Raw genomic sequence first — 72,089 nt, forward strand, 5'->3', positions numbered from 1 at the left:
GGAAGTGCTGGCATTGCGTGAGGGCAGGCATCCCTCAGCATCTGCAGGCACTGCTTTCAGGGCCCCCGTGGGTGCCAAAATCCACAGATGCTCAAGCCCCTGATAAAAAATGGCTTCGTATTAGTATGTAGCCTACATACATTCTCCCATATGTTTTAAATCACCTCTATATTACTTATAATATCTAATACAATGTAAATGTTATGTAATAGTTATAATATTTTATTGTTTAAGAAATAATGACAAGAAAAAAGAAGTCTATACATGTTCAGTACAGACACAGTTTTTTAAAAACTATTTTCTTTCTGCAGTTGCTTGAATCCATGAGTGCAGGACCCACAGATATGGGGGGTTGGTTGTATTTTATTGCTAAAAATTTGAACGTGGATGTGATAAAATATCTAGATTGAATTACCAGTTAACAGGAAATATAGGAGACAGTGCATCATTGGGATACAATCAGCAAAATGTAGACTATATAAAATTCTACCAACAAACTACTAACTTTCTTCAACAAATAAATTGAGAAAGAGTAAGGGAAGAGGGGAGGTAAAAAAAAAAATAGAGGGAGAGAGAGAGAAAGATGGCAGGAGAAAGAAAGAGAGAAAGATTTTAGAGTCTGCAAAAACCTTAAGAGACATCCTGGTTTGAATTCTGATTCAAATTTTAAAAATACATATTAGTCAATGGGAAAAATTTGTACATAACTGGATATTTGATAATATTAAGAAATTATTGCTAATATTTTGGTGCAATAGAGGTATTGTGTGTTTAAAAAAATCTTCATTCTTGAGACATTTATGGATGAAAAGATGTGATGTCTGCTATTTACTTCAAAATAGTTAAGGTTGGGCTTATGTGAGGGCATGGATAAAACCAGATTGGCAGTGGAATGACAATCTTGGAAGCTTGGTGATGGATACATACAGGGTCCACTATCTTACTTTCCTAATCTCGGCATATGTTTAAATTTTTTAGAATAAATCAGCAAATAATGAAGTTAAACGTCATCCATATCTGAGCTCCAGACCCATCTAACCATACACTAGGTAGTCACAGAGATGTCACTTCTATTTCCCACAGGCACCTCCAGGTCATTGATTCTAGATGCCCTTTCCTCTGCCCAGCGCCTGGTCTCTGTTTCTTCTGCTAATGGCACTGCTATTCCTCCAGCCATCCAGGCAGCACCCCAGGGCTTCATCTGAGTGGCTTCCCTCCTCCAGCACCCCCCACATCCTGTCAGTGTCCACTGCTCAGATTCCATCCCTCCCCTCACTCCTTTTTTTTTTTTTTTTTTGAGACTGAGTCTTACTCTGTCACTCAGGCTGGAGTGCAGTGGTGCAATCTCAGCTCACTGCAACCTCCACCTCCCAGGTTCCAGTGATTCTCCTCCCTCAGCCTCATGAGTAGCTGGGATTACAGGCACCCGCCATCACGCCCGGCTAATTTTTGTATTTTTAGCAGAGACGGGGTGTCACCATGTTGCCCAGGCTGGTCTCAAACCCCTGACCTCGGGTGATCCACCCACCTTGGTCTCCATAAGTGCTGGGATTACAGGCATGAGCCACCATGCCCGGTGATGCCATCCCCTTAATACCTCTCCTATCAACGTTGTCCTCCTCACTCCATGGTCATTGCACTAGCTCAGCCACTCACTCTTTCCCACTTGAGGTCCTGCAGAACCTCCAAACATCCCATACTTATTCTTCAAAACTTAGTTTTCAGGGTCATCTCCGCTAGGAACCTCTGCTGACCTCACCTTTAAGGGAACTTTGCTCTGTGCCTGCGTGGCATCCTGCATGTCTGCTTCACTGGCTGCATCATCAGACCTGCCATATTCTCATTCTTTATAGCAAGAAAGAAAAGGAGAACTGACAAGGAGGGAGGAAGGGGCTTCCTCTGCCTGTCAGCATTTTCCCCACACCCCATCTCCTAGAAGAACCCCATTTTCTGCTGCAAGACCTGGCCTGCATGCTACCTCATCCAGAAGCTCTCCTCATCCCATCAGGCTGAGTTAGGCAAGTGCATTCCATGCCCCACTGCATGTTGTCCATCCCTGTAACAAGACACAGAGGCGTGGGCTTGTTAGCACCAGTTAGTGTTTAAATCATCAACACCAGGGGGTGAGCATTTTGAAAAGTGCTTTGGGATCCAACACTCAGTCCCTGCTCAATTTTTTTCATGCTCCTCTGCTGCAGGAACTGTTTTAGAAATTGGAGATAGAGCAGTAAACAAAACTGCTCCTTAGGGAGCTTGCATTTTACTGCATGGAGGCACATGCTGACCCCATGCAAGAGCTGATTGTGAAGGGTGCTGAAATGTCATAAGCACTCAGAGAAATGAGAGAAAATGAGTAGGGGAGAGGGAGGATGAAGAGGCGTCGTGACTTTTCAACTGTCAGAGAAGGCTACCTTGAGATGGCGACATCTAACACAGACTTGAGTGAGCTGATCCCTGTGCACTTGTGAGGGAAGAGAGCTGCAGGCAGAGGGTCCCCAGGGAGGGCAGGCCCCAACTTGGGACCCGCTGAGAAGGGAGACGTCCAAAAGACAGTAAGGAAGGCCAGGCGGCCAGCCGGGTGCCAGTGCAGCTAGAGCCAGAGATGAGCTCAGCAGGCTGACGGTGACCTCCATCCTATGAGGCCTGTGGACCACGGGAGAGATTCGGGTCATATTTCTCATCTGTTTGGGAGCCTTTGCAAGATTTTGAGCAAGGACCTCTCATCGTTGACTCACATTTTATAAGAACCATTGTTGGCTGCTGCCTGGAGAACAGATAGCAGAGGTAAAGAGTAGAACAGGGGCCAGGCACAGTGTCCCATGCCCATAATCCCAACACTGGGAGGCCGAGGAGGGTGGATTACCTGAGGTCGGGATTTTGAGACCAGCCTTGCCAACATGGCAAAACCCCATCTCTACTAAAAATACAAAAATTAGTCGGGCGTGGTGGCGTGTGCCTGTAATCCCAGCTACTGGGGAGGCTGAGGCAGGAGAATCGCTGGAGCCTGGGAGACGGAGGTTGCAGTGAGCTGAGATCGTGCCACTGCACTCCAGCCTGGGAGACAGGAGAGAGTGAGCCTCCGTCTCAAAAAAAAAAAAAAAAAAAAAAAAAAAAAGTAGAACTGAGCACCCAGTTGGCAGAGGTGCTGATGGCTCCAGGCAGGTTGGAGGCAATTGAAGGAGGGTTGGATCCTGAATACACATGGAAGATAGGACAGGATTTGCAACAAGTAGGATGTGGGTGGGAGAGAAAACTGTGAGTCGAGGTTGAAATGACCTCCCATAAGATCAGCAGGTAGTAGATACATAAGTGTATTTGTTGAATGACCTAGCGTGCATCTCATTCTGGTAGATTCTTCATCTCTGAATTGAAATATCCTTGAGGGCTGTGATCATGTTTCACCCGACTTTACACCACCAACACCTTGTGTAGACCTCATACACATGAGGACCCACCACATATTTCCTCCATAATCGAATGTCATGGCTTCCAGGATGCAGGGGGAGGAACACGGCTTCATTCCTGCTCTGAGTCATTGTCACTATTCCCACATCCACTTGGTGATGAGGGACACACATCTCAGCTGTGAAGCTCACGGAACTTGCTCAAGAGCCACAGATCTATTTCGAACACATTTGGAGAGTTGGTGTGTGCGATCCGAACAGTGAGTGCAGTGGGAAGTGAACACGCAGAAGCAGATGCCCTGCTCTTTGTGGGTTGCCAAGAGTTCAACTGAGAGGAAAGGGAGCATAGCCATTGTCTCTTGAGGAACAAAGATGAATCTTGCCCAAAATGAAGAATAGGCAGAGCTCTGATTCTTAAGGTCTCATTCAAACAGCCCCTTATGTGTGGTGGGTACAGATGAAGGCGCTGAGTGGGAATGGCCAGGATTCCAACCTGCCGACTAAAACTGGTCTGGGATGCCAGCTGCCGGGGTTGACTGGAGTCCAAAGTGCTGGACCCAGAGAAAAAGAAATCCCAGGGGCCAGCACTGGCCTTTTAATTTTTTTTTTATTTCTGCATCCCAGAATGGCAGAACCCACGATTGGCAAGATTTGCAATTTCCCTGCTGCTTCTTGTTCTCTGCACTGTGGCAAATGCAGCTTCCTTCAAACTTTCTGTTAATTGACTTTATAAAGTTACCCCAGAGTTAGCTCCTAGGAGGTGAGACTGGTGTGGCTGCTTTCAGAACTCAGGAAATAAAAAAACACTTTCTTCTAGCCATACCAAATACATCAACAGATAGTGTAAATATTATTTGTAAAAGGGCTAAATTTGGTGGCATGACTGGAAAGCAGGGATAAAAGTAGTTCATGTATCATGTGCCAACTATGTGGTTGCACATGACCACAGTAGATAGCAAACACAAACCAAAATGTGCTTATGGAATCTCTCTCTTTCTCTGTCATATCTATGTATATAATATAGATATAAGACTGCACACACACACACACACACACACACACACACACACACACACAGGCAACCTCTTGTAATCTTGCACAGAATTTGAAGCTGTTTTCAATGTATTTAGTTTAGTTACATGAATAAACATCTAGAACTGTGAATAACAAGTTACCAGTGAAAAAATTAAACTGATTCAATAGTTCCAAGGTGATTGAATAATTTGGCTCAGATACAGTAAGTACTTGGGAATTTTATTCCTCTTAGCTAAAGCTGATTTAGTATTAAGGAAATAAATGAAAACAATCTTGAAACATGTTGACCTCTGTTACGAAGTGCAACAAATAAATTCTAGGGCATTTGAATGCATGTTAAGTCAATTTTGTGTCCTATTTTATTAAAAATATTCATGAGTCATTTCATTTGGTTGGTTGCTCTTCATTTTGACACATAGAAGTCATAAAAGCCTAGAGATTTGTTGACTAATATGCAATAATACCCTCTAAAATGTGGATTAACTGTAAGCTCAACGTCCCAAATAGAAGCCTTCTTGAAATAAAAGGGGTCACAAAGCTTCTCATATAGGTGCCTCCTTCATACAACCTTCTGATGTCTACAGCCCCAGATCTAAAGGGATGAGGCTCCACCAAAGCTCAGCATGATACTCAACAGATTTCAGTATCTTGAAGCCCAGGAGTGTATGTCTTTATTCATTTGGACCCATTCTCACTTAGAAGAGAGAATCTATGGTAAGAAATGTTTCTCAAATTGCTCTTAGCTGCTTCAGGAGCCTGCATGGGTGGCTGGTCCATGCTAAGGATGGAGAGAGATGGCCTCTTGTGCTGTGGCTAGAACTGGACATCTGGGGTCTTGCTGTTTCATGTGGACCTTTAATCCACCCCTTCCTTCAGCCGCATTCCAAGCCCAGCCTTTAGAGGTAGCTCTGATGCCAGCTGTGGTGCCTTTAGAGATTCCATGGGCCTAGACTAGCTTGTTCTTTCTGCTGCCTTCCCCTCCTCGCCCCACTGCAGGGTGGCCTCCGTTCTCTTCCTCCTAAGCCTGTCCACATGCCTCAGGCGTCTTCACACAGCTGCCATCTCTCACCTACCTTCTTCCCTCTTTTGTTTCCATTTTCCTTTTGGAGAGATTCAGATAGAGACATCAGTTTTTAAATTTCTTGAAAAATGTCTTGGGATTTCAGGAAGTCCTGGAGATAAATATAGGGTTTCTATCTGTCGTGCCTTACCAGGGTGTGTGTTGAAGTTCATCCTCAGGCCACACTCTGGTTTCCCTTTTGCAGGTCCAGTCAGTCAAGCTCAAGGGCTGATTCAATTCCTGTGCAAAGGAGAGATCTGGCCTCCTCCTCCTCATCCAAGGGGCATGTGCTTTTGCCTTGGATAATCTCAGGAAGTAACCCAAATAATAGGAGATGCAGGACATGGATTAGGAATAGCCGCATTGGGTAGATCACTATCGATTTCATTTATTCAGATTTTAGCATTTCTGTATAGAACAGTGCTGTTCATTTAGTCCTTACAATATTATAGAACTGGGCAAATTTAGTTTTATAAATATCACAATGACACAAAGAAATTATACATCCTTACAAACCTTTGTGGGATATTTTATTTGTAGCTGGAGTAGAAAGTTTAAATTTTGGTTGCCTCATTTATAGCTGCTTGGTTTTATGTTCAGCTAAAATTTTATCAATACTTATGTAAGCTGTGTATTCCTTTGGAATTTTTATTCTCAATCATTTTTATCTGATAGCAGTTTTCCTGATCACCAGAAATGTTCATGTTGACAGTTGACATTTTGAGAAACAGAGACAGTATAAAGATATAAGAAAAGGAATCCATAATTCATGGCCTAGGACCAGTTACTATCCATAGTTTGGTGTATTTCCTTCTGCATGTAAATATTTTTCTGTATGTGTGCACATACCTTCTCACTTATAGTGTATATTATGTTGTATATACAAAGTTATACCCTGTGATTAATTAACATTATATACACATGTTTATTTTGTATGAAAATGAAATATTCTGCACATATTGCATTGCAATATGCTCTTTTACTTTGCAAAGTACAAAGATCATCTTTTCTCCCCAAGTATCTTATTATTAAAATTATTTCCTAAGATGGATACCGCATTTTCCATGATGTGATTATTACACATTTGCATGCCTGTATCAAAATATCTCATGTACCCCATAAATATATACACCTACTATATACCTACAAAGATTACAAAAAATAAAAATGCAAAAAAATCCTGATTTTTATCAGCTGCTTATTATATCATCTTGGATTTGCCCATCTTGGATTTTGCTAATCTATTTGGGGAGTTTGCAGTTTTGTCTGTTTTACACTGCACTGAATATCCACAATAAAAATTAACTCACATCTCTGAAAAAAGAGCTGTTTCCTAATTTAATAATAAAATCATGGTATTTATTCTTATTTTTATGTGTATTTATTTGTTTATTATTTAGGGTGACATTTCAAATCTTATTGATCATTTTTTTCTTTCTTTTTTTAATTGTCTGTCTCTGGTGTTGTGATGGTTAATACTGAGTGTCAACTTGATTGGATCAAAGGATACAAAGTATTGATCCTACTTGTGTCTGGGAGGGTGTTGCCAAAAGAAATTAACATTTGAGTCAGTGGTCTGGGGAAGGCAGATCCAGCCTTAACCTGATGTGCACAATCTAATCAGCTGCCAGCGAATATAAAGCAGGCAGAAAAGCATGAAAAGGAGAGACGGGCTTAGCCTCCCAGCTCACATCTTTCTTCTTGCTGGATGCTTCCTGCCCTCGAACATTGAACTCCAAGTTCTTCAGTTTTGGGACTCCGACTGGCTCTCCTTGCTCCTCAGCTTGCAGCCTGCAGACAACCTATTGTGGGACATTGTGAGCATGTAAGTTAATACTTAATAAACTCCCATACACATATATTATATATGTATATCTCCTATTAGTTCTGTCTATCCTATCTAGTAGGATATATATGTATCCTGTTAGTTTAAGTTCTGTCCCTCTAAGAGAACCCTGACTAATACAGATTTTGGTACCAGGAATGGTTCTAGAGAAACAGAATATTAAGGATGGAGTTCTGGAGTTGGCTGTTTAATATGATTACACCCCAAAATGCTAAGAACTCTACTTATAGTATGGAGAACACTGATAGTCCTTGGCATAAACTGTTTAGAGAGTTATGCAAAATAAATGCATTTGGTACTCCTGATTCACCACTCATGAGAGGCAAAGAGTTTAGTGACTCTATACATAATACCTTTGATCATATGTGGAGAACCATGGAACAAAATGAAGCTGGTTGGTTGCTCCTAAGTTTAGTGAACACAGCGATGAAAGAAAATGATGAACTTAGGGATTCTGCCTCCCAGCTTCAGAAGCAGACACTGAGCCTCAAATCTGCTAAGATTTCCCTGAATGAGAGTCTTATCTCCTGTAGAGAAAGAACTGAAATTGTGGAAAAACAGACACAAGCTGTTATCATGCAAGTGGCTGACCTGCAACGAAAGGTTTATGCACTGCCTCACCAGGTGTCTGTTGTTAAAGTGAGGGCATTGATTGGAAAAGAATCGGACCCTGCAACTTGGAATGGGGATGTGTGGGAGGACCCTGATGAAGCTGGGGACACTGAGCTTGTAAACGCCGATGAACTTTTTTGCCAGAAGGAACAGCTTCCCCATCCCTAGTAGTGACAACATCCCCTCCCTGACCCATTCTGCCATTAGCCTTTCCACCTTTGTCTGGGGAGATAAACCCTGCACTGCTTGAGGCAAGAGTGATGGCCTCCCCTGAGGCAGTTGCCAGGCAAGATAGTGTTGATTCTCCTCTGAAGCCAACCCCAACACATCTGTTTGCTTATAGACCTATAACTAGACTAAAGTCCCAGCAGGACCCTAGAGGTGAGGTTAAGAGTATGACCCATGAGGAGGTGCGCTACACTCAAAAAGAACTGTTTGAGTTCTCCAATTTACATAAACAGCAATCTGGAGAACAGGCATGGGAAATGAATATTACGGGTATGGGATAATGGTGGAAGGAACATAGAGTTGGATCAGGCTGAATTTATTGATTTGGGCCCACTAAGTAAGAACTCTGCATTTAATGTTGCAGCTTGGGGAGTTAAAAAAGGTTCTGATAGTTTATTTTCTTGGTTAGCTGAAATATGGATTAAAAGATGGCCACTGTGAGCCAGCTAGAAATGCCTGATCTCCTTTGGTTTAACGTAGAGAAAGGGATCCACAGGCTTAGAGAGATTGGGATGGTGGAGTGGATTAATCACTTTAGACCTACTTGTCCCAGATGGGGGGGGGCCAGAAGATATACCCTTGACCAGTGCCTTGCAAAATAGATTTGTGAGGGCAGCACCTGCATCTTTGAAGAGCTCCGTAATTGCCCTTCTCTGTATGTCAGATCTAATGGTGAGAACCTCAGTCACTTAACTACAAAATTTAAATACAATGGGAATAACTGAGCTGGCAGGGTCCAAGTGGCAGCACTCAACCTTCAAAGGCAAGGTGGGCATAGCTGCTGTAATGGACAGTAGAGGCAAAGCGGCAATCAGAATAGTCTGACTTGTGTAGAGCTCTGGTACTGGCTAATTAATCATGGTGTTCCTAGAAATGAAATTGAGAGGAAGCCTACTGCATTCCTACTTAAGTTATACAAACAGAAAACTTGCAGGTCGAATGGAAAAGGCCAATTTGAATTATAAAAACAGAGAGCAACAGCCCCTCTACCAATTTCCAGACTTGAACCAGTTTACAGACACAGAACCCCTTGAATGAAGGGGAGGCTGGGCCCCCTTGAGGAAGGACCTCACTATATTACCAACAATTTATGCAGTGAATCTTTCTCCCATCCTTCCCCAAGGAGACCTCTGGCCTTTTACCAGGGTAACTGTGCACTGGGGAAAAGGAAATGATCAGACATTTCAGGGACTACTGGACACTGGCTCTGAGCTGACTTTGATTCCAGGGGACCAAAAACGTCACTGTGGTCCTCCAGTTAAAGTAGGAGCTTATGGAGGTCAGGTAATTAATGGAGTTTTACCTCAGGTCCAACTTACAGTGGGTCCAGTAAGTCCCTGGAATCATCCTGTGGTCATTTCCCCAGTGGCAGAATGTATAATTGGCACAGACATATTTAGCAGCTGGCAGAACCCCCACATTGGCTCCCTGACTGGTAGGGTGAGGGCTATTATGGTGGGAAAGGCCAAATGGAAGCCATTAGAGCTGCCTCTACCTAGAAAAATAGTAAATTAAAAACAATATTGCATCCCTGGAGGGATTGTGGAGATTAATGCCACCATCAAGGACTTGAAAGACGCAGGGGTGGTGATTCCCACCACATCTCTGTTCAACCCTCCCATATGGCCTGTGCAGAAGACAGATGGATCTTGGAGAATGGCAGTGGTTTATCATAAGCTTCACCAAGTGGTGACTCCAATTGCAGCTGCTGTACCAGATGTGGTTTCATTGCTTGAGCAAATTAACACATCTCTTGGTACCTGGTATGCAGCCATTGATTTGGCAAATGCCTTTCTCTCCATTCTTGTCTATAAGGCCCACCAGAAGCAATTTGCCTTCAGCTGGCAAGGCCAGCAATATGCCTTTACTGTCTTACCTCAGGGGTATATCAGTTATCTGGCTTTGTGACATAATCTTTTTTTTTTTTTTTTTTTTTTTTTAATTTATTTTTATTTTTTTTATTTTTTTTTTCTTTTTTCTTTTATTATTATTATTATTATTATTATTATACTTTAGGTTTTATGGTACATGTGCACAATGTGCAGGTAAGTTACATATGTATACATGTGCCATGCTAGTGCGCTGCACCCACCAACTCGTCATCTAGCATTAGGTATATCTCCCAATGCTATCCCTCCCCCCTCCCCCCACCCCACAACAGTCCCCAGAGTGTGATGTTCCCCTTCCTGTGTCCATGTGTTCTCATTGTTCAATTCCCACCTATGAGTGAGAATATGCGGTGTTTGGTTTTTTGTTCTTGCGATAGTTTACTGAGAATGATGATTTCCAATTTCATCCATGTCCCTACAAAGGACGTGAACTCATCATTTTTTATGGCTGCGTAGTATTCCATGGTGTATATGTGCCACATTTTCTTAATCCAGTCTATCATTGTTGGACATTTGGGTTGGTTCCAAGTCTTTGCTATTGTGAATAATGCGGCAATAAACATACGTGTGCATGTGTCTTTATAGCAGCATGATTTATAGTCCTTTGGGTATATACCCAGTAATGCAATGGCTGGGTCGAATGGAATTTCTACTTCTAGATCCCTGAGGAATCGCCACACTGACTTCCACAAGGGTTGAACTAGTTTACAGTCCCACCAACAGTGTAAAAGTGTTCCTATTTCTCCACATCCTCTCCAGCACCTGTTGTTTCCTGACTTTTTAATGATTGCCATTCTAACTGGTGTGAGATGGTATCTCATTGTGGTTTTGATTTGCATTTCTCTGATGGCCAGTGACGGTGAGCATTTTTTCATGTGTTTTTTGGCTGCATAAATGTCTTCTTTTGAGAAGTGTCTGTTCATGTCCTTCGCCCACTTTTTGATGGGGTTGTTTGTTTTTTTCTTGTAAATTTGTTGGAGTTCATTGTAGATTTTGGATATTAGCCCTTTGTCAGATGAGTAGGTTGCGAAAATTTTCTCCCATTTTGTAGGTTGCCTGTTCACTCTGATGGTAGTTTCTTTTGCTGTGCAGAAGCTCTTGAGTTTAATTAGATCCCATTTGTCAATTTTGGCTTTTGTTGCCATTGCTTTTGGTGTTTTAGACATGAAGTCCTTGCCCATGCCTATGTCCTGAATGGTAATGCCTAGGTTTTCTTCTAGGGTTTTTATGGTTTTAGGTCTAACATTTAAGTCTTTAATCCATCTTGAATTGATTTTTGTATAAGGTGTAAGGAAGGGATCCAGTTTCAGCTTTCTACATATGGCTAGCCAGTTTTCCCAGCACCATTTATTAAATAGGGAATCCTTTCCCCATTTCTTGTTTTTGTCAGGTTTGTCAAAGATCAGATACTTGTAGATATGTGGCATTATTTCTGACGGCTCTGTTCTGTTCCATTGATCTGTGTCTCTGTTTTGGTACCAGTACCATGCTGTTTTGGTTACTGTAGCCTTGTAGTATAGTTTGAAGTCAGGTAGTGTGATGCCTCCAGCTTTGTTCTTTTGGCTTAGGATTGACTTGGCGATGCGGGCTCTTTTTTGGTTCCATATGAACTTTAAAGTAGTTTTTTCCAATTCTGTGAAGAAAGTCATTGGTAGCTTGATGGGGATGGCATTGAATCTGTAAATTACCTTGGGAAGGATGGCCATTTTCATGATATTGATTCTTCCTACCCATGAGCATGGAATGTTCTTCCATTTGTTTGTATCCTCTTTTATTTCCTTGAGCAGTGGTTTGTAGTTCTCCTTGAAGAGGTCTTTCACATCCCTTGTAAGTTGGATTCCTAGGTATTTTATTCTCTTTGAAGCAATTGTGAATGGGAGTTCACTCATGATTTGGCTCTCTGTTTGTCTGTTATTGATGTATAAGAATGCTTGTGATTTTTGCACATTGATTTTGTATCCTAAGACTTTGCTGAAGTTGCTTATCAGCTTAAGGAGATTTTGGGCTGAGACAATGGGGTTTTCTAGATATACTATCATGTCATCTGCAAACAGGGACAATTTGACTTCCTCTTTTCCTAATTGAATACCCTTGATTTCCTTCTCCTGCCTAATTGCCCTGGCCAGAACTTCCAACACTATGTTGAATAGAAGTGGTGAGAGAGGGCATCCCTGTCTTGTGCCAGTTTTCAAAGGGAATGCTTCCAGTTTTTGCCCATTCAGTATGATATTGGCTGTGGGTTTGTCATAAATAGCTCTTATTATTTTGAGATACGTCCCATCAATTCCTAATTTATTGAGAGTTTTTAGCATGAAGGGTTGTTGAATTTTGTCAAAGGCCTTTTCTGCATCTATTGAGATAATCATGTGGTTTTTGTCTTTCGTTCTGTTTATATGCTGGATTACATTTATTGATTTGCGTATATTGAACCAGCCTTGCATCCCAGGGATGAAGCCCACTTGATCATGGTGGATAAGCTTTTTGATGTGCTGCTGGATTCTGTTTGCCAGTATTTTATTGAGGATTTTTGCATCAATGTTCATCAAGGATATTGGTCTAAAATTCTCTTTTTTTGTTGTGTCTCTGCCAGGCTTTGGTATCAGGATGATGCTGGCCTCATAAAATGAGTTAGGGAGGATTCCCTCTTTTTCTATTGATTGGAATAGTTTCAGAAGGAATGGTACCAGCTCCTCCTTGTACCTCTGGTAGAATTCGGCTGTGAATCCATCTGGACCTGGACTTTTTTTGGTTGGTAAGCTATTGATTATTGCCACAATTTCAGCTCCTGTTATTGGTCTATTCAGAGATTCAACTTCTTCCTGGTTTAGTCTTGGGAGGGTGTATGTGTCGAGGAATTTATCCATTTCTTCTAGATTTTCTAGTTTATTTGCATAGAGGTGTTTGTAATATTCTCTGATGGTAGTTTGTATTTCTGTGGGATCGGTGGTGATATCCCCTTTATCATTTTTTATTGCATCTATTTGATTCTTCTCTCTTTTTTTCTTTATTAATCTTGCTAGCGGTCTATCAATTTTGTTGATCCTTTCAAAAAACCAGCTCCTGGATTCATTTATTTTTTGAAGGGTTTTTTGTGTCTCTATTTCCTTCAGTTCTGCTCTGATTTTAGTTATTTCTTGCCTTCTGCTAGCTTTTGAATGTGTTTGCTCTTGCTTTTCTAGTTCTTTTAATTGTGATGTTAGGGTGTCAATTTTGGATCTTTCCTGCTTTCTCTTGTGGGCATTTAGTGCTATAAATTTCCCTCTACACACTGCTTTGAATGCATCCCAGAGATTCTGGTATGTTGTGTCTTGGTTCTCGTTGGTTTCAAAGAACATCTTTATTTCTGCCTTCATTTCGTTATGTACCCAGTAGTCATTCAGGAGCAGGTTGTTCAGTTGCCATGTAGTTGAGCGGTTTTGAGTGAGATTCTTAATCCTGAGTTCTAGCTTGATTGCACTGTGATCTGAGAGACAGTTTGTTACAATTTCTGTTCTTTTACATTTATTGAGGAGAGCTTTACTTCCAAGTATATGGTCAATTTTGGAATAGGTGTGGTGTGGTGCTGAAAAAAATGTATATTCTGTTGATTTGGGGTGGAGAGTTCTGTAGATGTCTATTAGGTCCGCTTGGTGCAGAGCTGAGTTCAATTCCTGGGTATCCTTGTTGACTTTCTGTCTCGTTGATCTGTCTAATGTTGATAGTGGGGTGTTAAAGTCTCCCATTATTAATGTGTGGGAGTCTAAGTCTCTTTGTAGGTCACTCAGGACTTGCTTTATGAATCTGGGTGCTCCTGTATTGGGTGCATATATATTTAGGATAGTTAGCTCTTCTTGTTGAATTAATCCCTTTACCATTATGTAATGGCCTTCTTTGTCTCTTTTGATCTTTGTTGGTTTAAAGTCTGTTTTATCAGAGACTAGGATTGCAACCCCTGCCTTTTTTTGTTTTCCATTTGCTTGGTAGATCTTCCTCCATCCTTTTATTTTGAGCCTATGTGTGTCTCTGCCTGTGAGATGGGTTTCCTGAATACAGCACACTGATGGGTCTTGAGTCTTTATCCAGTTTGCCAGTCTGTGTCTTTTAATTGGAGCATTTAGTCCATTTACATTTAAAGTTAATATTGTTATGTGTGAATTTGATCCTGTCATTATGATGTTAGCTGGATATTTTGCTCGTTAGTTGATGCAGTCTCTTCCTAGTCTCGATGTTCTTTACATTTCGGTATGATTTTGCAGTGGCTGGTACCGGTTGTGCCTTTCCATGTTTAGCGCTTCCTTCAGGAGCTCTTTTAGGGCAGGCCTGGTGGTGACAAAATCTCTCAGCATTTGCTTGTCTGTAAAGTATTTTATTTCTCCTTCACTTATGAAGCTTAGTTTGGCAGGATATGAAATTCTGGGTTGAAAATTCTTTTCTTTAAGAATGTTGAATATTGGCCCCCACTCTCTTCTGGCTTGTAGGGTTTCTGCCGAGAGATCCGCTGTTAGTCTGATGGGCTTCCCTTTGATGGTAACCCGACCTTTCTCTCTGGCTGCCCTTAACATTTTTTCCTTCATTTCAACTTTGGTGAATCTGACAATTATGTGTCTTGGAGTTGCTCTTCTCGAGGAGTATCTTTGTGGCGTTCTCTGTATTTCCTGAATCTGAATGTTGGCCTGCCTTGCTAGATTGGGGAAGTTCTCCTGGATAATATCCTGCAGAGTGTTTTCCAACTTGTTTCCATTCTCCCCGTCACTTTCAGGTACACCAATCAGACGTAGATTTGGTCTTTTCACGTAGTCCCACATTTCTTGGAGGCTTTGCTCGTTTCTTTTTATTCTTTTTTCTCTAAACTTCCCTTCTCGCTTCATTTCATTCATTTCATCTTCCAGGGCTGATACCCTTTCTTCCATTTGATCGCATCGGCTCCTGAGGCTTCTGCATTCTTCACGTAGTTCTCGAGCCTTGGTTTTCAGCTCCATCAGCTCCTTTAAGCACTTCTCTGTATTGGTTATTCTAGTTATACATTCTTCTAAATTTTTTTCAAAGTTTTCAACTTCTTTGCCTTTGGTTTGAATATCCTCCCGTAGCTCGGAGTAATTTGATCATCTGAAGCCTTCTTCTCTCAGCTCGTCAAAGTCATTCTCCGTCCAGCTTTGTTCCGTTGCTGGTGAGGAACTGCGTTCCTTTGGAGGAGGAGAGGTACTCTGGTTTTTAGAGTTTCCAGTTTTTCTGCTCTGTTTTTTCCCCATCTTTGTGGTTTTATCTACTTTTGGTCTTTGATGATGGTGATGTACAGATGGGTTTTTGGTGTGGATGTCCTTTCTGGTAGTTTTCCTTCTAACAGACAGAACCCTCAGCTGCAGGTCTGTTGGAGTACCTGGCCGGCCGTGTGAGGTGTCAGTCTGCCCCTGCTGGGGGGTGCCTCCCAGTTAGGCTGCTCGGGGGTCAGGGGTCAGGGACCCACTTGAGGAGGCAGTCAGCCCGTTCTCAGATCTCCAGCTGCGTGCTGGGAGAACCACTGCTCTCCTCACAGCTGTCAGACAGGGACATTTAAGTCTGCAGAGGTTACTGCTGTCTTTTTGTTTGTCTGTGTCCTGCCCCCAGAGGTGGAGCCTACAGAGGCAGGCAGGCCTCCTTGAGCTGTGGTGGGCTCCACCCAGTTCAAGCTTCCAGGCTGCTTTGTTTACCTAAGCGAGCCTGGGCAATGGCGGGCGCCCCTCCCCCAGCCTCGCTGCCGACTTGCTGTTTGATCTCAGACTGCTGTGCTAGCAATCAGCGAGACTCCGTGGGCGTAGGACCCTCTGAGCCAGGTGCGGGCTATACTCTCCTGGGGCACCGTTTCCTAAGCCCGTCGGAAAAGCACAGTATTCGGGTGGGAGTGGCCCGATTTTCCAGGTGCCATCTGTCACCTCTGGAAGGGGAACTCCCTGACCCCTTGCGCTTCCCGAGTGAGGCAATGCCTCGCCCCTGCTTCGGCTGGCGCACGGTGCGCTCACCCACTGACCTGCGCCCACTGTCTGGCACTCCCCAGTGAGATGAACACGGCACCTCAGATGGAAATGCAGAAATCACCCGTCTTCTGCGTCGCTCGCGCTGGGAGCTGTAGACCGGAGCTGTTCCTATTCGGCCATCTTGGCTCCTCCCCTGTGACATAATCTTATTTGGAGAGATCTAGATAACTTTTCACTTCCACAAGGTATCACACTAGTCCATTACATGGATGACATTATGCTTATTGGACCCGGTGAGCAAGAAGTAGCAAACACACTGGACTTATTGGCGAGACGTTTGCATGCCAGAGGATGGGAAATAAATCTGACTAAAATTCAGGAAGCTTCTACCTCAGTAAAATTTCTAGGGGTCCAGTGGTGTGGGGCATGTAGAGATATTCCTGCTAAGCTGAAGAATAAGTTGTTGCATTTGGCCCCTCCTACAACCAAGAAAGAGGAGCAATGCCTAGTGGGCCTGTTTGGATGTTGGAAGCAACACATTCCTCATTAGGGTGTGTTACTCTAGCCCATTTATCAAGTGACCCAAAAGGCTCTCAGTTTTGAGTGGGGTCCAGAACAGGAGAAGGCTGTGCAACAGGTCCAGGCTGCTGTGCAAGCTGCTCTGCCACTTGGGCCATATGACCCAGGAGATACAATGGTTTGAGGTATCAGTGGCAGATAGGGATGCTGTTTGGAGCCTTTGGCAGGCTCCCATAGGTGAATATTAGCGGAGGCCTTGAGGATTTTGGAGCAAGGCCTTGCCATTTTCTTTTTTTTTTATTATTATACTTTAAATTTTAGGGTACATGTGCACAACGTGCAGGTTAGTTACATATGTATACATGTGCTATGTTGGTGTGCTGCACCCATTAACTCGTCATTTACATTAGGTATATCTCCTAATGCTATCCTTCCCCCCTCCCCCCATCCCACAACAGGCCCCGGTGGTGATGTTCCCCTTCCTGTGTCCATGTGTTCTCTTTGTTCAATTCCCACCTGTGAGTGAGAACATGCAGTGTTTGGTTTTTTGTCCTTGCGATAGTTTGCTGAGAATGATGATTTCCAGCTTCAATCATGTCCCTACAAAGGACATGAACTCATCATTATTTATGGCTGCATAGTATTCCATATGTGTATGTGCCATATTTTCTTAATCCAGTCTATCATTGTTGGACATTTGGCTTGGTTCCAAGTCTTTGCTATTGTGATTAGTGCCACAATAAACATACGTGTGCATGTGTCTTTATAGCAGCATGATTTATAATCCTTTGGGTATATACCCAGTAATGGGATGGCTGGGTCAAATGGTATTTCTAATTCTAGACCCCTGAAGAATCGTCACACTGACTTGGTTGAACTAGTTTACAGTCCCACCAACAGTGTAAAAGTGTTCCTATTTCTCCACATCCTCTCCAGCACCTGTTGTTTCCTGACTTTTTAATGATTGCCATTCTAACTGGTGTGAGATGGTATCTCATTGTGGTTTTGATTTGCATTTCTCTGATGGCCAGTGATGGTGAGCATTTTTTCATGTGTCTTTTGGCTGCATAAGTGTCTTCTTTTGAGAAGTGTCTGTTCATATCCTTCGCCCACTTGTTGATGGGGTTGTTTGTTTTTTTCTTGTAAATTTGTTTGAGTTCATTGTAGATTCTGGATATTAGCCCTTTGTCAGATGGGTAGATTGCAAAAATTTTCTCCCATTCTATAGGTTGCCTGTTCACTCTGATGGTAGTTTCTTTTGCTGTGCAGAAGCTCTTTAGTTTAATTAGATCCCATTTGTCAATTTTGGCTTTTGTTGCCATTGTTTTTGGTGTTTTAGACATGAAGTCCTTGCCCATGCCTATGTTTTGAATGGTATTGCCTAGGTTTTCTTCTAGGGTTTTTATGGTTTTAGGTCTAACATGTAAGTCTTTAACCCATCTTGAATTAATTTTTGTATAAGGTGTAAGGAAGGGATCCAGTTTCAGCTTTCTACATATGGCTGGCCAGTTTTCCCAGCACCATTTATTAAACAGGGAATCCTTTCCCCATTTCTTGTTTTTGTCAGGTTTGTCAAAGATCAGATAGTTGTAGATATGTGGCATTAATTACAAATCTTGAATGTCATAGATTACAGCATCAGTAGACTATTATCTATATAAAGTCACATAATTTTAGAAACTCTGTTCATGAAGTTTGGCAATGGAAACATTGCAATAACATAGTAAGTGGTTATTTTGGAAACAGTTTATGTAGATAGTTAAAATGCTTTGTCAAAATCAATGAACTGTAGAATTGCATACCACATACTCCCAACATCTAACCATCTTTAAGCAGTCCTTCTTTAATCTCGCTGGGATGGTAGCATTTCAAAGGCCTAGGGCTAGACTGCAGTGAAAAGGCTATTACCCTGCCCCTGTAAGCATAGAGTGACGTCAGAATCCTGACGCTTGGTCTCCTGACACTTGGTCTCTGTCTCTCACTGTTACATGAACAACGACAAAACAGAGATTCTTAAAATTTTGTTGCTTCAGTTATACATTTAAAAAAGCACACATAGAGATTAAAAAAATAAAGAATAAACAGTAGATACCTATATATTCAAGCAGGAAAATAGGAAATGTACTTTCATCTGTTTTTAAGTTCTAAGACACAACCTATTTTTTAATAATGGCTGTCAAATCATTTTGACTTATTCAAAGAAAGGGATTAACTACCTGGATGCAGATAATCAAATAGCATGCACCCTTTTTCTTCACTTTCCCACCCTGCCCCCAGTCTCAGGCACACCCAGAGATTATATATAACCACGTTTTTTCCATTAGATCTTCTGTAGACAATCTCGCTGAGAAATCAGGAAAACCAAGCTTACCACATAGTGAGTGAAATCTTTCCTTTTATTGGATTTGGCTTAAACTCAAGCTTTTTGAGCAGCAAATTTGACAGGGGTTCAGGAAAATCTCTGCCTGGACTCATCCTGGAACACGGGGCCACACCTCATTTCAGAGTTGTATGGCCCAGGTATGTACAAGGTGTGGCACGCAGAAGTGAGCTCAGTTAAATAATGAATTCTGTATTCCTAGCTTCTTCTTTGCTGCAGTATTTTCTTCTTACTGGAACTTCTCTATGACCTAGTATTTTCCTCCTTTCTTTTTGTTCAAATTACTGTCAGAAAAAAAGATTCGATAAATTCATCAGTTCCACAAAACAAATGAAGGATCAGTTTAGGTGAATACTCCTTTCAAGAATTTTTTAAACTTTAACAGAAAACAAAACCTTAAGCTAAAGGTCTTTTATAGAGTTGGTGTACCAGTATGGCAGGCTAGAGGAATGTAGTTTGGGCCAGTGTGTTTTTCCTGTTACCATAACACCCAGATACCTTTTTAAAGCAAATATGAGAGCTTATATATCTCATGCCTCAATAAGGACCTCCTAACATGCCATCCTCCCAAAAGAGCAACATGTGACCAAACGTATGACATTCCCTGTCAACCAGTCAACAGAAAGATCCTCAAAATTCCTTGAAGGTTTCTGTACTTGTGTCTATCCCATCACGGAGTACACGCACGCACACACACACCTTTCTCTTATCAGCTCCATTATATCCTTACTTGAATTCAGTCTTGTTTCATTTCTAATTCAATCACCTGCATGCAGGACCAGGCCCTGATTCGGACCCTCTTCTAAAGGGTTGTGCTCTCTCTGACACAGTCATCTCTCCAGTTGCCATTCCCCAAGTTCTCTTGAATCAACTCTGCCATTTTTATGATCTCTAGGAAGTTGATAGCTTTCTATTATTCAATTATGTCGTTTCTATCTTGAGATCTTTCTATGTAGCTTGGTTTAACTAACACCCTACTTTTTTTTTTTTTGGTTATTGACTAACCTTCTATAATATTGGCCTCCTAATCTTAAAACTATGATGGCAAAAGTCATGTAATATGTTAGCTTTTTCTACTAGTAATTAATACATTTAATATAGCTTTGATCTTCAAAATCATCTTATACATACATATATTTTAGTTTTGTCCTATAATTTGCTTCCACTTTCTTGCATCATTTTATTTCTCTTAATTCGTACTGAATTTTTCTGATTTTCCCATGAAACTTCTCATACTCAACAAGGCCATTTGACAAGAAAGATTTTACTATTTCTTAGATGCAATTACTGTTTTTATTGCATTACCATCCATATATATATATATACTTTAAGTTCTCAGGTGCATATGCAGAATGTGCAGGTTTGTTACATAGGTATACACGTGCCATGGTGGTTTGCTGCACCCATCAACCCATCATCTACATTAGGTATTTTTCCTAATCTCTCCCCTAGCCCCCCACCCTGCTACAGGCCCCCATGTGTGATGTTCCCCTCCCTGTGTCCATGTGTTCTTATTGTTCAACTCCTGTTTATGAGTGAGAACATGCGGTGTTTGGTTTTCTGTCCCTGTGATAGTTTGCTGAGAATGATGGTTTCCAGCTTCATCCATGTCACTGCAAAGAACATGAACTCATCGTTTTTTATTGCTGCATAGTATTCCGTGGTGTACATGTGCCACAGTTTCTTTATCCAGTCAATCACTGATGGACATTTGGGTTGGTTCCAAGTCTTTGCTATTGTGAATACTACCGCAATAAACATATGTGTTCCTGTATCTTTATAGTAGAATGATTTATAATCCTTTGGTTATATACCCAGTAATGGGATTGCTGGGTCAAATGGTATTTCTGGTTCTAGATCCTTGAGGAATCGCAAGACTGTCTTCCACAATGGTTGAAGTAATTTACACTTTCACCAACAGTGTAAAAGCATTTCTATTTCTCCACATCCTCTCCATCATCTGTTGTTTCCTGACTTTTTAATGATCGCCATTCTAACTGGCGTGAGATGGCATTGTCATCCATTCTATCTCATTTTGTTCCGGTTTAGAAAAATGCTTCCCATTTTCAGTGTTTCCATCCACCTTAACTCAATGTGTTCACATTTCCTGTAGGATCTTTATTCATCTCTTCATTCTTGTATGCATCAACTTCCTTGAATTCCATGATATTAATTTTTATTTTACTTTGCTTTTATTATTTTTATGCTTTCCTTTAAAAACCTTTATATAATAGTTGTTTTCAAGTCCTTGTCTGTCAATTGCATTATCTCTGTCATTTCTGAGTCCATTTTTATTCATTGATTTTCTTTCGATTATGAGTCCTAGTTTCCTGTTTCCTCACATTTTGTTTTTTTTTTTGTTTTTTTTTTTTTTTTTTACACTGTACAATGTGAATATCACCTTACTGAGGTCAGGATTTTTTTCTTTCAAGAGCACTGAGTTTTGTTTTAACAGGCGGTTAAGTTTCTTTCGGCTCAGCTGGATTCTTTAAATGCTTTTGAAAAAAAAGCATTTTTTTAAAGCATTTTTAAAAAGCATTTTTAAATGCTTTAAAAAAAAAAAAGCATTCTGTCAGGGCAGGTTTATAGTTCCCTATGCTAGATACTTTAGCCCTACTGTAATTCTTGACCTTTCTGAGCGCTCTTTTGAATGCCTTTGGTGTTTAATGAGCTTTCTACATTCTGCCTGGTCAGGTGCCAATTATTCCTCTGCCTTGTGCAAGCTCTAGTGAGTGTTCAGTTTCAGTTCCCTAGTAGCTGTTCTTTCCCCTATAGTTTTGTGCCTAGTCTCATGGATCCATACTCTAACCATGCATAGCTTGGTGTTCAGCCGAAGACTCCAGTGAATGCTATTGTGCTCTTTCCCTGCCCTGCTCACTCTTTTCCAATACTTTTTGCAATTCCAGTGACTTTAGACTCACTGAACTCCAATCACTGTTTCTTCAACTCAGTGAAGCTATCATGCTTTGTTTGGATTCTCTCCTAGTACTGTGTGTGTGTGTGTATATATATATATATGTATATATATATATTTTTAAGTTTTGTAAAGTTTGTGGATAACTTTTTATCCACAAACAAGGTATATTCCTCCATTTTCTAAATTCTATTTCACGTCTTTAATAAAGGTTTATAATTTACCCCCCAAAAGTTTGTGTATCTCCCTTGTTAGACTTATTCCTTGGTCCTCATGTAGTTATCGTATATTGTATCTTTTTTAGTTTTTTAAAAATTCAAACTTATAGAAAATTTCAAAATTACATAAAAGTTGCAAGAATATTAAAAAGAACTCCCATACAATCTGGAATTGACAATTTTAAACATGATCATGTTTATTTTATCATCTTTATCCATATCTAGATACATAGACACAATGGCAAAATTTCACGGAGTCATTTGACAGTGAATTGTATACATTATGTACCTTCATGCCATAAAAATTCAATATATATATTATATTTTTTGAGACAGAATCTCATTCTGTCTGTCACCCAGGCTGGAGTGCAGTGGGGCAATCTTGGCTCACTGCAACCTCCCTATCCTGGGCTCAAGTGATCCTCCCATCTCAGCCTCCCAAGTAGCTGGGAGCTGAGACTGAAGGCACGCACCATCATGCCCAGCTAATTTTTGTGTTTTTTGTAGAGACAGGGTTTTGCCATGTTGGCCAGGCTAGTCTCAAACTCCAGGGCTCAAGTGTTCTCTCTGTCTCAGCCTCCCAAAGCGCTGGGATTACAGGCGTGAGTCACCACACCCGGCCTCAATGTGTATTTCTTAAGAAAAATGATATATATACTTTTAGACATTTACAGTTCAGTTATAAAATGCAGGAAACTGAATATTTATAATACACTTTTATTTAAACTATAATCTATATTCTAGTTTTGTCTCTTACATCAATAATTTTTCCTTTACAGCAATGATTTTTCCAGTATAGAATCCAGTTCAAAATCATGAACAACAACAAACAATTCTATGGTAATTGTTTGTTGTTCACGCCATTGGCATGTTTGAAGAATAAAGGACAGGTATTTTACAGAGTATAACTCAATTCGAGTTTGTCTGATGTTTTCTTATATTTAGATTTAGATTTTAGATATTTTTCCTAGAATGTTGCATAAGTGATGTATGTTTCTTAAAGATACATGTGATAATCTTTTGCCCCTTAGCGATGTTTATTTTGATGACATGTGGAAGGTTTTGTCTGACTTCTCCACTGCTTACTTACTATTTTTTGTAATTAATAAGTATTTATGTATTATTAATCTAACAATTAACAAATTAAATCATTTCTTCCTTCAAATCTTTCTATTCTGTATTTGTATCTCGTATTTTTTTTGCCATCTTACTGCACTGAACACACAGTAGTAATACTAAGAATCAGCATCCTTGTTCTCTTTCAGTTTTTGATTCCTTCCCTCCTTCCTTCCCTTCTTCCTTCCTTCTTTCCTTCTTCTTCTTCCTGCATTTTACTTCGTATTTCTAGAAATCTATTTAAAAAAAAGAAATATATTTAATTTTTTGAGTCTATATTGTGAAATATATTTTTTCTGAAAAACTAAATTTTACCTAAGTGTTCATTTTTGTAAAATGTGACTGTAGAATTTCCTTCCATTGTAATTCTGTATAGATATCTAGTTATGTCCCCATTTTATTGCCATCATTATTTCTTTGTTTTTTGTCTTTTTGCAATAGGTTTAAGAATTTTATTAGTCTTTTTCAAGAACTTAGTTTTAGGTTAATCAATCTTTTCTGCTGTATTCATTTCCCTCACTACTTTTCCATATGCTCCCTCTCTTTTTTTTTTTAACTATGTTATGGTCTAATTGACAAATAAAAATTACACATATTCAAGGTATGCAATGTGGTGTTTTGATAGACCTATATATTGTGAAATGGCAACAACAATTAAGGTAATTAGCATATCACCTCACCTAGCCACTTATGTTGTTGTTACGTGGTGAGAATAGTTAAGATCTACTCTCTTAGCAAATTTCAAGTGCATAATATGTTATTATGAAGTGTAGTTATCATGCTGTACATTAGGTTTTCAGATCTTATTCTGCAAGTGTGTACCCTTTAACCTTCTTCTCCTCATTTCTCCCAACTCTTCAGCCCCTCATAACAACCATTCTGCTCTGTGCTTCTATGTATTTGACCTTTTTAGACTTAGATTCCACATATTCTCTTCCCTCAGTTTTCTTTAAGAACACTCTGCTGCTTTTCTTTTCTTTTCTCCTTCTTTTCTTTCTTTCTTTCTTTCTTTTTCTTTCCTTCCTTCTTTCTTTCTTTCCTTTTTCTTTCTGAGTTTTGCTCTTGTTGCCCAGGCTAGAGTGCAGTGGCACGATCTCAGCTTACTGCAACCTCCACCTCCCGGGTTCAAGCCATTCTCCTGCCTCAGCCTCCCAAGTAGCTGGGATTACAGGCATTTGCCACCACGTCCAGCTAATTTTGTCTTTTTAATAGAAACGGGGCTTCTCCATGTTGGTCAGGCTGGTCTCGAACTCCTGACCTCGTGATCTGCCCACCTCCACCTCCCAAAGTGCTGGGATTACAGGCACGAGCCATCATGCCTGGCCTCATTTTCTAACTTGTTAAGCTGGTTTTTGAGCTTTTATAAATAAGCATTTATGAATATAAATTCCCCTCATAATACTTTGACTATAGCCCATACATTTTGATATGCTGTATTTATGTTTTGTTCACATCTAGGTATTTTAAAATATTTGTTATGTGTAATATTTGATCCACGAGTTACTGAGAAATGCATTTGTAAATGTCCAACTGTATAACTTTTAAGTTATTCTTCACTGATTTCTAACTTAAGTCCACTTTTCATAAAATATGCCAGTGTGACGCTTGTTGAGGTTTGATTCTTTCCTTACTTTTCCATTCCACATCCTCTCCTCCTCACAGGTTCACACAATAGCCTGCAGGCACTGCGTGACCTTCTCTCTCTCCAGTGTTTACCTTTTGGTCTTATTCTCCTGCCACTAGGTCATCCTCTAAATCAACACATTCTAAAAATATTGGCCCATTTACTGTTTCTTGGACATGCCCCGTTTAAGGCCTTAGAAGTTGTTGTTTCTTCTGAAATACTCTTCCCTTAGAAATCCAGATGTCTGTCCTTGCTTCTTCACCCCCCTTAAATGTTGCTCAAAAACTACATTTCCAGGGAGGCTTTTTCCTAAACACTCTTCAGCAAGGCCAACTCCCTCCCTGTGTTCCTCCTTTGTCTTCTATTTTTCCATAGTACTCACCCCCATGGAATACCATACACATGTTACTAGAGTATAAGCTCCATGAGGGCAAGCATTTTTATGAGAATTCATTTTTCTCTTTGTAGCATCCCCTGCAACTCAAAGAGTGCCTGGCACGTAAGAAGCAACCTGTAACTATTTGTTCAAAATTTTTTTCTCTTTAATCTCTCATGTGCTGTTAGATTTCTCAATCTACCTTTTTGATTCTGTACATTTTTTCTTTATACTTTTAAGACTATGTATTAGTTTTATACAAGGTTAAAACTGTTGTGTGTTATTGGTTAATTTAATGTTTTATGACATAATCTTATAATCCTTTTGCCTAAAATTTAATCTATCTGACATTCTTACCTCTGACCCAGATTTCTTTTCATTAGTATTTAATGAGTTTATCTTTTCTCCATTCTTTTAGTTTCAACCTTTCTGTGCAGTAATTTCAAGTGTTTCTTTCAAGTATCATTTAGTTAGACTTTATCAAAATCTAATCCTACAAACTCTGTGTTAATATGTTTATCTGATTTACATATATTGTGATTAATGGTATATTTGCATTTCTTCTGCCATGTTATTTTATAGTTTCTAATTGCCCTGCTCTTTCTTTTCTTGTTTCTTACTTTGACTTAATGGATTTAAACTCATTTCATCATACTAGTTGGGAGCTTATATATTCTACCCCTATTGTTAGGAGCTACTCTTACATGTTATGTTAAGCTACTCTTAAACGTAACATACATACTTGGCATAAAGTCTAAAGTTACTTTATATCTACTTCTACCTTCTTTGAAAACAATTATTACTAAGGTTTCATAATACTAATACTTGTTTAGATTTACCAGCCTGCTTTCTTTTTTAAGATCTTAAAAATTAAAAAAAAATTTTTTAGGTACATAGTAGGTGTATATATTTATGGGGTACTTGAGATACTTTGGCAGGCATGTAGTAAGCAGTAATCACATCATGGAAAGTGGGATATCCATCCCCTCAAGCATTTATTCTTGAAATTGCAAACAATCCAATTTTTTTTTGAAAATCATCTGTTTACTATAATACATATAAGACAATCTTAAAATTGTAGTCTGAATTAAGATAACACTGACCAAAGAATTTTTTTCTTTACTACACAAAATATAACCTAGTGAAATTTGCCTGTGCCACCTATTCTGAAAATTTTATCCATAATTTATTGTTCTGGTTATATCTTCACTAACAACATGTTTACCCCCAAAAGCAGCAGTCGTTTATAGTAATTCTGGTACCAACATCAAAGGAAAAAAATTGGCTTAAAATGGCGCAAAAGCCATTTTGGGTTTTAGGATAACACATCACAGGAAAGAACATGAATACAAATTTGTAACATAAACACTCGAAAGAGTTTGTCAGTACCCAAAGTATTTTTATTGGTTTTTTGGATATGTTTTTAAGGGCCACATAAAAATACACACAAGGAACAAATTAAATTGAAGTCTTAGATTTAAATGTTTGGTTTAAAGAATTTTCTACAACAAATTTCATGTTTATGCATGAAAAGTTATATAAACTTAATGCAAATGTCATGAATTATTTTCTACACTATACTAAATGTGTTCTCCAAGAGGAGAAAAAATTAAAACATCTAAAACATATTAGATTAAGATTATAAGAACATCATAGATCTTTTGAACATGCATCTGTTTACAGAATTAACAGTCTACAAAATGTTTATTTCATTATGGACCATAAAGAAATGAGTTGGTGACAACTATCCTTTGCACAATATTATCAACTCACTTTAGTCACAAGCATGTCCTTGGTATGTGTGTAAAAGAAATAGGTTCATTTATCCTTCATCAAATCATCCACAGGTTCATTTGGAAGTAAAGATGAAGGTACAGAAATGTGAAATATGTCAAGTGTATTTTTTCTTTCTTTCAAACAACATCCCAAGCATGGCCTCAGTAGCCTGAAATTATAAAATACTTAACTGGGCTTTTACTTATCTACACTGACTGCCAGAATGTAAATTAAGTTCCCAAATTAGCACATCAAATAACAAAATCAGCCAGAAAGCAGGCTGAAAAGCATTAAATGTTTCATATAGGTGAGTTTTTAAATCATTTAATTTCTATAGAAAAATTTTATTCACAATATAATGTGACAGAAATTGTCACAGGAATGATATACTGATTGCAATAAGGTTGCATGCAGCAGCAGCTTTGTATTCTATAGCTATTTTGTTTATAAAAATTAAACCTCTCCAGTCATGCTTATCACATGGTCTTAGATTTGTAATGTAAGTGAATAAGGAATACCATCTAGTTCAAAGAGAAAATGTCATTTTGAATGTGAATTATCTGTATGAAATATGAAGTATACTACTGAATCCTGAAACATGCATGTCTAGGTTTGTTTTTTGTCCAAATCCAGCCTGTTTGCAATCACCTCCTACTCGCATAATACAAAGAGGTTCCGTTTGTAATTGTGGTTGTATCAGCTGAGGTTGCAATGGTGGCGGCAACTGAAGTAGTACCATTGGTTCCACCAACTGTGCTGGGTTTGAAGGTGGTGGAGAAGCCACAGTGTTTGTCGTTTCTACAATTTCTCCGTTGTAAAAGAAAAACTGACACTGTTGAATGAATGTTTCAACAACAGATTGATGAATCTTAGTAGTAGACAGAAACTCTTGATTTTCAAAATCAGCTCTCATCAAGGTTGGCCAAAAACAGATGGATAAGTTGTCTGCTGTCATTAGGTTGATTTTATTTTGCTGACTAACCCTGTTCAGATGTGTTATCATGTATCTGAATACATCATAGTTTACAGGATGAAATTTCTTAACAATTTCTTTCAAGGCATGAAGATGTTCTGTTTTATCTGGGATTTTTGCTGCTTCCAATAGCTCTTGATGAAGAAAATACGGTATTAAAGGAACTGGCAGATCTGCAAAGAAAGCTTTAAGGGCTCCAGCTACAGCATTTACTGTTACTTCCGTTGACACTAGATTGATATTATGATCTTGATCAAACTGCTTTTGAATATTGTCTTGGTCAGTTTTGCTCCCGCTAACACGGTAGAGTCCTTCAGTACATAACCTTGTATCTTCAATAAATTCCACACATTTCTCAACAAATACTGGTATGGGCTTCTCAGCTGTAAACAGATCCTGGAGGGGCATCCCAAAGTAATTACTTTCCCAATTTCTACATGTTGGTGGATTGAAGGTCTTAGTTTTCTTTTTCTGCTTTTTATCTCCTTTCACTTTGCGGGTTTTCTTCTTCATCTTCTTATCATCTAACTCCTGGTCAGAAGTGATTGCAGGATTACCAATACCTAAACTTTCCAAGTTTCAACAGGAGAAAGAAGCGGATCTTCTTCACTTCCACGATGTCTTCCTTTTCTTTTTGTTTTAGAAGTGGTGAAAGCCTCATCATCACTTGCATCTGAATGTGTTCTCCTATAGTACGACTTGGCTTTACTAACCAAGATTTTAGATTTATATTTGTATTTTGAAGGCCTCCGTTCCCTGTGATTTTTTGAGGTTCTATCAGAAAATCCATTTTCTTCATCTCCTTGGGTGTTATTTACAAGTGAGTTTTGAATTTTAATGTGATTTTGACTATCATCTGGGACAATATAAATCTCATCAGAACAGCCCTTCTGTTTGAAAATTGTATCAATGGGTTCTGCATAGTTATCAGAAGGATCCATATCTCAAGATGTGCCAAAGGCACCCAGGAAGTCCGCTTTCTTGGATTTTTACCAATACCAGCTTCAATTGTTTTTAAAAGGTTTGGATCCATTTTTTTTCACATTTGTCTTAGGTACAACTGGTTTAGGTTTAATAGGTGGAGGCACTTTATGGTTGCGTTCATGGTCATGACAGTTTGGGGTACTATGAATAGAATATTCATTTCCTTGCAAATCTAATCTATATCTGGAATGGTCACTAGGTGTTGGAAGCAACTGTACATCATCCCCAATTGGACTATAAGGAGATAGTGCTTCTGTGTCATCATCTGAATCAGGGTAGTTGTTATAGGGAAAAGAGTCTCTGGGAGATGGTAGGAAAACATCTTCACTTTGATGGGTTGATTCCCTTGTATTATCAGACAAATAAGAATTTTCTATCATATGTTTTTTCTCTACAACATCACTAAAAAACAGAATAAAGATCTCAGTTTGCCGATGATACTGAGATAAAGAATACAATGCTGTAAATTTAGCAGTGATCTCAGTTGCAATGTGTTCTCCTTCAGTCATTAATTCTTTGATAGCCTCATTTTCAAAAAAAATCTGCTTGGTTATCAGTAACTGCCACCAGCTGTACAGGAATGTGTCTTGAACTTCTGATAGAAATGCTCGAAGCATTCCCATTGATGCTTTCCGTTTTGCAGAGTAAATTAATATATACCCATGAACTAGTTCATCTTTTCTTACTCCAATTGAAGAGTGGTATGATAATATTGTAGTCTGTATTTGCCTCCTTTTTTCACCAATGATTTTATCAAGCATTAGGGAATTATTCTGTCCAGCTTGAGCAGCACTGCAAGAATGAGAATCAAGGAAGGGTGAGAGGAATAAGATCCACACTAATTGGATCTCCACACATGGCACACATGACAATTCTCACGTCAGCTTCTGATATGTCCTTATTGGCAGAAACTGGGCTCACCACATCCAAATTGGGTTTAACAGATTCCAGTACTCCTCTTAGAGCTTGCTTTATTTGGGTTTCATTAAAATTATGAGGATATGTACCAGCAGGTACATCTACAAAAGGACATTGTAACTTGTTTGCCATCTGCTGCCCTTGGTGCCTGAGAATTGGTAGATTCTTACTAATGGAATCTCTCTGATTAGCCAGAATTAATGTAAATGGAAGATTACCCAAATATTTATCTTTTCTGATCTGAGAAGCTTCAGTTCTTATTTTCCCAATAAATTCCCCTAATAAAACTCAATGACTCAATGGAATTAAATACAAGGAGCACCAATGTGGTTTTAAGGCAGCAGTCCATAACTGACTCAAAAAGTAAGGCGAACTGGCCGAAGATCAAGTTCACAAATTTTCCATCTAAGGCATACTCATCATCAGTGGATTGTGTCCTTATCTCATTTGCTAGTTCTTGGGCAAGGCCAACCTTCCCTAAAATAAAAAGGTTAATTTTATCTATATTGGTACTATCGTGATATAATCTCAAGCAGCCGTGATCCAACTGTAAAAGACTGCTAGCAAGTAACTGCTCCACTTTAATGTCTGTACAATTTTGGTCACTAAGACACGTTTCTTTAGTGGGATGATAAACAAATCCTATATGCTTAAGTAGAAGAGAGTCCCTATCAGGTGCAAGTTTCTGTAAAGCTTTATATCTAGGTTCTTCACTCAGAACTGTATGAATTTCACTCATTTTATCTGAACTAGGTGTTGCATTAAGATCTAAATCATAAAAAAGTTCAGAATGCTCAAAAAGCATTTCTTGAAACTTTTATTTGGCTTTTGCAACTATTTCTCACTGATGCCTACCATATACCTCTTTGCTATCAGCCTCAGTGATATACTTGAAGGCTTCATCCTCCATAACAAAGCACATAACTTCCTCCCATGGCTGTCCAGGTGAAATGACTTGAATTTTTTCCAAAGTCTTTTTGAATTTTTCCTTCATTTCTACCCTCCTCTTCTCGGATATTGGATGTTGTACATGGTTCTGACAGACTTTTTCAGCTTCTAAAGTGCTCAGGAGGTCAAATGGAATCTGCCTGTCATTAATTTTGTCTGTATGGTCAGTTTCATCCCAAGGTGTTTTTTCTAGCACCACAAAACATAACCGGAAATCTATTCTCTTTTCCATTAACTTCAAAGCTTCTGACCAATTCAAATGTTAAATCTCTTCTAGACTTGGCAAGAGTGTTAAAAGCTCTTGGTAAAGTATTTATATACTCTTCTCTCCTTTTTCTTATAGGTTCCTGTTTAAGTTGTTGTGTATGTTTTGAGAATGTATTTCTGGCGTTTCTTGTTCCCTCTAAGTTGATGTATTCTTCATAATCAGGATGATTTTTTAATTTATTACTAAGTTTTCCAAGTTGCATGATAATCTCTCACAGTCTGCACAAGTTTTCAGACTTATCTGTTGCTGTGACAAGTTGTCTCTGTGTTTTATAAGCATCCAAATAAGGAATAATTTTAGGCTTGCTACGAGTTTTATCCAACATTTGTACCAGTGCGGTGAAACACGTTTCAATGTTGACATTAAATCCTGCTGATGTTTCCACTACAAGAAGCTTCTTTTTGTTTGAAGCAAATGCCTGAACTTCTCTAAGATAATGATCCACGCATTCATCACATTTAGTTGCCGCTATTATTACAGGTACTTTTGATTTTGATAACTGGCGTAGATATGAAACCAGATATGCTTCTCATTCTGAAAATAAAATCATCTCAAAATACAGATCCCAAGTTTCAGAACTGTATTTGGTTCTTTGTATTTCCCTCATTTCTGTGCAGAAACCTCTTCAAGATCATAGAGATCATCTTCCTAACAACGTCGGTCTCCTCTGTCTCCTCCTCAACCACAGCGGCCCTGGCTGTGGCTGCAGCAGCAACATTCCTGGGTAACGCTCCCGCCGCCACCGCCTTCTCCTCCAGTCTCTGCTCGCCTCTCTTCTCCGGAGCGCTCACCGAGCAGCGCGTCCCTTCAGCCACCTCCCTGCGCCCTCCCCGACACACACGCCCCGAAACCCTGAGCCCCACGGCTCCCGCAGCCTGCTCACCCACCCTCCCTCCTTCTCTGCCACCAGCTGCGGCCCCGTCCCTCCCCGCTCTCCCAGCGCCAGCCGCAGCGCCAGGCTCAGTAATGGCGGCCACTCGGGCTCCCTCGCGCTGACCTAAGTTAATTTTTGATGTACAATTAAAGTATTATTGACTATAGTCACCCTGTTGAGCTATCAAATACTGTCTTATTCATTCTAAATATATATATATGTATGTTTTGTACCTATTAACCATCCTTACTTCCCTCCTTCACCCCCCACTACCCTTCCTAGCCTCTGGTAATCATCCTTCTACTTTCTATCTGCATGAGTTCAATTGCTTTGATATTTAGCACCCACAAATAAGTGAGAACATGCGAAATCTGACTTTCCAAGTCTGACTTATTTCACCTAACATCATGACCTCCAGTTCCACCTACGCTGTTGTAAATGACAAGATCTCATTCTTTTTATGTCTGCATAGTACCCCATTGCGTATATGTACCACATTTTCTTTATCCATTTGTCTGTTGATGGACACTTAGGTTGCTTTCAAATCTCAGCTATTGTGAACAGTGCTGCAATGAACACGGAAGTGCAGATATCTCTTCCATACACTGATTTCCTTTCTTTTGGGTATATACCAAGCAGTGAGATTGTTGGGTTATATGGTAGCTCTATTTTGAGTATTTTGAGGAACCTCCAAACTGTTCTCCGTAGTGACTGTAATAATTTACATTCTCATCAACAGTGTATGAGGATTCCCTTTTTTCCACATCCTCATCAGCGTTTGTTATTGCCCATCTTTTGGATAAAAGCCATTTTTACTGGAGTGAGATGATATCTCATTGTAGTTTTGATTTTCATTTCTCTGTTGATCAATGATGTTCATCTCCTTTTCATGTGCCTGCTTCCATTTATATGTCTTCTTTTAAGGAATGTCTATTCAGATCTTTTGCCTATTTTTAAATCAGATTATTATTTTTTCCCTATAGGGTTGTTTGAGCTCCTTGTATATTCTGGTTATAAATTCCTTGTCAGATGGGTAGTTTGCAAATATTTTCTCCCCTTCCGTGGGTTGTCTCTTCACTTTATTGACATTTCCTTTGCTGTGCAGAAGCTTTTAAACTTGATGTGATCCCATCTGTTCATTTTTGCTTTAGTTGTCTGTGCTTGTAGGATATTACTCAAGAAATTCTTGAAGTAATCTCTTAGTTTCAGGTCTTAGATTTAAGTCTTTCATCCATTTTGATTTGATTTTTTTGTATATGGTTAGAGATATGAGTCAAGTTTCAGTCTTCTGCATTTGGATATCCAGTTTTCCCAGCACCATGTATTGAAGAGACTGTCCTTTCCCCAGTGTATGTTCTTGGCACCTTTGTCAAAAATGAGTTCACTTGAGATGTGTGGATTTGTTTCTGGGTTATCTGTTCTGTTCTATTGATTCATACTTCTGTTTTTATTCCAGTACCATGCTGTTTTGGTTACTGTAGCTGTGTAGTATAATTTGAAGTCAGGTGATGTGATTCCTCCAGTTTTGCTCTTTTTGCTTTGGCTATTCTGGATGTTTTGTGGTTCTATGTAAATTTTAAGATTGCTCTATTTCTGTGAAGAATGTCTGGTATTTTTATAGGGATGGCATTGAATTTGTAGATTGCTTTGAGTAGTATAGACATTTTAACAATACTGACTCTTCCAATCCATGAACGTGAAATACTTTTACATTTTTTTGTGTCCTCTTCAATTTCTTTCATCAGTGTTTTATAGTTTCGTTGTAGAAATCTTTCACTTCTTTTTGATTCCTAGGTATTTAATTTTATTTGCGGTTATTGTAAATGGAGTTACTTTTTTTATTTCTTTTCCAGAATATTCACTTTTGGAATATAGAAATGCTACTGATTTTTGCATGTTAATTTCTGTGGTATCAGTTCTAATGTCTTTTTTTTTCCAACTCTGCAACTTTTCTGAATTTGTTTATCAGTTCTATACTTTCTTTGGAGTCTTTGCAGATGATATCAGCTCATATCATCTGCAAACTAGGATAATTTGACATCTTCCTTTCCAATTTGGATGCCCTTTATATCCTTCTCTTGTCTGATTGCTCTAGCTAGGACTTCCAGTACTATGTTGGATAACAGTGGTGAAAGTGGGCATCACTGTTGTGTTCCAGATCTTAAAGGAAAGGCTTTCAGTTTTTCCTCATTCAGTGTGATACTAGCTGTGGGTCTGTCATATATGTCTTTTATTATGTTAAGGTAGTTCCTTCTATGCCTGTTTTTTGAGGATTTTTATCATGAAAGGGTGTTGAATTTTGTCATTTGCAGCACCAATTAAAATGATCACATGGTTTTTGTCCTTCATTCTATTGATATGATGTACGACATTGATTTATTTGCATATGTTAAAGTGTTCTTATATCCCTGGGATAAATCCCATTTAGTCTTGATGAATATTCTTTCTAATGTATTGTTTAATTCAGTTTGCTAGTATTTTGCTAAGGCTTTTTGCATCAATATTCAACAGAGAGAGTGTCCTGTAGTTTTCTTTTTTTGATGTGTCTTTGTCTGGTTTTGGCTTCATAGAAGGAATTTGGAAGTATTTTCTCCTCCTCTACTTTTTAGAATAGTTTGAGTAGGATTGGTATTGGTTCTTTAAATGTTTGGTAGAATTCTGCTGTGAAGCCATCAGGTTCCCGGACTTTTCTTTACTGAGAGACTTTTTATTCTTTTTTTTTAAAAATTATTATTATACTTTAAGTTTTAGGGTACATGTGCACAATGTGCACGTTAGTTACATATGTATACATGTGCCATGCTGGTGCGCTGCACCCACTAACTCGTCATCTAGCATTAGGTATATCTCCCAGTGCTACTCCTCCCCCCTCCCCCCACCCCACAACAGTCCCCAGAGTGTGATGTTCTCCTTCCTGTGTCCATGTGTTCTCATTGTTCGATTCCCACCTATGAGTGAGAATATGCGGTGTTTGGTTTTTTGTTCTTGCAATAGTTTACTGAGAATGATGATTTCCAATTTCATCCATGTCCCTACAAAGGACATGAACTTATCATTTTTTATGGCTGCATAGTATTCCATGGTGTATATGTGCCACATTTTCTTAATCCAGTCTATCATTGTTGGACATTTGGGTTGGTTCCAAGTCTTTGCTATTGTGAATAATGCCGCAATAAACATACGTGTGCATGTGTCTTTATAGCAGCATGATTTGTAGTCCTTTGGGTATATACCCAGTAATGGGATGGCTGGGTCAAATGGTATTTCTAGTTCTAGATCCCTGAGGAATCGCCACACTGACTTCCACAATGGTTGAACTAGTTTACAGTCCCACCAACAGTGTAAAAGTGTTCCTATTTCTCCACATCCTCTCCAGCACCTGTTGTTTCCTGACTTTTTAATGATCGCCATTCTAACTGGTGTGAGATGGTATCTCATTGTGGTTTTGATTTGCATTTCTCTGATGGCCAGTGATGGTGAGCATTTTTTCATGTGTTTTTTGGCTGCATAAATGTCTTCTTTTGAGAAGTGTCTGTTCATGTCCTTCGCCCACTTTTTGATGGGGTTGTTTGTTTTTTTCTTGTAAATTTGTTTGAGTTCATTGTAGATTCTGGATATTAGCCCTTTGTCAGATGAGTAAGTTGCGAAAATTTTCTCCCATTTTGTAGGTTGCCTGTTCACTCTGATGGTAGTTTCTTTTGCTGTGCAGAAGCTCTTGAGTTTAATTAGATCCCATTTGTCAATTTTGGCTTTTGTTGCCATTGCTTTTGGTGTTTTAGACATGAAGTCCTTGCCCATGCCTATGTCCTGAATGGTAATGCCTAGGTTTTCTTCTAGGGTTTTTATGGTTTTAGGTCTAATGTTTAAGTCTTTAATCCATCTTGAATTGATTTTTGTATAAGGTGTAAGGAAGGGATCCAGTTTCAGCTTTCGGTGCTCTACACGTTCGGAGAAACTTCTCTAGTAACGAACTATAGAAATAATCCCTGAAAGTATGGTCTTACTGAGAGACTTTTTATTACAGCTTTGATCTCATTGCTTGTTAATGGTCTGTTCGGGTTTTGGATTTCTTTATGGTTTAACTTTGGCAGGTTGTATATGTCTAGGAATTTACACATTTCCTCTAGATTTTCCAATTCGTTGGCATACAGTTGCTCATACTAGCTACTAATGATCCTTTGAATTTCTGTGGTATCAGTTCTAATGTCTCTATTTTTTTCAACTCTGATTTTATTTATTTGGCTCTGGTGTCTTTTTTTCTTAGTCTCCCTAAAGATTTGTCAATTTTATTTATTGTTTCAAACAACTAAATTTTCATTTCATTGATCTCTTGTACTGTTTTCTTAATTTCAAGTTTATTTATTTCTGTGCTGATCTTTATTTTTTTTTCTACTACTGATTTTGGGTTTGGTTTGCTCTTGTCTTTCTAATTTTTAAAGATGCATTCTTGGCTTATTTATTTGAAGTTTTCTTTCTTTCTTGATGTAGGCTTTTATAGCTATAAATTTCCGTTTTTGCTACATTCCATAGGTTTTGGCATGTTGTGTTTCCTTATCATTTGTTTCAAGAAAATTTTCAATTTCCTTCGGATTTCTTCATTGACTCACTGATCATTCTGGGCCATATTGTTTAATTTCCATGTGTTTATATAGTTTTCAAAATTGCTGTTGTTATTGATTCCTAGTTTTATTCAACTGTGGTCAGAGAAGATGCTTGATAGTATTTCAATTTTTCTGAATGTTTTAAGACTTGTTTTGTAACCTAACATATGATCTATTCTTGAGAATGATCCATGTGTTGAGGAGAAGAATGTGTATTCTGTGGCCATTAGATTAAATCTTCTGTAAATATATATTAAGTCCATTTGTTCTAAAGTGCAGATTAAGTCTGATGTTTCTTTGTTGATTTTCTGTCTGGAAGATCTGTCCAATACTGAAAGTGAGGTGTTGAAGTCTGCAGCTTTTATTGTGTTGAAGTCTCTCTCTCTCTTTAGCTCTAGTATTATTTGCTTTATATGCCTGGGTGCTCCAGTGTTGGGTGGATATATATTTACAACTGTTATATTCTGTTTCTGAATTGACTCATTTATTATTATATAATAACCTTCTGTGTCTCTTATTACAGTTTTTGTCTTGAAGCCTATTTTGTCTGACATAAGTGTAGCTACTCCTTTCTTTTGTTTTGCTTCCATTGTCACGCAATATCTTTTTTCATCCTTTTATTTTCAGTCTATGTGTGTCTTTATAGATGAGGTGTGTTTCTTATAGGCAACCGTCATGGGTCTTGCTATTGTGTTTATTCAACCACTCTATGTCTTTTGATTGGAAATTTTAGTCCATTTACATTCAATATTATTATTAATAAGTAAGGACTTGTTTTTGCCATTTCGTTATGTGTTTTCTGGTTGTTTGGTGGTTGTTTTATTTTTTTCTTCCTTCCTGTCTTCTTATAGTGGAGTTGATTTTTGTTGGTGGTACGATTTAATTTCTTGCTTTTTATTTTTTGTGTGCCCATTGTGTGTTTTTCAATTTGAGGTTACCATGAAGCTTGAAAAATAATCTTATAACCCATTATTTGAAACTGATGACAACACTAATTGCATAAACAAACAAATAAGCAAACAAGCAAAAATAAAATGAATAAAAACTCCACACTTCAACTTCATCCACTCACTTTTTAACATTTTATGGTTTCTCTTTATGTCTTATTGTACTCTCTACATCTTGAAAAGTTGCTGTAATTATTATTTTTGATCGGTTCATCATTTAGTCTTTCTATTTAAGATAAGAGTATTTTACACAACACAGTTAGAGTATTATTATACTCTGTGTTTTTATGTGCTATTACCAGTGAGTTTTGTACCTCCAGATGATTTCTTATTGCTCATTAATGTCATTTTCTGATTGAAGAAATCCCTTTAGCATTTCTTGTAGGACAGGTCTGGTGTTAATAAAATCCCTCAGCTTTTTTTGGTCTGGAAAGGTCTTTATTTCTCCTTCATGTTTGAAGGATTTTTTTTTTTTTTTTTGGCAGAACTATTCTAGGGTAAAAGTGTTGTTCCTTCAGCACTTTAAATATGTCATGCCATTCTCTCCTGGCCTATAAAATTTCGACTGAAAAGTCTGCTGCCAGAAGTGTTGAAGCTCAGTTGTACATTATTTGTTTCTTTTCTCTTGCTACTTTTAAGATCCATTCTTTATCCTTGATCTTTGAAGAGTTTGATTATTAAATGTCTTCAAGTAGTCTTCTTTGGGTTAAATCTGCTTGGTGTTCTACAACCTTGTCGTACTTGAATATTGATATATTTCTCTAGGTTTGGGAAGTTCTCTATCATTATCCCCTTGGATAAACTTTCTACCCCTCTCTCTCTCTATCTCCTCTTTAAGGTGAATAATTCTTAGATTTGCCATTTTGAGGCCATTTTCTAGATCTTGTAAGCATGCTTCATTTTTTTTTTTGTCTTCTCTGTGTATTTTCTTTTGTGTTTTCTGTGTATTTTTGAATAGCCTGTCTTCAAGTTCATTAATTCTTTCTTCTGCTTGATCAATTCTGCTAGTAAGGGACTCTGATGCATTCCTCAGTATGTCGGTTACATTTTTCAACTCCAGAATTTCCGCTCAATTTTTAAAAATAACTTTAATCTCTTTGCTAAATTTATCTGATAGAACTCTGAATTCATCCTCTGTGTTATTTTGAATTTCTTTGAGTTTCCTCAGCACAGCTATTTTGAATTTTCTGTCTGAAAGGTTGCATATCTCTCTTTATTCAGGATTAATCCTTGGGGCTTTGTTTGGTTAATTTCATAGGTCATTTTTTTTTCCTGCATGGTCTCGATGCTTGTATATGTTAGTTGGTGCCAGGGCATTTAAAAAAAGATTTGTAAAATCACCAGAACAATTGTGTGCTTTATTTTATAGGTAGTGGTTATTAGTATTACATCCCCATTTTAAAAACAGAAACATAATAATGGTTACAACATGTGGAGTTTTACTGACACACATATGAAATCAAAGTATATTCTTAAAAGTACTTGTGGAGTAAAATCTTGTGCATTTTTAATACTTGTAAACTGGAAATCAGAAAATATTTACTATGAACAGGAAAATCTGACTTATACAGCCCTTTTTGATATGTTTATTAATAATGATTCTTAATGGGGCTCATAATAAGTTTAATATGCACAGCATCTTAGAAAAGTTTAACCTGCAAACCCTTTTAAAACATAATGCCTACTTGATTTATATCTATAAAAAGACTGTCAGGTAATTATATTTGGAAAACATTTAATGCACTAACTTTAAAGAAATTGAAAATTCAGGTGGATAAATAGTCTTACAAAAGACAATGCACTTTATGTTATACTTATAGCTTTGGTCCCATCTTTAATTGAGAAACATTTATCTGTATAAAACATATTTTTGGATAAATATACATATATATATATATATACATCTCTACAGAAAGGCTCTAAAAGGCATTTGAGGAAAATATTTGGTTCCCTTTTCTATAATCATCCTTTAAGATCCTTATAGCTACATTTGGTTTATTCATTGTATTTACAGTATATATATATTGTTCTTTTCAGTGTTCACATCTTGTTCTCCATTTCTCACTTGTGTCACCAGCTGTTTGTGCCATTTTTAGTGTAAAAGTTGCAGACCTATTAGATCTGCAGTTTAAGTTGCCATGCTGCTAAGAAATTGTCCTTTTTCTTTCCAGCTGTTTACCTACTTCCTGGAAAAAGTAGTAGCTCTCTGTAGCATTATGGAGTTTCAGTGGAACCAAATTTTTGCCATTAAAAACTGGCATTTTACTGAACTATACATTGAGAAATCAATCAAAATAAAAATTTTTACTTTCAAAAAAAAAAAAAGAGTTAGGCATTTATTGCAGTCTTCACTGTCTAGGCTTGCTTGTTTATACCAACCCTTCTTGGGAAGGCTTTCCAGGTATTCAAAGAGACATGGGCCCCAAACTCAATAACATTGTTGTTCTTGTAGGCTCAGAGAGGTACCACCTTGGTGGTCTTGGACAAGATCTAGAATAATTATCTGGATTACCAGGCAGAAACTCTTGTTCTTTTCCCTTACCTTCTCCCAAACAAAGTCTCTCTCTCTTTGCTAAGCCTCCTGGAACTGGGGTGGGGGGACAAAAGAACCCTGTGGTCACCAACACTAGGACTGTGCTACTTTAGACCTGAACAGCCAAGCACAGCATTGGGTCTCACCCAAGGTCCACTGTAACCACTACCTGGCTACCACCTAGTTCACTCAAGGCCCTAGGGCTCTATGATCAGCAGGTGGCAAAGTTGGCCATCAGTTTGTCTCCTTCAGAGCAGCAAGTTCCCCCAAGCCCTGGGTGGGTCTGAAAATGCTGTCTGGGAGCCAGGAATTGAAGTCAAAAACCTTAGAAATTTATCTAGTGTTCTATTCTACTGTGGCTAAGCTGATACCCAAACAACAAGACAAAGTCTTTCTGACTCTTCTCTCCCTTTTCCATAGGCAGAGGAGCCTGTTTCTGTGGCCACCACCACTGATCCATGTGGGGTTCTGCCAGGCCACCACCATTGTTCACTTAAAGCCCAAGGTCTCTTTAGTCAGCTTGTGGTGAATGCTGCCAGACCTGGGACTCACCCTTCAGGGCCATTGGCTCCCGTTTGGACCAAGGCAGGTCCAGAAATGTTGATCAACAGCCTTGGCCTGGACTCAGGGACCCCAAGAGCCTGCTTGGTGCTCTACCCCATTGTGGCTGAGCTGGTACCTAAGGTGCAAGACTGAGTTCCCTTCGTTTTCCCCCCTACTTTTCTCAAACAGAAGGAGTCTTTCACCATAGTCACCACAGCTGTGAATGTGCTGGGTTACCCCTGAAGCCAGCAAGTCTTAGAGCCCTAGGCCTGTGGTGTATTACCTGGGTATCACTGTTGGTTACTCAGGGCTGATGGCGGAGGGGCTCTATAGTCAGCAAGTGATGAATCCTGCCAGGTCTCTGCTGTGCCAGGGCAGCACTGAGTTCAAAGTAAGGTCCTCCAGTCACTGTGCTCTCCCTCTCCCAACACATAGATTTCTCCATACTGTGCAACACTACCTTAGCCACCCTGGCTGGTGTCTCAGTAGGTCACATGCCCCTCCAGTCCACTGGCCCTGAGCCCCACTCAGCACTAGGACTTGCCTAGAAATTGCAGTCCTTGTGGCCTAGACTGCCCCTCAAGTTTATTTAGGGCCCCAGAGCACTCAGCCCACAGTGGTGAGGCTTGCTGGAACTCAAACTCTGATCACTGGGATGGGTGATTCTTCTCTGGCTAGGGCTGGTCCAGATGCTCCCTCCATGGGCAGATGTCAGTTGAGTACAACCTTGTTCTGCTTTCCACTGGGACAAGGCAGCAGCGAGTTCAATGCAAAACTTCACAATCACTGTGCTCTCACTCCCTTAAGTGCATAGATTTCCCAGCAGGAGGGAACGAGGGAGGGAGAGCATCGGTGTGTGGAGGCTGTCTTTCCTGCCCTCTTCAATGTCTCTTTCTGTGATATGAAGTTAAAATCATGTATTGAGATTGCTCGCCTGATCTTTCATTCTTGTGATAGTGCTTTTTGCGTGTAGTTAGTTGTTAAAATTTGGTGTTACTGTGGAGGAACAAATGGTGTAGGCCTCTAGTCCGTCATCCTGCTCTGCCCCTCCCTTTCTAATTTCTTTGCACGCCATTACCTCTTGTATATCAGTCCATCCTAAGAATTGAGATCACTTAAGAATATCCTTTTCCTTGATAAACTACGTATTTTAAAATTCCTTTAATAAATTAGGTCTGTTAGTGGAAACTCAGGTTTTATTTGAAAATGCATTTACTTTGCCCTCTTTCTGTCTTTCCTTTTTTTATACTTTAAGTTCTAGGGTACATGTGCACAATGTGCAGGTTTGTTACATAGGTATACATGTGCCATGTTGGTTTGCTGCACCCATTAACTCGTCATTTACATTAGGTATTTCTCCTAATGGTATCCCTCTGCCTGCCCCTCAACCCACGACAGGCCGCCATGTGTGATGTTCTCTGCCCTGCGTCCAAGAGTTCTCATTGTTCAGTTTCCACCTATGAGTGAGAACATCTGGTGTTTGGTTTTCTGTCCTTGTGAGAGTTGGCTCAGAATGATGGTTTCCAGCTTCATCCATGTCCCTACAAAGGACATGAACTCATCCTTTTTTTATGGCTGCATAGCATTTCATGGTGTATATGTGCCACATTTTCTTAATCCAGTCTATCATTGATGGACATTTGGGTTGGTTCCAAGTTTTTGCTATTGTGACTAGTGCCACAATAAACGTACGTGTGCATGTGTCTTTATTGTAGCATGATTTATTGGGTATATACCCAGTAATGGGATTGCTGGGTCAAATGGTATTTCTAGTTCTAGATCCTTGAGGAATTACCACACTGTCTTCTACAATGGTTGAACTAGTTTACACTCCCACCAACAGTGTAAAAGCGTTCCTATTTCTCCACATCCTCTCCAACATCTGTTTTTTCCTGACTTTTTAATGATCACCATTCTAACTGGTGTGAGATGGTATCTCATTATGGTTTTGATTTGCATTTCTCTGATGACCAGTGATGATGAGCATTTTTTCATGTGTCTGTTGGCCGCATAAATGTCTTCTTTTGAGAAGTGTCTGTTCATATCCTTTGCCCACTTTTTGATGGGGTTGTTTGTTTTTTTCTTGTAAATTTGTTTGAGTTCATTGTAGATTCTGGGTATTAGCCCTTTGTCAGATGGGTAGATTGCAAAAATTTTCTCTCATTCTGTGGGTTGCCTGTTCACTCTGAGGGTAGTTTCTTTTGCCATGCAGAAGCTCTGTAGTTTAGTTAGATCCCATTTGTCTATTTTGGCTTTTGTTGCCATTGCTGTTGGTGTTTTAGTCATGAAGTCCTTGCCCATGCCTATGTCCTGAGTGGTATTGCCTAGGTTTTCTTCTAGGGTTATTGTGGTTTTAGGTGTAACATTTAAGTCTTTAATCCATCTAAATTAATTTTTGTATAAGGTGTAAGGAACGGATGCAGCTTCAGGTTTCTACATATGGCTAGCCAGTTTTCCCAGCACCATTTATTAAACAGGGAATCCTTTCCCCATTTCTTATTTTTGTCAGGTTTGTCAAAGATCAGATAGTTGTAGATGTGTGTTGTTATTTCTGAGGCCTCTGTTCTGTTCCATTGGTCTGTCTCTCTGTTTGGGTACCAGTACCATGCTGTTTTGATTACTGTAGACTTGTAGTATAGTTTGAAGTTAGGTAGCATGATGCTTCCAGCTTTGTTTTTTTTGCTTAGAATTGTCTTGGCAATGCGGGCTCTTTTTTGGTTCCATATGAAGTTTAATTTTTTCCAATTCTGTGAAGAAAGTCATTGATAGCTTGATGGGGATGGCATTGATCTATAAATTACCTTGGGCAGTATGGCCATTTTCACCATATTGATTCTTCCTATCCATGAGCATGGAATGTTCTTCCATTTGTTTGTGTTCTCTTTTATTTCATTGAGCAGTGGTTTGTAGTTCCCCTTGAAGAGGTCCTTCACATCCTTTGTAAGTTGGATTCCTAGATATCTTATTCCCTTTGTAGCAATTATGAATGGGAATTCACTCATGATTTGGCTCTCTGTTTGTCTGTTATTGGTGTATAAGAATGCTTGTGATTTTTGTACATTGATTTTGTATCCTGAGACTTTGCTGAAGTTGCTTATCAGCTTAAGAAGATTTTGGGCTGAGATGATGGGGTTTTCTAAATATACAATCTTGTCATCTGCAAACAGGGACAATTTGATTTCCTCTTTTCCTAATTGAATACCCTTTATTTCTTTCTCTTGCCTGATTGCCCTGGCCAGAACTTCCAACACTATGTTGAATAGGAGTGGTGAGAGAAGGCATCCCTGTCTTGTGCCAGTTTTCAAAGGGAATGCTTCCAGTTTATGCCTGTTCAGTATGATATTGGCTGTGGGTTTGTCATAAACAGCTCTTGTTATTTTTAGATATGTCCCATCAATGCCTAATTTATTGAGAGTTTTTAGCATGAAGTGCTGTTGAATTTTGTCGAAGGCCTTTTCTGCATCTATTGGGATAATCATGTGGTTTTTGTCATTGGTTCTGTTTATGTGATGGATTACATTTATTGATTTGCATATGTTGAACCAGCCTTGCATCCCAGGGATGAAGCCAACTTGATCATGGTGGAAAAGCTTTTTGATGTGTTGCTGGATTCAATTTGCCAGTATTTTATTGAGGATTTTCGCATCGATGTTCATCAGGGATATTGGTCTAAAATTCTCTTTTTTATACCAGGCTTTGGTATCAGGATGATGCTGACCTCATAAAATGAGTTAAGGAGGATTCCCTCTTTTTCTACTGATTGGAATAATTTCAGAAGGAATGGTACCAGCTCCTATTTGTACCTCTGGTAGAATTCGGCTGTGAATCTGTCTGGCCTGGACTTTTTTTGGTTGGTAGGCTATTAATTATTGCCTCAACTTCAGAGCCTGTTATTGGCTATTCAGAGATTCAACTTCTTCCTGATTTAGTCTTGGGAGGGTGTATGTGTCCAGGAATTTATCCATTTCTTCTAGATTTTCTAGTTTATTTGCATAGAGGTGTTTATAGTATTCTCTGATGGTAGTTTGTATTTCTGTGGGATCGGTGGTGATATCCCCTTTATTATTTTTTATTGCGTCTATTTGATTCCTCTCTCTTTTCTTCTTTATTAGTCTTGCTGATTTTCAAAAAATCAGCTCCTGGATTCATTGATTTTTTTAAGAGTTTTTTGTGTCTTGATGTCCTTCAGTTCTGCTCTGATCTTAGTTATTTCTTGTCTTCTGCTAGCTTTTGAAAGTGTTTGCTCTTGCTTTTCTAGTTCTTTTAATTGTGATGTTAGGGTGTCAATTTTAGATCTTTCCTGCTTTCTCTTGTGGGCATTTAGTGCTGTAAATTTCCCTCTACACACTGCTTTAAATGTGTCCCAGAGATTCTGGTATGTTGTGTCTTTGTTCTCATTGGTTTCAAAGAACATCTTTATTTCCGCCTTCATTTTATTATTTATCCAGAACTCATTCAGGAGCAGGTTGTTCAGTTTCCATGTAGTTGTGTGGTTTTGAGTGAGGTTCTTAATCCTGAGTTTTAATTTGATTGTACTGTGGTCTGAGAGACAGTTTGTTGTGATTTCTGTTCTTTTTGGTGAGGAGTGCTTTACTTCCAGCACACATAGGCTCAAAATAAAGGGATGGCGGAAGATCTACCAAGCAAATGGAAAGCAAAGAAAAGCAGGGGTTGCAATCCTAGTCTCTGATAAAACAGACTTTAAACCAACAAAGATCAAAAGAGACAAAGAAGGCCATTACATAATGGTAAAGGGATCAATTCAACAAGAAGAGCTAACTATCCTAAATATATATGCACCCAATACAGGAGCACCTAGATTCATAAAGCAAGACCTTAGAGACCTACAAAGAGACTTAGACTCCCACACAATAATAATGGGAAACTTTAACACCCCACTGTCAACATTAGACAGATCAACTAGACAGAAGGTTAACACGGATATCCAGGACTTGAACTCAGCTCTGCACCAAGCGGACCTAATAGACATCTACAGAACTCCCCACCCCAAATCAACAGAATATACATTCTTCTCAGCACCACTTTGCCCTCTTTCTTAACACACTACACAGCTCTGCATTAAATTCCAGGGTGTCAGTTATTTACACTAAAGTTATTATTGTGGCTTTTTTCCTCCTGTAGTTGGTGATTCTTGATTATGGATTTATATTGTGCAGGATTTTATCTGTGGCAATGTGGGTATCCTCTACTGGCAAGGTGAAATCATGTACTGCAAAAAGGACTTGATTTTGCTTTTGCCAAGTGCTCTAGGACTTAAAATCCGGCACTTCAGGCTAATTTTGTAGTATATGTTTCCCTAGATCACACAAGCAACATAATCTGGATTTCAAATTCACGTGGGGCAAGTCTATAGTGAGAAAGTTTTAGAGAAGAAGAATTTTTATTTTTTACACAGAGTAGACAAATTTCCCCAACATCTGTGTGCCTCTTGGGAAGATATTTTTAGGTTCACTGTTTCACTGAGTGAAAGAGTCCAAATTGTCAGGAGATTCTCAGGGTTCATACCTCATTTGCATAGTTAAAATATTTGTTTCCTGACCTCTGCAGCTATTAAGCCAACCCTGGTGGTTCCAAGATCAGCAGAGGCCCAGGACAACTGTAGCATCATCATCTATTCATCATTATATTTTCAGCCTCTTCGATATTTTTGGATGCTGGGAATTTTCATTTTTTGAGGACTTGGCAATACATTTGAGATGTTGTTTATTACATTTTTACTCAGTATTGTTTTATAGTGAAAGCCTATCAGATTTTGTCATTTGTCTTTCCTCCCTCATGTTTTTGTTACTCTAAGATAACATTTTAAGCATATTTCATTATACTTGGTTTACATTAATAAGAATTATCTTCCTCTTCCTCCATAAGTTTAAGTTTTTATTATCTCTTTCCCAAATTATTTTACGAAGTATTTAATCTACTACCCTCTAATTTCTCTGCTCCCTTTCTTTATGTAGAAACCAAAATGTGAATTAAATCTCATGCTTTTTGCTCAAAACTTTTTATATTTCAAATTTTCCTACTTTATAAAATTGTTCAGATTCTTCAGCATGGCATTCAAGGTATTCCAACTATTTAGCCATAATTAATATCAAAATATTTTTCTCCTTTCCTTGGGCCCCTACTGTATTTTATTATGTATATTATTGAACATAACAGGGTGAGTTTTATTATAGTTGCATTCCTAAATCTTTGCCCATCTACTTTCACTCCATACCATTTCCCTGCCCAATCACAGTCTTACCAAAGTCTAAAAATCACTTCCTAAAAACTTTTATGTTCTATAGTGCTTATTCAGATGCCGAAATATTTTTCTTATATTGAACTTAGTCCTGTAGCAATCTATTTGCTGTGAAGCTATTGTTTAGGCTAATTGCTGAATTCTACTATGTAGCAATAGTAATTATCATTGTTTCAATTGGCATTTCAGAAAAATCCTATTTAATGAACATTGCTGAATAAAATCTCACAACTCTAGGTATTACGATTATCAAATTATGACATGAAGAAATTTGAATTATGTTACATTTTCTCAAAATAACAATAACAGAAAAAAATTCAGCCTAAATCATTCTGTACCATTTACTAGAATTCTGCAAACTTTACTGAATTCCTATTGTGTTCAAACTAGGAGCAAACTGTTTTGCTTAAGACTCATTCACTTAAAAACAATTTGCTTTTAGGTTAATGGTACATTTATTTAAAATTTATATTTACCCCATGCTGTATTTATAACTTATCTTTATTTTATATGCAACAGAATTGCTTTAGCTCACTTTTAAACTTTTTAAAAATTTGACTATTTATATTTTTCTAAACTCTGAAAATTTCAAAGATATTTCAGCCAGTTTTCTAAGGGTATTGTCCCTTAGGATTTGGATTTTAAAAATTAGTACACATATTTTAATTCTTGTCACATTACAAACTTGGTTTAGCCATTTAAAAGTATGTTCACATCCTTGGATGTGCCTTTTTTTTTTCTGATTAGCACACTTTTAAATCTTTCTAGAATTAAGAAAAAAACAATGCACTGAGTCACTCTTAAAATTTTCTTTGATCTTTCTACATAGATCTTTATAAAATTTACAAGAGTTTATGTATAATTTATTAAATCATGTCTTTTAAATATTTTGGATTATTTTGAGGAGTGTTTAGAACCTTTCTACATTATGCAAAATAATAACCGATAAAACCATGCTTATTGTTTGATTTCATTCTCTGTTCTTTATTAGCATGTGAATTATACTTCTTGTTTTACTTTTCTTAGTGTTGCCCTAGAGTTTGCAATGTACATTTACAACTAATCCCAGTACACTCTCAAGTAACACTATGCTGTTCTACTGGTAGTGTGAATACCTTATAATAACAAAATAATCCTATTTCTTCCAACAATTATTTGGCTATGTAAACTGATGTATATATATGTGTGTATACATACGCATACATATATACACACATATATATAAGCATACATAATCAAATAATTGTTGCTGTTAGATCAATTAAGAATAAGAAAAATGAAAGGTTTTATTTCACCTTCACTTATTTCTTCTCTGATACTCTTCCATTTTTTATGTAATTCTGAATTTCTGTTCTTTATCATTTTCCTTTTCTCTAAAAAATTTCTTTTAATATTTCTCACAACAGAGTTACTGGCAACAAATTCCCTCAATTTTTTGTTTGTCTGGAAAAATCTTTATTTTTTCTTCATTTTTGAAGGGTAACCTCACAACGTATAGAATTCTGGGTTTGTGAATTTTTTATCTCAACATTTTAAATATTTGACTACATTTTCTTTGTGGCTTGGTTTCTGAGAAGTTGGATCCAGTTCTTACATTTGCTCTTTTATAGGTAAAATGCTTTTTTGTCCTTCTGTGTTCTTTCAGAATTTTTTCTTTATTTTTGATTTTCTGTAGTTTGAAAATAATATGCATTGGTGTAAATTTTTGGAGTTCCTCCTGATGGTGTTCTCTGAATTTCCTGCATCTATAGTTTGGTGTCTGACATCAATTTGAGAAAATGCTTAACCCCTATTGTTTCTGTTCCTCTCTCTGTCTTTTGATTCTGATACTCCCTTTACATGTATGTTATACCTTTTGTAGCTGTACTACAGGCCTTTGATATTCTGTTCTGACACTTTTCTGTCTTTTCGTCTTTGCTTTTTCAGTTTTGGCGGTTTCTACTGAAGAATCTTCAAGCTCAGAGATTCTTTCCTCAGCCATATTCAGTTTACCAGTAAGCCTAGCAACGGCATTCTTGATTTCTTTTATAGTAAGTTTGGCCTTTAGCATTTCTCTTTAGTTCTTGCTCAGAATTTTCATCTCCCTTCTTACAAGGCCCATCTGTTCTTGCCTGCCATGTACTGTATCCATTAGGGCCCTTAACGTGTTAATCACAGTTGTTTTATACTCCTGGCTGGATCATTCCAACATCCCTGCCGTGTCTGACTCTGGTTCTGATGCTTGCTCTGTCTCCTCAAACTGTGTGTTTACGTTGTAGTATGTCTCGTAACCTTTTCTTGATGGCTGGACATAATGTCCCAGGTAAAAGGAATTGCTACAAATAGTCCTTTAGTCATGCTAAAGGACTTTAGCCTTTAGTGGTAATGTGTGGGGTAAGGAAAAGCATTCTAGAGTCCTGTGAGTTGGCCTCAGTCCCTGATAAGCCTGTGTCTTGGACTTTACACTTACAAGTGCTTCTCAGTTTTTCCAGGTGAGAAAGAGACTGCTAGAGTGGGCTGGAGTTGTGTATTTCTCTTTCCCCAGGTTGGTTAGGCTCTGATAAAAACCCAGCAGGCCGGGCATGGTGGCTCGCACCTGGAGTCCCAGTACTTTGGGAAGCTGACAGGGGCAGATCACTTGAGCCCAGGAATTCAGGACAAGCCTGAGCAACATGGTGAAACGCCATCTCTACAAAAAAATCCAAAAATAAGCCGAGCATGGTGGCACCTGCCTGTAGTCCCAGCTACTTGGGAGGCTGAGGTGGGAGGATTGCTTGAGCCCAGGAGGTCAAGGCTGCAGTGAGCTGTGATTGCACCACTGCACTCTGGCCTGCATGACAGAGTAAGACCTTGTCTCAAAAAACAAACAAACAAAAACACCCCTGCAGGTTAGGCCTCTAGTAAGACAGTTTCTCCTGAGGGTTGACCTCGTTAAGAACAGAATGCTCCAACCTATTTCATTTCCCCTTTCTCCCTCCCCCTGCCAAAAGCAATGACTGGGGCTACATCACATCCCGGTCACTTTCCACCACACCCCGGTCACTTTCCACCACACCTGTTCCACCACTCCAAGGGCTCTGACTTCGGTGTTTTGCCGTAGATTAACTTGTTTAGAACTTCATGTAAATGGAATCATGCAATATACACTCTTTTTTTTTTTTGTAAGGCAACATGTTACTGCATGAGATCTTTTCATTTCCTTCTCAATGCTACATACTGGCTGTTGAAGCTATGAACACCTCAAAGTTTGTTTACCCATTCCTGCTGATGGACACCTGGGCTGCTTCCAGTTTTTGCCTATTATGACTAATGTTGCTATGAACACTTATGTACAAGTCTTTTGTGATTACATGTTTTTCTTTCTAGGAGTGAAATTGTTGGGACCCAGGGTAGATCTATGTTTAGTTTAGTACAAAGCTGCTAGCCTTCTTCCATAATGGTTGTTCCATTTTTACTGCCACCAGTAACACTCAAGAGTTCCAGTAACTGTCCTTTTATTTTAGCAATCCTAATATGTGGGTTGCGATATCTGATTGTGATTTTCACTGGTATTTTCTTGATGACTACTAATGATTTTGAACAGTTTCTCATGTCCTTATTTAGCATTTGTATATCTTCTTCTTTGAAATATCTGTTCAAAGCCTTGATAACTTTACAGGCAGAAGTAACTTATTTAAAAAAGAAACTAACATATTTCATTAAATGCCATAATGTATAAAAAGCAATAGTTTTTAAAAAGAGAGGATTTAATTATGCGTAATTAAATAAGAAATAGATAAAGAAAACAACAGACTTAGTAATTATGAAAGTTGATTTTTAAAATATATGTAATGGACAATTGTCTGCAGAATAAATGGAGAAGTAAAAACATGAACATTAGAAAATACAGAATAAGAAGAATTTGTAAAAATTACAAATGAGAAAGTGAATATAATCTACATCATGTGGGAAATAGTTATAAGAATACTATGTACAAATGCATGCTAATAAATCTGAAAATTTCAATTAAAAGATGATTTTCTGATACATTAAAACTATCAAAATTAACACTTCAAAACCAGAAAAATGTCATTGACTATGAACACAGGAAGGACAGTTTCAACTTTATCTGTCAGGGGTAGGCCCTTTCTTATGATCACAAATTACATCAAACATTCATGCAAATATTGGTTTTTTAACACAGAGAATTACTCCTGTTTCACCATCCTTTGCAGACTTTGAACCGTTTCTACATGAGTTAACCTAGAATTAATCCAATGTATTTTTTCTACACATTTTGATTTGGCACCTGTATTGCACAGTTCATTTTGCCAATTCTGCACCAATGGCTGCATGAAGTTCCGTTTAGCAGTTTTGCTGGTTTGGGACTGAGTCAGAAGGGCATGTGGAGTGTCAGGCAGTCTGCTCTGCCAAGGCTTCTTGCACCTTCTGGCCACAGTTGGCAACAATGACCTATCCCTTCCAGCTGATACCCTTGGAAGGTTTGCAGAAGTGTAGGAACTATTAGGTCAAGGAGCTCCAGCTTCACGACTAGGATTTGAGCTTGTGGGTTTACTGTTAGGAAGGCCACTAATATGAACACATGTGAAAATGATCCTGAACTGTCTTTACTTTTCTGATTGTAAAGAAACTTTCCCAACAATAGAGACACATTTGAAGGTCCTCCCAAATATTCCTGCAGCTACTATAGAACTTCTCCTGCCAAGACCAGATGAAGAAGCTGATGTTGCTGGCGACCCACACTCAATGCAGCTTATGCCGTGGAGCAGGTACGCTGTCAGGCTGAGGACCTGCAATTCTCCCGCATCAGATGGAGACACGTTATCCACACACCATTATCTGAAGTGTGCTGCCATACAGCTGAGGCTCTGCTCAGGTCTCTGTCAGGAGAATTCAGTAGAACTGGTCTGAGGAAAGGGTGTTTTGTGAAAGTTAGAATGATGGCTTTTGCCTCTAGAATGAAGTAATTTTAAGGTAAGAAGTGACTGACTGGTGGACCAAACCCCTTTTCAACATTGTCAACTCCATCACAAACCCAAAGCTTCCCTGCTTTGAAGTAAATTCAGGCCCAGTTGAAGTGGCCAATGACCCATAAAAGCATTCCAATAGGTGAAAGGATAAAACAAAAGGCTAACTGTCATTGTAGCCATTGTAACACCCTCTAAACATATTCCCTAAAGCTACCTTTGTTGACATAACCATCCCTGATAGAAGCCCACCTTCACCAAAGATCTATTAAACTGAACTAGGAATATGATAATACGGAAGAATCCATATCAGCATTGGAAACATTTCAGGAAATATAAGGAAACTCTTTCAATACAGAACAGCTTAAGCAAAATGAGCAAAGAACCAGTAATTATTTTTAAAATATTGCTTAGTAAGTGAGTGGAAAATACCCTCAGGAGAACCTCCTTAGGACTTCTAGCACTGAACTGCAGATGCAGGGCATGTGGGCAGTGATAGATCGATTTTGGCATGGTAAATCTTGATTATATCAACGTTTTTGAGAAGGGCGTCAGGTGCTGGAGATCAACTAGAAGGAAGAATCTGCAAAAAAAAAAAAAAAAAAGGAAAGAAAAAAAGAAAGAAGGAAAGAAAAAATGAAGCAATAATTCAAAGGTTGAGAAAAAAACAATCTCAATCTAAATGGATAGACCCAAGCTTTCCATTTTGAGGCATGCACTAAATTCATGTGTAAATTAACTGCAATACATGTTCAAGAACATCAAAAATCATAAGTGATATTACCCCATCCTATTAGTGTCCAAGTGCTGCCATAACAAAGTAACATAAATGGAGTTATTTAAAACCACAGAAATGTATTGAATCACTGTTCTGGAAGCTATAGGTTCAAAATCAAGGCGTTGACAGGACTATGTTTCCTCTGAAACTTAGGGTGGAATCCTCCCTTGCCTCTCCAGCTTCCGGTGATTCGTTGGCAATACTTGATGTTGCTTGGCTTTCAGCAGAAGCACTTCCACTCTTGTTGCCTTCTGTCATGGCCTTTTCCCCTTCCATGTCTGTGTGACTGTCCTCTCTCCTCCTCTACAGGAACATGAGTTATATTGATTTAGGGGCCCATCCTACTCCAGTATGAACTCACCTTAACTATTAGGTTGGCACAAAAACAATTGCAGATTTTGCCATTAAAACTAATTGTAGGCCAGGCACAGTGGCTCATGCCTATAATCCTAGCACTTTGGGAGGCCAAGGCAGGTCAATCACCTGAGGCCAGGGGTTCGCGACCAGCCTGGCCAATATGGTGAAACCCCGTCTCTACTGAAAATACAAAAATTAGCCAGGCATCGTGGCACATGCCTGTAATCCAACTATTCAGGAGGCTGAGGCAGAAGAATTGCTTGAACCTGGGAGATGGAGGTTGCAGTGAGCCAAGACTGTGCCATTGCACACCAGCCTGGGCAACAGAGACTGCTGCAAAAAAAAAAAAAATTGCAAAAACTTAGTATATCTTCAACCCTTATTTCCAAATAAGGTTATATTCTGAGGTTCTGAAGTTTAGGACTCCAACATATCATCATTTGGGGGCATCAATTTAATCTATGGTAACCATGTGTTTTTGAAAAAAATACTTAAAAAATTTGTCTTGCAAAGAGAGAAATTAACAGCAATTAATTAAAAGAAGTGAAATTAGGTATTTAAAAGAAATGATACTAATCAATTAAACCTGTTATAGCTAAAAAATTGTCAATGTTTTTATAAAGCAACACATATATTAAAAATAATTGTTAAAAGTGAAGATGATTGATATAAAAAAGAAAAACTGTACATAAAACTGCAGACAAAATCTGTAAAATATTGGAAGGTGTGTTGAAAAATAGAAGGTATAAAGGCATCCAACATTTTCATCTTTCACAATCGGAGATATTAGCTGTTACATTCTTTACATTAACATTATTTCTCAAATTTATTATTTTATATTTAAAGTGAATTACAAGCAGAAAAAAGAAAATAATTCTTAACTTTCAAATAAAAAGATTACAAAAGTGTAATGAACACATTATCAGTAGAGCAACAGAAAAAGAAAAACAAGGTGAGAAAGAAGCATGAAAAAGTATAAACTTAACTCAGGTAAAACTAAACATATCAATATACATACAAATACATATTAATGTTCATATTAATACCTATGAATGGCTAAATTCATATTAAAGCTACATATTGAAAGACAACACAAAATTTGACTGCACATAAGAGAAGCACCTAAGCAAAATGATAGTTTAATAAAAAAAGAAGCATGCAATAATATACCGAAAAAATGCAAAGCACAGGAGAGCAAGCGGAGGAGTTCCAATGGTAGTGGAGGTAATTTCAGGAGCAGACACAATAGAACTCAGTGGACAAAGCACAGGGATTTCAATGGAAATAGCACAGAGGGTTAGCTCATATTAACAAAAGGTAGTGGATTTATAATTGAATTATGACATTTACTAACTCTTATATGAAACAATATAGCATCAAAATAAAAATAAAATTCTTGAAAACATAAAGAAATTGACAAAACCTCAATTGCAATTTGCTACTCCACCACTCGTCTTATTTCTTTATTGACAAGCAATAATAAATTAGGATAGAGAGAATTTGAAAAATATAATTGATAAGCTTGCCTTAGTAGGCATGCTTAGAATTTTGCGGCTGATGAGCAAATATATATTTACAGACTTGCAAATATATATTAAATATTTATAAAAACAAACCAAAATTCTTAATGAATTTTAAAATATTGAAGTATTACTAGTTACATGTAATGATAACAAAAAATCTATACATCAATTACAAAAGTTAGCCTAAAACAAAATCCAACCCATCAGAAATTTTAAAATAAAAACACCATCTACAACAATAACTATCATATGTAAATATTGGGTAAAAAGCAAAATTAAAACTTTCCTTCCAGACTATTTAGAAAATAACTATTATAAAAATACTTACTATCCAAGATAGTTAGATGTAAGAGGCATGTTTCAGTAATCTTTTTATTTTATTTATTTATTTTTGAGACCAAGTCTTGCCCTGTCGCCCAGGCTGTAGTGTGATGCCACAATCTCTGCTCACTGCAACCTCCACCTCCTGGGTTCAAGCTATTCTCCTGCCTCAGCCTCCCAAGTAGCTGAGATTACAGGCGCCCACCACCACTCCCGGCTAATTTTTGTATTTTTGGTAGAGACGGGGTTTCACCATGTTGGCCAGGCTGGTCTCCAACTCCTGACCTCAAGTGATCCACCCGCCTCAGCCTCCCATAGTGCCGGGATTACAGGTGTGAGCCATCGCACCCAGTTAGTAATCATTTTTATTTTTAAGGGGATAAATATAAACTAATTAAGTATTCATCTCAAGAAGTGAGAAAAAGTGAAATCAACCAAAGGAAATTAGGTTAAAAGAATTAAAATTACAGAAGAGAAAGTAATTAATCTGAAAGGAAAATTGAATAAAATAAATAAAATTCATAAACTTTTGGCCCAGAGTGGGGTCTATCATACATCTAGATCACAAATTTACCCACAAGGCTCTAAAAGACTTATCCCGAATTTTCCACCCCAGCAGATCCTGATTGCCCAGTCAGAGCTGAAAGCTTCATTATTTTAAACAAACTCTAGAACTGATGCTGATGTGTTTCTCACATGACAATAAATATGAACCTCCTTTAAATGGAAAAAAAACACCTCAATGTACCTATTATTATTTTATCATAATTATTCTATGTTATTTCCACTATTTTTCTTATGAATTCCTTATATTTATAATACATCTATAAAACCAAACACTTTAATAAGTAAATACCATAGAACTGTCTAGAAAATCATTCTGTCATAGTGGCTGGTAATGCTTTGCTGACGCTAGAATGTTGTTGAAATTCAATGTTGGAAAATTATATTTTGCATTTTACATTTTACTTTCTTAACTCTTACATTTGAGCATGCACGACCATCATACAAGGCATCTTCGTTATCATTTTAACCCTTGTTACATTATTTAGATTTAATCATCAACTTAGTAGTGCAATTCAAAATGCATTATTAATTTTTTTTAAATCTCGTTTATAAAAACTCTTCATTGCCTATTCACTAGTATCCCTACTGCTAAAATATGTTCCAACCTGGCACAACAATGGATAAATTCTTCATCGGAACAGAAAAGACACAGGCTCTCAGTTCTTGTGGCCTGCTGATGCTGGCCTGCCCTGCACGATAACTCGGTTCTCCCACTCCACTGTTCTATTTCAGTGACTTCAAAATGTCCCTCAGTACAATGTGCTGTAATATCATTTGGCCTGTAGGTGCCTCAAGGGCAGTGTCCTGCATTAAGTCCACCTCTGCTCTTTCATCATTAGCACACAACAATTAGAGCAACACGTTTCACCAGTGCAATAAGCAGGGCTCATAAATTCAAACCAGGATCTCAACTGAGAAAGGTACAATCTTGCACTGTGATAAGGTTTATCAATGGAATATTTTCATTGCAAGACAGAAGTTTGTCTTTACAACTGGTAAACAATTATTGTGTTCCTGTAACAGTGTCACGTTTTCTCGAGATTTTTTTTATGTTCCTTGAAGTCTTACATTGCTGTATTCTCATTTGAAGAAGCAATCAACTCCTCTAGTCTCTAGTGATGACTTCAGGAGAAAAACAGCTTCACCAGCCAGCCAAGCTAGGGACTCTAGAGATCTCTCAGACATTTTTCTATGGATGTACCTGTTTTACCCCATCATGTTCTCTTTTCAGTGGACATCATACCTTCTCTCTCTATCCTGCAAAGCTGGCCTGGGTCCTAAGAGCCTCCTGTTTATTTTCCCTGGGACAGTGCCCTGAAGCATTCAAGGTTGAGCACCTTTCCCCAGTCCCTTTGAGTCTAGTAGGCTCTCTGCATTTGTTCACGCACAATGTGCAGAAACTTGCCTGTGCCATCTTGGCGGGGGGATAGGGAAGGTCATGTGGAGTGCTGGCGGCATGCACCAGCTAGTTGAGGGGTCTGCTGGTAATGTGTCCCAGCAGGTTTTTGGGCAGGCCTCCTGGTGGAGTTCAGGAGGCTGTTAGTGGAAGCTGCAACCTTTGCTACTGTGGGCCCCCTACCCCTTTTTCCTGCTCCTAGCTCCTCCTCCCCCATGACTCAGCTGTGCTGATCCCCTCAGTGTTTTGAGTAAGCTTCTTGGGCAGCATTCTGGATGGCTGGGGAAGCCCAACCCTTGTTACACTCTCTTTCCCCCATCAGAGAAATCATGGGCCAATGGGCACCCTCTAGGCACTTGGTTCTGCCACCTTGAGGGAGGGGAAAGGCAGGTAAAATCAAACTGTTCTTCTTACCTTCCTCAATGTGTTTACTCTCAAACCTTTTCCTCCAATAGGGTATTGGGCTCCCTCTGCCAGACTCCCAGCCTCTAACAATGGTCCTCTTGTCTTGGGTGTGTGAAGATCCCTGCTTCTGTTGGGGAATGAGGATTGAAAGCTTCTATCCAACATCTTGCTGAGGACACTGTCCTTTCAGTATTTATTTAGAGGACACAATTCATCCCTCTACAGTCAAAAGGTATTATCCTTTTTATATATTGCTGGATTTGATTTTCTATTATTTTGTAGAGAATTTTTGTGTCTAAGTTCATGAGAGGTATTATCTGTCATTTTCTTATAATGTTTTTTACTGATTTGGAGATTAGAGTTACTTTAGTTTCATAAAATAAGTTGAGAAGTGTTATCTCCTCTTCTACATTCTGCAAGATATCATATTTAATTGGTATTATTTCTTCCTTAAAAATTTGCTAGGATTTACATGTGAAGCCACCTGGGCCTGATATTTTCTTTTCTTTTTAGTTTTAGGGGACTGATATTTTCTTGTTGGAAGGTTTTTAACTCTAGATTTTACTTCCTTAATAAATAATAGAACTACTTATCTAATCTATTTCTCATGTATTGACTTTTGGTAGTTTGTTTCTTTCAAGAAATTGGTCTATGTCATCTATGTTTCAAAAATTAAACTTATAGGTTTATTAATACATTCTCAATCTGTAATGATGTATTCTCTTTCATTATTGATATGGTACTTTGTGCTTTCTTTTTTCTGTGATAAGTCTGTCTAAAAGTTAATCAGCTGTATTGATCTTTTCAAATAAGTGGATATCGGTTTATTAATTTTTAAAAAATTTATATTTTCTAAATTTGGGGTTCTGTTCATCTTTATTAGTTCTGCTTGTTTTGGACTTCATTTTATCTTCTTTTCCTAATTTCTTATAATATCACCTTAGAGTACTAATTTGAGATTCTTCTCTTATAATATAGGCATTTAAATAAATATGTTCCCCTAAGAACTACTTTAGTTAGATCCTGCAAGTTCTGATGTCACATTTAATTTCCTCTACACTTTAAAATAATGTTTACTTTTAGCTGAAACTACTTTGACTCACAGGTTATTTAGTCATGCACCATTTTATCTCCAAATATTTGGAGAAATTTTCCAGATATATTTTTGCTAGCTTTTTTCCAGTTTAATTCCATTATAATTATAGATCACAATCTCTGAGCACACTGTATACTTTCTATTTATTTAAACATGTTGAGATTTGTTTTTTAGCCCAGAGTCTGGCCTGTGTTAGTGATTGTTCCCTGCACATTGGAAGAGTCTGTGTACTCTTCCGTGGGTGAGTGGACTCTTCCATAGGCAGATGTCAATTGGATAGAGTTGGTTGATGGTGCTGTTCAGCTTTTCTGTACTCTCATTGACTTTCTAAATACTTGTTCTATTAATTATTGACAAAGGAGTGATGAAATCTTAAACTATAATTGTAGACTTGTCTGTTTTACCTTTCATTTCTATCAGATTTATTTATATATTTTAAAATGTATTGTTAGTTGTTAGGTGCACACACACACACAAAGATTTGTTTCTCTTTATACCTGATAATGTTACTTGTGTGTTGTGTTTCAGGGTGTCTGTTTCTTCATTCTTTTTGTTTGAACTCTTGTATGTGCAGGTGGCTGTCTTGTGACAGCATATGGTTGTGTCTTGCTTTTATACACACTCTGTCAATCTCTGTACTTGAATTGGTGTGTTTATGCTGCTAAAATTATATTTGTTGTGTTTAGATTAACATCTGCTATCTTGCTAGATCTCTATTTGTTCCATCTATTTTGTTTTTTTAAAATTTCATCTTTCTGATTTCTTTTGAGTTGATTGGACATATTTTATGATTTTATTTTATCTTCACCTTTTGACTCATAATCTGTATTGGCTGCCATAGAATTTACAGTATACATAGTTAATCAGACTATGTCTTCAAGTAATATAATATTGCTGTAGTTTTTCTTATTCATTTCCTGAATGTCTCTGATAGCTCTCTGGTCATTTCAAGGTAAATTTTTCATTTTGCATTTTTCCAGTTCTCAGTGGGAGTTTTGTCTGCCTCAGGCAGGCTTGTCATACCCATCCTGAAAGGAAGATCTTCTGAAGAATCATCCTTAGTCACTAATATCTTTGGAGAGAGAGAAGTACCTGTGAAACAAGAACACAATGATATGAATGAGAAGCGAGAAACAAACATAGCTCTGGGAAATTAAAAACATGATAGCAGAAACTAAAATTTAATAGGAAGTTTGGAATTTAAAGTTGAGAAAATAACCTCAAATTAGAGCAGAAAGAAAAAGAGCTGGAAAATAAGGCATGAAAGATAAGGCAATTAGAGGACCAGGACAAAGTGTTTGACATCTGAATGGTAAGGCTTTCAAAAAGAGAGAACAAGAGGTCAGGAGATCGAGACCATCCTGGCTAACACAGTGAAACCCTGTCTCTACTAAAAATACAAAAAATTAACTGGGCGTGGTGGCGGGCACCTGTAGTCCCAGTTACTTGGGAGGCTGAGGCAGGACAAGAGCATGAACCTGGGAGGCGGAGCTTGCAGTGATCCGAGATTGCGCCACTGCACTCCAGCCTGCACAACAGAGCAAGTCTCCGTCTCAAAATAAAAAAAAGAACAGAGGAGAGGACTCACCAATTAAATAAAATCAAAATTTTTCTAGAATTAATTTGTGCAGCCAAACTGAAAAATCCCATTGCTTCCATGAGAATAAAATAAAATATTCAAGCCATGCATATTCTTGTGACATTTTCGGAATATGTGGGCCAAAGAAACTGTAATATTATATTTCAGAGAGAAATAAGATCATAATTAAAAAATAAGAACGGATAACATTTTGTCTTCAACAGTACAAACTAGAAAATGGAAGAATGCTTTTAATATTCTAAAGGAAAAGTATTTCCAGCCTGGACAACTGTATCTGGGCAAACAACCAATTAAGTTTGAGAACGGAATGAAGTCTTCATTATTTGCGGATTCTGTATTTGTGAATTTTCTTACTAAAATTTATTCGTAACTCTCAAATCAGTATTACAACACTTTTGCAGTCATTTGCAAACATGTGGTAAACAATTTGAGTTGCCCAACACACTTTCCCAGTTGAGGTTAAACAAGATGACATGGTTTGTTTAATGCAGCTTTCATACAAGAACATATCCTTCTCATGGACTATTTAGTGCAATTTTTTATTTGGATTTTTGTGCTTTTTTATTTGTGGTTTCTCCACTTAAAACGACCCCCAGGTGTAGTGCTGAAGTGTTGGCTAGCTTTCCTTAGAACAAGTGGGGTGTGATATGTGCGGATAAGCTTCATTCAGGCCTGAGTTACAGTGCTCTTGGCTGTGCAATATTAATGAATTAACTGTATATAAAACAAGGTGTCTTTAAACAGAAACACACATAAAACAGGGTAATGTATTGATTGGTAGATGAAAATGTTGTGAACAGAGACTGGCAGGAACCTAATCTTGTCATTTCCCTGAGAGCAATGGCTCGGTATTTGCTAATTCAGTGTTGATGGCAACTTTATAGGACATAACTATGGCAAATAATGAAAATCAGCTGTAAATATACTTTCAGGCATGTTTTCTCCCAAGTAATCTCTTCTCAAAACGTTTTTGGAAGATAGGTTTCACCAAGACAAGTGAAAGCACTAAAGAAAAGGAAGACATAGGAAATAGGAAAGTGAAGTTGTAACACGTGAGAGAAGCAAAGGGAGTTCCAGGATGATATTGAGGAAAGATCCCAAGGAGAAAGCATGACACCAGAGCTAGTGAGCAAAAAATTCCCAATCGGAGCAGTGTCACTCATAGGTGATAGTGTGTAGGAAGCGGTCATCTGTGCCATCTTTGCCATCAACACATGGCCTTTCTGCGTGAAGCTGGAATGGCGGTGTGTCCCGCCAGAATCATCAGCACACAGTGCTGGTGGAGCCTCTGTTCCGTCTTCTGTGCTTGCAGCCCGAATCCGCTGAGATCACCCCACGAAGGGCTGTGCACTAGTTACCCCCAAGGGTTGGAACTTGGCTGTGTTGAGCTTAGAAGAAGACAAACCCTGTTCCCACCACACCCCAATTGTATTCCTGCTGGACCACACTGCAGCCTTTCTAGAAGTTCCAGCTTTTTCACAGGTTTTCACTTCTGTCCTTGACCACTTGTTTTCTCAAATGGGGCTATTATAACTTCTCAGGAAAACTAAGGCCAGACTGTGATCCTGAGAGACACAGATCAGCTTCTCTTACCACGGAGGCTTTACTTAAAAAATGGCCCTTTCCTGAGATCAACTTTGAAAATATCTAAATAGTACATTTATTATACACAGCCACATGGGGAAAATAAAAATAAAACTATATGAGGAATTAATGACAAACATTCAGCATGGTGGTTACCTCTGGAAGGACAGAGTGAGGGGGATAAAATAAGGAAGACGCTTTTAAGTTCTGTTTCTTAAGCTGGGCAGTGTGTACACATTATTTGTTTTATTGCTATTCTTTATGCACAAACACACACACACATACATACAAGCAAACACATATACTATACTCTTTTATATATGTGTTATATGTTTAGAAACACAATTAAAAAAATTAAAGTCTTAAAAGTCACTGAACAGAAAAGCTGAGAAACCCTCCTAGACATCTCCAAAGGCTTGTTTTTGTTTAACTGTTAGTGTTGCTGGAAAAAGGGGTCCTGTTCCAGATCCCAAGAGAGGGTTCATGGATCTTGCACAGGAAGGAAATGTGAGTGAGTCTCAGAGTGCAGTGAGAAGAGAGAGTTTATGGAAAGCTACTCGGTTACAGAGTAGGGCATCCTCAGAAAACAAGCTGAGGAATGTGCCATCAGTGCTTTAAATTCTTCTTGTATAGGGGTCTTATGTATGTAAAAGCTAAGGTGCTCACGGGCTAACAGCATGAAAAAATTGATTACTTTGTTGATATGGAGAAAGTTATCCTTGGCATTTGAGTGCGCAAGTACATGAAAGCATGCTATGATCATCTTAGAAGCGTATACTGTTATGTGATATTGGGACATCTGAACATTCTTCTGTCCTAGGAGTTTGCCCTTGCGGGCATTACTAAATTGCTTCCTTAGCTGTAAACATCTTATGACCACAGGGTGTGTCTGGCAAAGAATGTGACTTGCTAGTTTTAAGATGGAGTTGATTTTAAAATGGTGTCACTCAGACTCACCTACGTTCCTGTTTCCCAAACATTATTGTAGTACTTTTTCATTGACATTGATCTCTTGTTATTAAATATAAAGTCTTTTTATATTTAATTAAATATAAAGTCTTTTTATATTTAATTAAATATAAAGTCTTTTTATATTTAATTAAATATAAAGTCTTTTTATATTTAATTAAATATAGTCTTTTTATATTTAATTAAATATAAAGTCTTTTTATATATATTAAATATAAAGTCTTTTTATATTTAATAACAAGAGATCAATATCAATGAAAAAGTAACAGTGAAAAACGAAACAGTAAATATGCTAATATAAAGGAGGAAAAAATCAGGTCAGAATTTGAATAGAGGCATTTAGTTTCATCATAAATCAGGTCATTGGTCTCATGCTAAGAACACTTGAGGGTATCCCTTTCCACCAGGGACCTGTTTTATTTTTTCTTTCACTTTCTTTACTGTTTTTATGACTGTTTGCTTACTGTAGCAGTTTCTTCACATAAAGGGTTGCTTCGATTTGATCAAAATCCATTTTTTCCCTAGTAGATGGAGGCAAAATATTTTCAAAGAAAAAACAATACAGATGACAAAACAAACACTGGTTTTCTATTACAAAATATAGAAAATCAGAACGAATTAAAGGGCATGTCTATACAAAGAAACACACTAAAAATGTTGCTACATGTTGAATCAATTATTAAGAAGTCCCAGTTTATACAAGATAGAATGAAATGGCCATCAACTAAAGTTGTGAAATACTCTATGTTCTCATCATTGTCTGACAGTCTTCCCTGACCTCAATCCTCAAGAGACATTTTAGTCTTCTTTTTTTGCATGTGGAATTAATTTGGATTTTGTAGGAAGCAGACTGTGTCATGTGAGTCTCTTATTTCCCAAGTTACAGCTGATGTGCAGCTTCTGCCCTGGTATCTCATTCGACGTCAATGAGTAACAAGAGAATACTCTGTTCTTTAGAAATGAAGTAAGTTCAGGAGTATGTCCCTAATACTGAAAATTACTCTCTCGAGGGCTAGGTCAAGAGGGTATGTTTAGTGACAAAGCAGCTGAGTCAAGTTTTGGAATGAACCGATTTGCTAAGGAGGCTGATGAATGGATTTGCCCTTGATGTTTTGCAGTTTTCATATCTTCCCATTCAAGAGAACACCTTACCTAACTTCTTCATTATTATCACTTTGTACATGGAGGAGACCCAGCCTAATTGGAGGGCTGAGGGATCATGAAAATTTGAACATTCCAAGAAAAATAACAATATTTGAATGATCCCTCTGAAAGAGATTTATCAGAACCTCTCCTGTTCTCTTCTTGCTAATGCCTCCGTTTGTCATGGTGAGAAATGTTATGATGATTTAGAAGTAGTCTGAAGAAAATTTGTTATCTTCAAAAGGACAAAATAAAATGTCCCAAATTCGCAAAGCCAAAGTGGTCTTTTTCTTTAAAGTGTGACTGTGGGGCCTTTGGTACATCAGTTTTAGAGAAATAAAGTGTTTTTTTGTGTTCCTATATAAGTAACACATGCATTTTTAGAACTCTATAGAAAATGTGTTATTTTCAATAAATGATATTTATAATTTTGTTATCTCGATATGATACTTACCTTCTATACTTTGAACACCCTGTCATGAGATGCTTTACATCTTCTTTGCATATACTTACATTTTATATTGTCTGCCTTCTCTGCTCTTCTATAATTTCTGTGAAATCAGAAAATGGCTCTCACATCCCCAATTTCCAGTCACTAGTGAATGCCCCAAATATAATTGAATATATGAATGAATATTGAATAAGACTTACTAAATTCATCATGACAATATTATATATGTCTTACAAATGAAAAAATAAAAATTATGTTTTCTATTCAGGACTAAGCTTGAATCATTACAGTGCGACATTTCTGAAAGTATGTTCTACAGAAAATTATTTCTGGAGGATTTTAATAATCAGCAAAACAACCTTCCTCCCTTATTTAATAATTAAAGTAATTTGGAGAATTGAAAGTTGCTACATTAAGCAAAATTAGGTTACTTTACCACTAGACATAGAAATACATTAATAGGTATATAGAGTGTGCAAAGCTCTGGGTGGGGATTTAGACTTCTTTGACTGGTCGGAGGTCTTCTCAACAAGCTTCCTGCAGGAATAAAATTCTCCTTTGGGACCAGCTGTGTTAGAACATGGCATTTATGCTTGTTTCATTGAATACTCCATTTTGATCTGTCTGCCTTTTGACCTGATAAAATTTATGATTGCATATGCAATGTAGATGTAGCAAAGAGGCAAAAACTGATTGAGAATCTCTTATGAACCCTTGTCTAGCGCTTGCAACAATCCTATGAGGAAAGCTCTATTATTCCCACTTTATAGATGAGGAAGCCGAGACCCAAAGCAGTGAAGTGTGTTTCGGGTCCAGCACAGTAGCGCTTGTGAGGAGATGGTGTCTCGTTCCGGTTGGCCTGATTCCAGCGTCCAAGCTTGTTCCGCCGACTTCATCAAGTTTCCAGCTTCCATGGTACCTGTCCTCATGCTGACCCAGGCCTTTCCATGGCACCGGCTGCATCCCAGAGTGAGGTCCCTGGGTGGTCCTGCCTCCACAGCTCCTTGTTAGAAAACCTGTGGATTTGCTGCTTCTCAGAGTTTTTCTTGTTCTTTTCTCAGGTCCAGTTGCCTGTGAGACTGGCTGTGTTTTCTGCCCTTCGATTCTTTTAAATATCCCTACTTCTTTGTGATTATTCATCCTTAGACTATTTCGTGTAGGTTTCTCCTTTTGCCGTCAAACTACTCTTGTCTAAGACAAAGCTTGAAAGAGGGAAGATTCTTGTGTTGAGATTTGAATGAATGCCGGGCACTATGTTAGTAAACTTCCTGTGTGTGCACAGGTGTGTTCATGTGTGTGGAGATGTGAGCCTCAAAACAACCCAGAGAGAATATGTGATGACAGCTCCGACCAGCAACAGAAGCTAAGTCCGAAACAGATGGCCGTGGACGTGAATGGAGGCTTCTCACCATATTAGTTGCACCATAACACAATCACCAACTAGTCATCAGTATTAGATGATTGTGTGAGACAAGGCTGTCAGGCAAAGAGAAATTAGGGAAGAAAGTTGTGTAATGCTAAAGTCACCACCAGGGTTTGAGTTTGCACCAAAGATTATGCGGGTGGCTCCTTCCATGCTCTTCCCCAGCTGTCTCTTCCTGTCCTGCAGCACCTTTTGAATGGAATGTCCACCTTCCCCTTCCCAGTCAGGGGAGTCCTTTTGCCACAAAGGTTATCAGCCACTTGTATTTTGTGTGCATTGTATATATTTACCCCTGTTTATTTACCTTTTGATTTTGTAAAGGGATTTTTAAGCATACATAAGATTTAAATTATATTAGACTATAATAGCTATGTGTGTATACATAAATATATGTATTTTGTGTATACATAAATATATGTATTTTGTGTATACATAAATATATGTATTTTGTGTATACATAAATATATGTATTTTATATGCACACGCATATATATTCATATATACACATATACACATACATTTATAGTCCCTTAGAGTTTCTCCTAGCATGTTTATTCTTGTTTGTTTTTTTTTTCTTAGAAACTCAGTCCATTTAGGCTTAGTTTAGAGCTATATTTCCCTGACTTATTTATCAGGTAGCTGCTTTAAGTGGATTTTAGGACAAGTCTGAAAATCATGTATGTGTAAATAAATAAATTATCAAGTATAAAAATAAATAAGCACCATATTCTCCCAGATGCCATAATCATTTCACATTCTTGGCACCCAGGGGTAGAGCCAGGCATGCCTCAAGTTCAGTGGGTGCTGTTCAAGTCATGGGTCAGTAAATGAATCGTAATATATTACAAACAAGGCTTCTAGAGGCTATCTTTCCTGCTCTTATAGCTTGTGGAAGAAACTTCTATTGAAGTAGTACCATATACAGGCATGCAGTAAAAGTTCTCTTTTTTCTTCCTATCTGGCCAAAGAATCGCATTTTTTCATACATGAAAGAGAGAGGCAGCTTCTTTTTCCATCAATTGTGTAAAAGTGCCTACATAGATAAAAATTGTGTTAACTTTCATTGGGATTTTTGTTTCTACCTAGAAGAGCTTTCCAGTAATGAAAGTTTCAGTCCTTTTCATATATTCAAAAAGTTAAATTGCCGTATTTAGCCAATTAAAGGACAGGATGCCCAGCTAAATTTGAAAAATAGCTCTAACTGCTGAATATTTGTAATTGATTGAAGAAAGCTTCATACAGGACGTTAGGACATACTGCCAAAGTCAATACAGGATGTGGGGTGAGGACACAGGAGCCCGGCAAGCCTAGCAAAAGATGGCCATCCCCAGTCGTGGCTCACACCTGTAATCCCAGCACTTTGAGAGGCCGAGGCAGGCAAATCACCTGAGGTCGAGAGTTTGAGACCGGCCTGACCAACATGGAGAAACCCCGTCTCTACTAAAAATACAAAATTAGCCAGGAGTAGTGGTGCATGGCTGTAATCCCAGCTACTTGGGAGGCTGAGGCAGGAGAATCGCTTGAACCCGGGAGGCAGAGGTTGCAGTGTGCCGAGATCGTGCCATTACACTCCAGCTTGGGCAACAAGAGTGAAACTCCATCTCAAAAATAAAAAAAAGAAAAGAAAAAAAAAAGATGGCCATCCCCACACTCCTGAAATAGGTCTCCTGCATAGAACCCACCAGAAGCCCCCCACTCGCCTGCCCGTAGTGCTGCACTAGATGCTCAGAAATGGTTCTTTCTGAGGCACTAAGTTCAGTACATTTATTGAAGTTTTACTACATGGGAAGCACCTGCTGAGCTATGAGAGATATAACAATGACTGAGAATTGGTAGTATCTTCAACAAGTTTAAAAAGAGAGGAATCTCTTCACAACCTTCAGGTATCATGAAAAGCACCATACTAAAATAAAATATTGTATATAAGTAATTAATTTTAAAAAGTGTTCTCTCTTCCCACCTCTTCATCGCTATAAAATGTAAGCTCCCTGGGGCAGTGATTTCTTGTTTTGCTTACACTTATATTTCCAGTACCTAGAATGACATCTGGCACTTAGGAGACCCTCTGCAAGTATCTGTTAAATAAAAGAAAGGATTACTGAATGATAAAGAGGAAAAGGAAATGAATTCCAAAAAAAATGGATTACAGGTGGTTCCATGAAGGAAGGCTGGTTATGAAGCTTTGTATGGTAGAGATGGAAGAACGATGATTTCAGTCTGAGAGAACAGGATACGCAAATATGGAAGTCATGAATTTCATGGAAAGTCTAAAAACAGAGGACCGTGTTAACTAAAGTACAGAGATTTAAAAAGTAGATTGGATTTGTATTGTAGAGAAACTTGAAAGCCATGTTGAGATATTTTGAACTTTCTTCTATAAGTTAATACTAAGAATTAAAATGGACCAGGCACAGTGGTTTATGTCTGTAATCCCAGCACTTTGGGAGGCCCAGGTGGGAGGCCACCCTAAGCAACATAGGGAGACACTGTCTCTACAAAAAAATTAAAAAATTAGCTGGGTAGAATGGTGTGCACTTGTAGTCCCAGCCTCTCAAGAGGCTTAGGTGGGCGGATCACTTGTGCCCAGGAGATTGAGGCTGCAGTGAGATAGGATTACACCACTGCAAGATCCTGACTCAAAAAAAATCAGTTAATTAATTAAGATGGAAGTAAGGTAATAATAGGTGTTTCATGTAAATGATACTTTGCAGCCACTTAAATCTGGACTATATTGTTTTTCACATGACTCTTAGAGATCAATACAGACAAAACGGCCCCAAGGATGCCACAGCAAAATCCAACTTTCCAATCGATCACAGGCAAAAAATGGCTGTTTACCTCTAGTTAATTCAATGAATTCTCAAACTAATTTGAGCATGGAGCCCTTTTCTCCAGGGCCATGTTTAACTGTGGATAGACTGATTCTGCTGAGCCTTGTTTTTCTCAGGTAACTGGTTGTGTGGACATGTGACTCATGGCTTGGCTTTATTCAGTCTATTCTGTCAAATGACAATTTCATAAATGCAGAGTTAATTCAGAGAGACCTGCATTCTAGTCTAGCTTTGCAACTGATTTGGGCAATTTATCCAACCTTCATAAGCATTTTTTAAAATTTTGCAACTGTAAGATGAACAGTCTGAATGAGACTATCTTTAATTTTTATGATATTATGATCAACTCTCTTCTTACAAAGCCAAGATTCCAGCTCAGTAAGAAAATGTCCTTGAGATCCAAGGACAGGATGACCTCAGACGTGGGACGATGTTGAAACTTCCTCAGAGACACGTTCCCAGGCTTTTACATTTCTTCCTCTCTGGACACATCGTTTATGTCCTGATGTTCAACAATCGGATCTGTCTCGTATCCTGGCCTTATCCCTGGAGAAGCAGGTGGTGCTCGGTCATAAAATTTTGCCAGTTAGTTTTTAACAAAACTGTTAAGGTCAAGATTCTTCTCCAGATGATGAATTTTTTCCATATTGCTATCCAATTTTTTGAAATTTTGAGGATGTGCAATTCTAATTATTAAGATTAACATATAAATTTGGGCATGCCAAATAAGCATTATGAGAAATAACACTAGATTTAAATTGTTTAAAGCAAGCAATTACACCTGATAATATAGTCAAAGGACATAAAATAGTACAAGAGCCCTTTTAAAAATGTAATTATCCTCTGCCCCTTTAATCTACCAACCTGGAAACATGTGGCTTTTGTGTTTATGTATGAAGGTAGGTAAATTTCTCACCAATCAAAATTTAAAAAGAATGCAGAACAGTGACAATTTGTTCTTTCCACCTCATGCCAAAGCTGCATATTTTCTCTTTACAAATAAAGCCAACGTTTAGTTCTGCCTTACATAAAATACTTTATACTTCTGTATACAAGCAAATAACTATTTACTTCTCCAACTTTGTGCCCTAATGCTGTCATTTGTTCTGAGCCTTTGGGAATGTGTGTATTGATATTGAAAAGATAGAAGTTATGACATCCAAGATTATCATGAATGTGATAATTCCCTTGTGATGCACATTCCCTTGTGATGACTCTAGCATCTAAATCTAGCATCTAAATCTCTCAAATCTAGCACATCTCTCCAACCTCCTTGTCAGCTGCCCTGTTCAAGCCACATTATGTGTTTCCTAGACTACTTCAGGAGCCCCTCATCCAACCTTGCTGCTTCCAGCCCTGATTTTTCCTATTCCTCTCCAGCCTGCAGCCAGACTGGGCTCCCAGAAAGCGGTTAATATTTCTGATTATACCGGTCCCCAGACCAAAACCCTTTCATGGTCCTTCCTGAGATCTTCATTCTTGAAATTGTTTCTCAAGACCTAGAAAAATGTGGCCTGTGTCAATTTCTCCAGTTTTTTTTCATTCCCAATCTTGTGTTCCATACTTCACTCATCTTTTCCATCTTTATGTGAAGCTGGCATTCCTCTTGAGTCTCATATTCTGCTGAAACAATTTGTCTTTCCTCTTCCATTTTCTATTCTTCTGAAAAGCTCTTTAGGATCCTCAATAATTTTTATGACCATAAAGAGATCCTGACACCAAAAAGTCGAAGAATTTCCATCCTAAGGCAAGGACTTGGCAAGGAAAGCTGAGAGTGAACCCAGAGCCAATAAGTCTGCACATACCACAGGGCTTCCAATCAGCGGAAGAATAGAAGTTCCAAGAAGAGAAGAACCACATTAGGCAGAAGAGAAGAAATCGTGAAAGCAATGATTCAAGAAAAGTTTCCTTTGCTCTATCTTTCAATCTTTCTAGCTTTCATTTATGTTATCACATATTTAACTTTTCAGAGCTCTTTTTGTTCTCTGAATATCCTGCCTTCTTCCTCTTTTTAACAGTATTTCTTGTTTTATGTTTCATGCATTCTGTAGCTTCTTTATTATCTCTCAAAAGATATTTGTGGTTATTGCCTTTGCAGTTTTCTTCTTCCTTCCAAATTTCTCATCTTATATTTTTTCTTTCTCGGAGCTCAGGGACATATTTCCAGGTTAAAGGCACACTGCTGTCCAGCACTATGTGAAAATAATCTCACACAAACATACATCATTGCAAATTTTGAAAATGCTAAGAACAAAGTAAAAGATGCCAATTGCTTTTAAGAAAGGGAAGAAGTAGGTTTTAAACAAAGAATTAAGCATCAGAATGGGATCGAACTTGTTAACAGCAACATCGAAAGACAGAACGTAATGGAATAACATCTGGATGGAACATCAATATTCTGAGGGTGATGTTTTCAACATGCATTTTGTGCAACCAGACTCTTATTTAGTGTGAACATAATATAAAGACATCCCAGGCATGCAGGGTCTTTGGAACTCAGCCTCAGGCATCCTTTCCCAGGAAGCGAGGGGAGAATGTGCTCTGCTAAAGCAAGAAGATAACCAAGAAAGATGAAGTCAGGGGACCCAGTACTTGGGGAAATCAACACGAAAGAAAGGCAAAAGAGGTCCCCATGATGGTGATAGAAGCCCTGGGAGGAATGCTGAGCAACCAGGCTGGAGCTGACCAGAGCCAAGTAGGACAGGGTGGAAACTCCAACAGAGGTTCCTTTAAGATGTTGGGATTGTTAGACTCCCTCCCAAGGGGTCGCTTGTATATATGGGGTTGCAGAGGACAGAGGGAGACCACAGACTCTGGAGTCAGATCACATGGGTCGGAATAAGCTCTTTCATATATGAGCTATGAATTTGTTCTCTTCATGCCTCACATGAAATATGAGGATAATAAGATAACTACTTGTTAATATTGTAAGCTTTCAATGAATTTGGAAGTGCTTGGAATAGTGCCTGACACACAGGAAGTGCCATGTTTATGTTACCTTGAAAATAGAGGAATTGATAGTTTGATAGATCAATAGATGACAAATCTATAGAGGGTAGAAAGAACATTACGTCACATATTTTTGGGGCTATATTTGGGTGATAAATTAAGCGTATAGAAAACTGAGCAAAACTAAAATAGACACTACTCCAGAGAAAACAAAAATTGAGTACCAAAGGAAAAATCAGTATTGAAGGTTTAGCTGTATAAACACTAAATATTGACTTAACAAAAATTATGGCATAACTCTATCAGTGGAACAGAATACAAGAAGTGTGAGTGAATTGGTGGCATGTGTGATAAGAGCTGTATCTTATTCTTCCATACTGAGATGCCAATAAAAATTCCTAAGATTGGAAAAAAATAGAAAAACTAAAATATTATCATGTTATTTAGCAACATAAAAGTAAAACCCCAAATAATCCATCAACAGGAGAGCATAGTTTTTCCTAGTAAGCTTGTGTAGCTGTTTTATTTTAACTCTTTAAAATATGTGAATATATATTGTGTTAAAAATTAGTGGGCAATAGAGAAAAGGAACAAGATGAATCAAGACAGGGAAGAAGAGAAGATTAGTTTCAAGAAAACATAATCAAAGAAAGGCACAAGAACTTAAAAATAAGTTTCAATAATATCTGCAGAAATATTCTCAGATTTAGTGAACAAGTTTGTAACATGAAACAGATTGCTTTGAAAATAGAGCAAAGAAAATTTCTAGTAACAAAAGAAGATTGCCAAAATAAAGTATTTAGTGGTAGGCGTCAGTAATTGATGGCCAGATTAGTAAATTGGAAGATAAAATAGAAGAAATATCCCCAAATATGGATTAAAAAATCAAAATGAAAATATTGCAGAAATTTTGAGGGAGCCCAGGACGGTTTTAGGAGACTCAGTGTTCGTTTGATAGTTGTTTGAAATAGAACA

The 72,089-nt window shown here is 38.1% G+C and overlaps 2 pseudogenes; both read right to left on the reverse strand.

Moving 5' to 3' along the window:
- Nucleotides 1-27,483: 27,483 nt before the first annotated feature.
- Nucleotides 27,484-48,825, reverse strand: LOC129041508 (rho GTPase-activating protein 5-like; annotated as a pseudogene).
- LOC129041896 (small nucleolar RNA U3) lies at nt 35,809-35,894 on the reverse strand (annotated as a pseudogene).
- Nucleotides 48,826-72,089: the final 23,264 nt, after the last annotated feature.

Source organism: Pongo pygmaeus, chromosome 6 (genome assembly GCF_028885625.2).
Source record: "Pongo pygmaeus isolate AG05252 chromosome 6, NHGRI_mPonPyg2-v2.0_pri, whole genome shotgun sequence".
NCBI lineage: Eukaryota > Metazoa > Chordata > Mammalia > Primates > Hominidae > Pongo > Pongo pygmaeus.